General features: G+C 45.7%; 1 pseudogene; it reads left to right on the top strand.

The window, feature by feature from the left end:
- The first annotated feature begins 55,183 nt into the window (after positions 1–55,183).
- On the top strand, positions 55,184–55,836 carry LOC143686555 (ubiquitin-conjugating enzyme E2 E3 pseudogene; annotated as a pseudogene).
- Positions 55,837–72,089: the final 16,253 nt, after the last annotated feature.

Genomic DNA, 72,089 nt, shown 5'->3' with positions numbered 1-72,089 from the left:
ATTACCTCTTTGTAATAATAAGAATCTAAAAGCAAAAGAAATGCCGAATCACAGTGGAACAGGGAAGTAAGTTTCAGCGTAATTAACTCAATGGCTTACTAGGCAGTTGCAGAATTAATACAAACAGGTATTAGGTAGAACCTTGGGAAAATATACAGGGAATAATGCTGAATTGAAACATGTACGCTCCACAATTACAAATACATAAAAGCTTGTATTTTTACAGATGAAAAATGGAAGGGATCGTGGAGAAATGTAAGTAATACGGATTAGCAGGATTATGGTGGCTCCTCTGGTGCTTTAGAGTTGCATGAAGGTGTTTTAAAGCCCCCCTGCAGCACCTGGTGAAGGAGGCGGGCATGCCTGTGAGGGCTCCAGTTCCAGCCCCGTGGCCAGCCGGTGCCCCCGCTGCTTGGCACTGAACCGGGGGAAGTGGGCCAGCCCCCCAGGCAGGAAGGTCACAGGAGGCCAATTCTTTGTCCTCCTTAGGCTTCCAGCCCTGGCTTCCTGGTCACCCAGACCAGCCCAAAGTCATCCTTTTCCCAGGGTCGTGGGGGTCGGGGGTGGAGGTAGGGGGCTCACCCTGAGGACAGAAGCTTGTGCAAGGTCCAAGCAGCATGCAGAGGCCCAGCGAGGCCTCCCAGCCCAGGTAAGGCCCAGGGTCGGGAGCCTGCAAGAAGCAGGTGGGGGCCTGGAGATGTACTGAAGCTCCCAGGGACAGATCCCAAACCCCAGAAGGCACTGAGCCTGGCTGCCTCCGTGGGCTGCCCAAGTGGCAATGCCAACCTCTCATGCCCGGCCAGCCCATCTGCTGCTCAGCAGAGCCCCCTCAGCATCCCGCGTGGCGTGACATGGCCTGGTCCTCTTTCTTCTCTCTTTCCCACCTCTTTGTCCTTCTCTTTTCTCTCCTCCTTGGGCCCAGGCCCACTAAGACACACAGCGCTAAACCACGGCTGAATCCTGAGATTGGGTCCTGGCGGGTGCTGTGTCGGATTCATCCATCTTGTCCCTACCGAGCGATTCCGGATCTGTCCATTTGCTGGAGGCCAGGGCGGGGCTCTCCATGGTGCCGTCCCGTGAGTGCCCGCCACCGTCGCCAGCCGTCACTTGCCCTCCCCAGCTTTCACCTGCCTCCATGCACCAGGGACGGAGACCCAAGGCTTTGGCTGGTCAAACACGGCGGGCCGAAAGCCAGCAGGAGCGCCATCGTCCTTCTCCTCTGCCACTTTGGACGTCGCGCCCGAGCAGCTGCCTTCGGATTTTTAAACATTTGTTCAGGGGACTGTGGGTTTTGCCAAGGCTGGCACGGGACTCAGGAGTTTGCAACTGGGCAGCTCAGCAATTGTTCTAAGACTCTCCTCTCTTGGCAGGCCCCCTCCGGGGCCATGAGAAGACAGACAAATCCACTTACAGAGGGCCCAGGGGAGGAAAAGCCAGAATTAATTAGCGAGGAGAAGATACTGCCATGAACAGCATTTTCTTAAGAAATGTCCTCATCACTTTCAAGCACAAAGGTAAATCAAACGAGGCTAATCCAGGCTAGACTAGCAAAGAATCTGCTTCAAGGAACACAGCAAAAGTATGCGTTTTCAGCAAATCACTTTTACGCCAGTGGGTCCACCTAAGTCCCTGAGGATCTTAGGAATAATGGAAAGTCGTTTTAAATATTCCGTTTTCGCTCTTCTATTTTGCGGCATTTCATTGTTGTCGTTGTTGATTTAGGACAGGATTTCTCAGCCTTGGCGGGGCTGACATCTGGGGCAGATCATTTTTCATCGAGGGTTTTCAGGGCATAGTTAGCAGCGTCTCTGGACCCGCCAGATGCCAGCAGTACCCCAGGGTTGGGACAACTAAAAACCTGTCTCCAGACATTGCCAAACGTCCCCCTTTGAGAACTGCTTTCAGGGGAAGGAGAGCTTGGGAAGGAGGATGTTTGGTCATCCAAGGAAAAATCCAACCAAGCTCCTGCACAGATCATTACTTCCTGACAAAGAGATGGCACTTAATGAGGGGAGATTGCCGCGCTTTCTACTAGAACGTATAGAAAGACATTTTCTAGGGCTATAACCCCTGGAGAGGACAATGCACCAGAAAAGCTTGCTTGCCATTTTGGTCAGGTGGCACATCCTAAGTGCCCCTGCTTTTAAAGTGGCCCTGTGTGGGCAGGCATGCTTGGAAACTTACATGGCAAACAAAATAAGGACAAATTGTCATGTAAGAAAAAGGATTCATCTCGTGGCTCCTTGAAATGTACCCCTTTACAACATCTCCAGTCGTCTTTGGTGTTATTACTTGACAGACTGTCTGAGCTGCAGGGAAGTGTTCAAAGACAATCAGAAATGAAGAAAGCATTTTTGAAATTCTTAGGTAAGTCAGTTTTGCATAAAGTTGTATTTACCCTAATTGTCTTACCCATGGCTTTTTCAGCTTCACCTATTGGTGAAAATGGGGTTCTAGAATCAAGTGCTAATGTCTCTTAAATTATCTGCTCATTTCACACATTTGCCCCATCAAGGCAGACTAGTGTTGAGCTGAACGATGAATAGTAACAATAAAAGAGGCACACAGGAATGTTTGGAGCAGCAGAATCTGTACTTTTTAACAGGTACAGAATACTAATCAGGCAACATATGTACTTATTGATGTCAGAAAGCACTGCAATCCTACAAAGAGGTGGAATAAATCTAAGGAGACTTCCTGGAAGAGGCGGATTTTGCACCAGATTTGGTAGGAAGACCCATGGTTCAGTGGAGACTCTCCCCACACTCCGCAGGAGCAGAGGGCTCACTGGAGCGCTGCTCACACCAGCCTGTGGGCTCTCTTGGGACATCCCATCCCAGCTCTGATGACATCTTACACCTCCCAGCTTCTGCAGACAACTTCCTCTTCCTTCCTGCTGCCCAAACTCCAAAGCAAAGCCCTGGGCCTTACAGGTCCTTGCCCCTTCATCTCGGTTCAGACTTCCTCTCCGTGACAGAAAATGAGAGAGAGAAGCCTCCCATCTTTTCTCTCTCCTCTTTTCATTCTTCTCATCCAGCAGAATTAATTCCACTCTGGGTATAATCCCTCTTTCCTGAAAGGGAAAGAATAAGACATATAACACGGTCATCAAATGCCTTCGAGCACCCAAAAATTCAAGCTTAGAAATTAGCAGCATGTTAGATGTTTTCAGTAACACCGAGGGCGAATTCTCCCGGCAATCCTGGATTTGCAGCGACCCCAGTCCCTCCCCCTTCCTCCCTTTCCGGTGCCTGCCCATGCCAATCATGTGACCGCGCCCCCCTGGCTACAGTTGATTGGTCTGGGGATAAGCATCCCACCCAAACCGGAAGAACCCTAATTTCTCCCTGGGGAATTTGGAATATGGACCACAAGTTTACATTTCCCTTTCGAACAAGTCATGCCCCACTTACTTAACAAATGCATATAATGCTTACTATGTACCAGGCACTCTTCTAAGTGCTTCATAAATATTAATTCATTTCATCTTCGTAATTCTGTGAGGTAGATACCCTCATTGTTCCCATTTTACAGATGGGAATTCAGAGGCACAGAGACGTTCAGTAACTTATCTAAGGATGCACAGCTGGTGAAGGGCAGAACCAGTATACCATATTGCTGTGGGGAATTTTTAAAAGAGCAGGTAAAATTTGGGAATCAGATTTCTAGTCCCGGCGTTGTCACTTTCATTTCGCCCCTGTGTAGATGGCTTAGCTTCCCTGGGCTCCAGTTTCCTCACCTGCAGAAGGGTGGCGTTGGCTTAGATCAGTGTTTCCCAAAGCGTGATGTAACGACACGCTTTGCAAGGTTATTCTAAGTAATATATGAAGAAATATTTTTAATAGTTATGTATTTATTTTTAGGCACACTTCAAAAAATATTTATTTGTTTGTTTGTTTGTTTATTGCATAAAATGCCCTGGCCCTATGAAATTCCTCAGAGTATTTCTGGGGATGAGACCAACGTGGGTGAAAGCATTATGGTTTGGAACCAAGTTAAGGAAACACAGAATCACAAAGCTGGTAAGGTGGGCCTTCGACTTAGCCTGTTCCCACCCAAACTTGACTCGTGTGGACGGGGTGGGGGTGACTCCATTCTCCCACACCCGGGTGGACTTATGACCAAGGCCTGGCTCCAGTGATCTCCCGTCCTGGAGATGGAAAGAGCATTCGAGGCCTCCTAAGGCTTTTTCTTTTTTTATCCCTGGCCCTGCTGGGGACCATCTTGCCACCACCTAGAAAGGATGAAGCCAAGACAGAGGCACAAAGGGCCTGGAGATGGAGAGAGGGTGAGATTTTGCTTGCATCAGCTGAGCCTCTGGCCAGATCTATCCCAGCATCTTCCAGTTGCTTATGGCAAGACATCTTTTTCTTAACTTTTTTGCTTTTGAAAAAAATTCCAACCTGAATTTGGTTTCCATCCTTTGCAACAAAAGCGTTTCATATGAACACAGGTATGAAATGTGGTCCTAGATCTTAGTGAACAGCTGCTATTCCCTAATGCCTGGTGGTGACATCACAGTCTACAAGTTTGGGGTGGGGGAGAAGGTGAGGGGCACAGCAGCTCCCATGCTGGTGGGTCAACTTTTTGTCTCCACCATGTGTCAGACAGCACGGAGGAGAGAAGAGAGGCAAGCTCTTGGCATTGACTTCCTTGAGCCTCAGTTTACGTGTCTGTAAAGTGGGAATAGCTATATCTCCTTTGTAGGGCAGTCCCAGGGCTAAAAGAGAAAACACGGGCACCCTGTCTAATATGGTTTTCTCACCCACAGGAGGCAAACGGTAGCTGTTACTATCTTGTGCCGGACGTTTTATATAAATTATTTTATTGAATTCCATGTTATCCCCACAATAATCCTAGACTTGACGTATTATCATCCCTCTTTTACCCAAGAGAATTCAGAGTGGTTAGGTGACTTGGCCAGGACTGAACAGCCGCTGTCTTTCAAGCGGGGTCTGCCTGACCTACTCCAAGTCCTTGGAGAGCGTGCCAAGGTCTGGACGTGTGACCCCGAAGGGCCAGTTGTAATAGGCAAAGGGGTGTGAAGCAATCCAAGATAGCAAAGCAAAATTCCCTGGAGGTCTTCTCACATGCCGGCACCACCGTTCCTCGGAAAATCCTGAGTCTGAGGCTTGGAGGAAAATCAGCTCCACGAAACAACAGTATACAGTGATTCAACAAAGCGCCCGGTCCCGATGCATCCAGAGGAGCCAACGTTAATACCCGCCCACAGATCCCAGATGCTGCTGTGGTTGGAGTATGTGGACTTGAAAAGTTCCAGCATGAAATGCCTGAATGATAACAATAGAAAACAGATCAAAAGCCCAAAGAGAGAAATCAGGAGACATGAAAACCAGAAGGAACTGGAGGGGAAGATGAAAGAGAATTACAATTTGACACCAAAGAGGAGCCAGTGTTTAAGGCTTTGCTGGAAGTTGCCCCATATCCAGATGAGGGTTTCTGCGGCATTATTGGAAATATGAAGGAAAAAAGTACAACCGTGAGCACTTCAGTAGACTTCAGGAAACTCAGGGTTAAAAACATTCCCTGAGAGTCTCTTAGGCTCACCCCAGCCTTTAAGTAGTCTTGGGGTGCTCAGTGCCTGGATCCGCACAGACCATTTCATATAAATACCAAGGAAGTCAGCAAAGTACAAGAGGGGACTAGGGCACTAAAGATAAGTGTTGTAATACCCTGGTCACAATCGCAGAGGAGTCTCATTGCCCCATGTTTAGATAGTAGAGAACCCAACTTACACTGACTTAAGCAAAAGATGGAATTTATCAACTCAGATAACTAAAAAGCTAAAGAATTTCTGGCTTCAGGTTTGGTTTGATCCAGGAGCTCAAATGATGTCACCAAGACTCAGCCTCTCTGTTCCATGCCATATTTGCTTTACTCTCAAGCTCCACGTGGCAGCAAAATTTCAAAATTCCCAGATCTAAGTACAAAAAAAAGAGGATGTGCCTCTCTCCCAAAAGTCCCAGCAAAAGACTCATCAAGACCCATTGGCTTTAATTGGGTCATATGCCCATCCCAGAGACCAGAAGAATGGTCTGCTGATTGGCTGGGAAGAGTTCGTGCCTGTCCCTGGAACTAGGGACAAAGTCAATTCCGTCCTCAGACTGAGAACTGAGAGTAGGAAAAGGGTGGACTCCCTGAGAAAAAGTGGGGTCCCATCATTAGGAGAAGGTAAATGGATCCTGGAAGACAAAAATAACGGGTGTCCACTATTCCTGTATCCCAGCTCTGTCCCCTGAATATGATTCACTTTTGTTGTTTTTTCCCCAGACAACAAAATAGGAAGTAACGACATTTTTACTAGCCCCTAAATATCAGTGTCATATGTCATCCACTCAAGAACCACCCATGATACCTGTTTGAAATACACAATGTCTTAGGCACTTGGGGGATAAAAAGGTCATTACAAGACCTGGCCCCCTTCGGGAAGAACCTCATGCTCTAGTGAAGAGTAGGGGGAAATTGGGCAAGGATTTTTTATTGGGATGTGATAAAATGGTGAAAATGTGTCCACATTATCACAGAATAAATAATCCATTTGAAAAATATAACCTGAAATTTCTCATGAAACTTCTCGGTTCTTTAGTTTAGTCTCTTGGGAGTGGCCTGACCTGGCTCTATCCCTTCTCCCAAATTTTAACCAACACCTTGTCAGTTGACTACACATTTTTACATTTCTCTTTGTGTCTGAGACAACCAGTATTTCCAGGAGGCTGATGCTGTTTTTATCGGCATTCTATGGATAAGGAAGCAGAGAAGCTCAGAGAAGTTGAGTGACCTGCCCGAGCTCACACAGTTAACAGGTGATTATATCAACCTTCAAAACTACTACCACTCCACTCCCACACTGAGCCACATGAAACTGCCAGAAGTCAGAAACGTTGTGGCTCAAGCTGGATACAGAGGAGGCCTGAAATACGGGACGTTGTCCAGAAGATATTTGAGGCCCCTGTTGTTAGCTCATGTTCTGTACTACTCAGCTACATGTACAAAGCTGTAAGCCCTTCCAACAGTTGAATTCATTCAATTAACAGTGTTTTTTTTGGCAGCAGGGGTGGGGGGCGGGGGTGGGCTGTCAACTATAGGCCCTTAGCTAAACCTTGAGATTACTGAGAGAAGCTGGGCCCCTGCCTTCCAGGAATACACAGGCTGGCGAGGGGGAGGAGAATCATTACTGACCAAGCCATAGGACTGATATGATAGTTAAAAGGCACGTGCCTGCTGAGGAAGCCGGGGAAAGCATGCCTGCTCAGACTGAGAAGGCTTTCAGGAATAGGAAGCTCCGGATGGAAAAGGCAGGGTCTGTTGGGTGTCACGTTGGGAATGAGAGAATGTTCCGGTGAACTACAAGTGATGAGCAAGTTGGGGTATGGGGAGGCAAGGCAGGAGGCATCAGGAGTTACAGTCCTGGGATGAACTCAAAGGAGCGTGACCAGCTGAACCCAGAAGGTCCCGAGAATTGGAACTCAGGAGCTGGGGAGCTTTAGAGGTAGCATATACTTTTTTTTTAAACATGGGCAGGCACCGGAAATCGAACCCGGGTCTCTGGCACGGCAGGCAAGAACTCTGTCACTGAGCCACTGTTGCACCACCTGACACACACTTTTTTATTTTCAGTTCCACCTGGCTACAGTGCAATAGAAGGACGGGACATGGGCAAGTTTGCAGCAAAGAGAGCTGTTAGGAAGCTGCTGCAGTCCTTCCTCCAGGTGGGGAAGCAGTGGCTACCCAAGCTAAGGTGGTGCTGGAGGAGACAGAGGGGTGACTCAGGTGGTGGCTGCTACAAGGTGGGGAGGGTTGAAGTGGGGTGGAGGGCAGAGATGGCACTGGCGTCCTGTGTCAGCATCTGCAGCTGAGAGGGATGTGGGGCTCATGGGCAGAGAACTGGCTGTGTGCAGAGAGGAGCTGAGGAGCTCTGAGCTGTGCAGAACTGTGATACCTGCAAGAATGAGCTGGGAGAAGCCTGCTGGGCCACAGGCCACCTGGGGGAAAGGACTTCCACAGTCATCTGGCTGGAGAGATTCCGGAATCACCACCTGAGCACCCATGGTGGCAAAGCCGGGTGGGTGTAGGTGCCCCCGAAGCTGATGCACTACCCAGAGGGAGTTTGTAGAGTGAAAAACAGACCGAGGATAAACCACCAGAAGAAAACACTTAAGGGCACAAAGAAAACCAGGAGAGATGCAGGGCATGGGAGCCAAAGGGAGGGGAAGGTTTTTAAGGAAAGGGTGTTAGTCAAAGGTTGCAGAGGGATGTGGTGAGAGGAAGGCTAACGTGTTTATTGGGTTTCTCAACAAGGAAGTCCTCGGCCTCCTTGAAGAATATTTGTGTGCAGTGGTGGGGCCAGAAGTCAGCGTGCGGTTGATGGAGAGGTGAACGGGAGATGATGACACGGCCACGGCAGCTGGGGACAGCTCTTTCGAGGCTCTTGGCAGGGAGGGACAGGAAGAGATCGGGCCATAGGGCGGAGAGAGGGTTTGGGGTTTGGGGGTTTCAGTGGTTGTTATTTTAAGACAGTAAAAAGCATGTTCATATGATACCTGAGGGCCCTCGGCAGGTGGGCAGAAATAGATTTAGAGTCTGGAGGATAGGATTAAGCTTCTTCCTCTGAGGCTAGAGGACAGAAAAGGAGGGAGAGTCGAGATTTAGATAAATGCTTCAGCTTGATGGCAAGGAGTTGAGAGAGGTCAGCCAGATAACCTGGATTTTCTCAAAGAATTAGGAATCAGGAGTGTCTGCCAAAAGTAAGGGGCCAGGCCTGGGACGGGCCAGCAGGGTTTGAGGTGAAGATTCCAAGCAGTGCTGGAAGGGGAAGGGAGAGGTGACTGAGCAGGCCTGGGCCACTGAGATTAGATTCTGGAAGGTTCTAAGGGCCCAGAACAGCCTGACTGTATGATTTCAGCTCTTCCAATTTGGAAGTCATGGAAGGGCCAACAGGGGCTGGGTTGAAATATTTTAATTATGAGGAAAGAGTTCACTGAACCAATAAAGACAATAAAAAACATTGAAGGATACATATTTAATCCACTCAAGGGAACAGACTTTTCAAGCATCTTAGCAGGACCCGTCTGCAGCCCATGTGATGGGATTATTTAAAAGACCCTGATCCAGCCACTGAGGTAGGTCTGCAGAATTTCTACTTGACACCACATCATAGGTTTTGTAGCTTTACCAAAAGCCCTTGAAAGTAAAACCTTTTCCTATGTACTCTAATTTATATTTTTGATTATTCAAACTGGGTAATGGAAATTGGTAAAAACACGTATTTTAAAATTTTATGGAATTTTATGTTTTTAAAAATGGTGATAACGACAAGAGCTAACACTTATTCAGCCTGGCTGACATTGTGCTAAAGGCTGTCCATGGGCTCTCTCAGGTGACCCGGACACCTAAATGCCGTTGTCATCATCGCCATCTTGGAAATGAGGAAACTGAGATGTGCTGAGGTGAGGTAGCCTGTCCAAGTAGGGGCCAGCAGGGGACAGAGCCAAGGAAGAGGCCCAGATTTTCTGACTCAAGGCTGGTACCTTTCACCGCAGGCATTATTGCTTCCATTCTGACACGAAGTCACAGCCTTGTCTGATCATCACTGGGTTCTAAGCACCCGCAGGCAATCCCATGAGATCTGGAGCAGGCACTAAACGCTGAACACAAGTATTAGATTCTCAGTGGCAGCACCACTTAGCAACCCACCTTTCGATGGAGAGGCTGGGGCCTCTGTCCCAAGCTCAACCACCGCCAGTGTGTAGTGAGCTTCAAGGAAGGGAGGTTCCGTGAGATCCTGTGCCCAGCACACAGGGGCACTCGGTTATAATGGCCAGTGGTCTACAGTGATTCTTCCTCAGAGATCTTCTTAAACAGTGAAAGGATTCATGGGGTAGTCCTAGTTTTTAAATGAAAGTGATCCTACAAATGCAGAGAAAATGAAAGGGAAGCAACATTGGTAGCAAAGGAGGAGGTGAGGAAGATTGCTGGCTGCTGAGTTTGAGACCATTGGTGTCTTCTTTCCATGAGCATTATCCAGATGCCAGATTCTTTTCTAGGCAACAGAATGGTAGAGGGGAAAGGACTGTGCCTGCCCACAAGGCACTTACAGTCCAGTGAGAAAGCTAAGCAAGGACAGCATGTTTATAATGTAGTTTGGAGATATCACAATGGAGGTGCCCTGGATGCCAAAGTATATGAAGGAAGAGGAAGTAATCTTGCTCAGAGAGGATGGGTTGTGGTGGATGGACTCCTCACCTCCCAGTATTCAAGCCCTTATGTGGGCTCCCCACCCCTTCAGTGGGAGCAGGACCTGGGATGTGATTGTGGCAAAGGTCATGGGAGGTACGTGATCATGTTATCGCAAGGTTGTCATGTCCGTCTTGGGAGGAGACTCTCTCTACATTGCTGACTTCAGAGAAACCCACTGTTAGGTGAGCCGCCATTTGGAAGGAGTCCAGCCAACAGCTAGCAAGGACCTGAGGACCTCAGCCCAGCAACCCACAAGGAACTGAGTTCTGCCAACCAGCAAACAGACTCAGAAGTGGATCCTTCCCCGGTCAAGTCTCAGATGAGACCACCGCCCCAGCTGACATCTTGACTTATGCCTGCTGAGACCCTGAGCAGAGGGCCCAGCTAAGCCATGCTTGAACTCCTGACTTACAGAAACACTGAGACAGTAAATGTACTTGTTTTAAGCTGCTATGTTGTTGTAATATTGTCATACAACAACAGATGACTATCACGGGGTCAGAGGAGGCTTCCTGGAAGACGGTATATTTATTTATTTATTTATTTATTTATTTTTGGCATGGGCACACTCTGGGAATTGAACCCAGGTCTCCAGCATGGCAGGCAAGAATTCTGCCAATGAGCCACCCTTGCACCGCTGGGCAGATTGTATCTTAATGCAGTGTTGCCTAAACTTTAGCTGCTGGGCTCCACTTTTCACAGAAAAAGTCCAGTTTGTTATCTAGAGTGATTCCACTCCAGAGGCCTTCTTAAACAAAGATTTGTGGGTTATTCCTATTTTTAAATAAAAGTGATCCTCTAAATGCAAAGCAAAATGATTGGGCGGGGGGGACATCATTTGTATTTAAATTTTTATACCAGTGTAGTACTTCTCATGGTGAAAAAAATATGTAACCAGGAATCATTTTTCATCGACTACATTTCTTGATTTGGCGTTGGAAAACAATCTTGCCTTCCCTTTGTCTGGCTGGAGGAGAGCCATAGATGTGCAAAATTTGTAGTTTGCAAAGCTGAGGGCACTGTTGAGGCAGTTTCCTGATTCCTGCAGACAGCCTTCTGCCCAAACTTCAGGCAGCTTCTGTCTAACCTGTGAGGAGGGAAAAGGTACTCATGCCAAGTGCCCGTGGTCATGTCTAAGAGAACAGGAGGCAGGTCTGGCTGGCCAGCCCAGAAAGAGAGAGGAAATTAAACAAGTTAGCTAGTAAGAGCTGCCCAGGAGACTGAGAAGTTACCTTGGGCTAGGAGAGCAGGTGGAACAGAAAAGGGGCTTCTGGAAAAAACAGAGGAAATGAGGACGCTGAGTTTCATAGAGTGCTTGCAAATAAAAGTCAGGGAGAAATAAAGCCTGGAGCTAGCAATGAGCTACAGGTGTAGGAAGGCCACAAACAGAGAAGGGCTTCGGCTCTGGAAAGGACCCAGGGATGGGGGTGCCTGCCTCAGGGAGGGAGAGGGGAGGCAGAGAATAAGACCGAAAAGAAGAGCAAGTAAAGACAGAGCTGGGAGAGCAAAGAAAGAAGAGAAGGAGCCCCACACAGAAGATTCCCAGGGCAATCTTCAAGTATTTGCATAAGCAAATGGACACTATAATGTAAATGCCAAAAAGGCAAGAATTTCGTCTGTTTTGGTCCTGGCTGTGTCTCCTGAGCCGGGACTGTGTGTAGCACAGAGAAGTGACTCACATATTGCTGAATGACTGGACAAAGACTGAAAAAATTGGAAGAGGCATAGACTAAGCATTCAGAGGAGGAACAAAAGAGAGATTTCACCTAACTCATCCACCCATCCATCCATCCATTCTCAAGCATTTATTGTACATTCCCTTTTGGCCAGCACTTTAAACACTGGGAACAAAGCCACAAACAGAGCAGCTTAAGTCTCTGCTCTTAGGAAGTTCATATTCTATTTAGGGAAGGAAAACGACCTAGGAGCAAGCAAAAGAAATAAATGCAAAGTGTTAAATGAGACTACGAAGGAGATAAATCAGGATGGAGAGTAATCGGGTGGGTCGTGACACATAGGTGGTCAGAGTTCCCAAGGAAGAAGAGACTGCTGTCTCAGCTAAGCCAAGACCAAGAGAAGGAGCCAGTCATGCGAAGGGACAGTAGACGCCATTCCAGATGGGGTGAACAGTCAGTGCTGTGTCCAAGGGGGGAATCTGTTTGGGTACACTGAGGAACAGAAAGAGGCCAGTGTGGGTGCTGCATGTGCAAGAGGAGGGGGCTCAAGGTGAGCTCTATAGGGTTGGAAGTGGAAAGGAAGAGAAGGAGGAACTGGAGGTCCGGAGATGGGTAAGAGCCGATGGGACCCCTGTTGTGTGTGTGGAGGGGGCACGTCCTCTGAGGGGGGAAATGCACAGTTCCGTTTAGAGTTGGTTGAGTTGCGATGCCCATTAGACATCTAAGTGAAGATGCCAGCTGTCTCAGTTCCTAGGGCTGCCAGAACAAGACACCACAAACTGGGAGGCTCAAAACAACAGAAATGCATCTCCTCTCAGTTCTGGAGGCCAGCAGCAGGACCTGGCTTTCTCTGAAGTCTATGGAGAAGAATCTGTGCCTCTCTCCTGGCTTAGGGTGGTGGCAGCCTGCTGGCCATCCATGGGTTCTCTGTCCCCCCGTCACACGGCGTTCTGCCCTCTGTGTCCATGTTTGTTCAAATTTCTTCTTCTTTTAAGGACACCGGTTTTACTGGATTAAAGACCCACCCTAATCCAGTTTGGACCGTGATTAACTAATCACGTCTTCAAAGATCCTATTTCCAAACTAGGATGATACTCACAAGACCAGGGCTTAGGACTCGAACTTATCTTTTAGGGGACACAATTCCAATCCCTACTGCCTCCCAGCTTGGAGAGATCGTGAGTCATCATGTAAAAATACTCTTTAAGTACATAGGCCTTGACAAAATCCTGCAGAGAGGGGATGTGGAAAGAAAAAGTCACTAATTAAAAACAGAAAAATAAAACAAAATGTTGCTGCCTCAGTGATCGTGGTCCACAATGAATGGAGGTGGCCTAAGGGTACAACAACTGAGGAATGGAAGGGGGAGCTATGTTGTATGCGTACAATGAAATACTGAGCAGCTGTAGGAAGGAATGAAGTGGTGAGGCATGCAACTAGATGAATGAACCTTGAGAGTTGTATGTTGAATGAAATGTCAGGAACAAAAAGACAAATATTACCATGCTTCAATCATATGTACTAACTATAATATAAAATTTGGTGAACTAAGGTCAAGAGCATAGGTTATCAGTTCAGAGCTTATTGTAAAAGGTCCTAGATTGTAAGCTCTTACAGCAGTCACATATGTTCAGGAAGTGTAAATGTTAATTCTAAACTCTGAGATACTGGGCTGTTTGTATATAACATGGTCTTTGCCAGAAACTTTGGGTATTTATGTGACACCTGAGACTCAGAGTTAGAGTGATGAAGCTATGAAAGCCAGCACTACCCCATACAGGGATTGATTAAAAAGTTGAGAAAGGGATCAGACATCGACTAGAGATATGAATGAAGCTGGTCTAGATAGGACTAAGGTATACCAGAAGGCTGGGTAAAGAATAATATTGTCCATGTTTTAAAACTTTAATTTCTGTGTGAGACTAAAGGGAACGATGTTTATTTGGTACAAAGTTAATATTTTGGATAGTGGATTTCCTAATTTAACTTGCATGGTCAGTTTAGTTAACACTGTAAGTACATGGAATTGTGAAAAGGGCATGGGAGTTTGTTTGTTTGTCCAGGTTAGTGTGATGCCCCGATAAATCACAGATTTGGACAGTGAAGAAAGTATTTGCAAAGTCCCCTTAAGGGAACAGGGGGAAAAGGGACAATATACAGCTTCCCCATTTGGAGAATTTCTGATATTCTCTCAAGCAGTGGGGACAACAGGCTGAAATCTCAATCTTGGTGGTCTCCCCTATAAAACTTATACCCTAAAAGATAGGCTAAGACGGCTTAAAATTAGGCTTAAGAGTCACCCAAGAGAACCTCTTTTGTTGCTCAGATGTGGCTTCTCTTTCTCTAAGCTGACACAGCAAGTAAACTCACTCCCCTCTAAGAGGGACATGACTCCCAGGAGTATAAACCTCCCTGGCAACGTGGGACAGAAATCCTGGGTTGAGATGGGACCTAACATTAAGGGATTGAGAAAACCTTCTTGACCAAAAGGGGGAAGAGAGAAACAAGATAAAATAAAGCGTCCATGGCTGAGAGATTTTAAACAGTCAAGAAGTTATCCTGAAGATTATTCTTATGCATTATATAAATATCCCCTTTTTAGTTTATGGTATATAGGAGTGGCTGGAGGGAAGTACGTGAAACTGTAGAGCTGTGTTCCAGTAGCCTTGTTTCTTGAAGATGATTGTATAACTATGTAGCTTTTACAATGTGACTGTGTTGGGAAAACCTTGTGTCTGTTCCTTTTAACTAGGGTATGGACAGATGGGTAAAAAATATATAGATAAAAAATAAATAAATAACAGGGAAACAAAGGTTAAAATAAATTGAGTACATGGAAATATTAGTGGTCAATGAGAGGAAGGGGTGAAGGGTATGGTATATATAGTTTTTTTTCTTTTTTCTTTCTTTTTCTGGAGTAATGCAAATGTTCTAAAAAATTATCATGGTGATGAATACACAACTTTGTGACGATATTGTGAGCCATTGATTATATACCATGTATGGAATGTTTGTATGTTAAGAATGTATGTTTTTATGTTGTTTTATAAATAAAAATATATTTTTTTAAATGTTGCCACCTACCCACCTCCCTTTTCAGATTAGCTAAAGGTGAAAAAAGAGTGGCAAGTCTCAGATTCTCAGCTTTGGCAAAGATGTGGGAAAATGGACACTGTCTCACACACGATCTTTAAGGTAAATAACTTAACCCCAGCAATTACAGTTTAGGGATTAAATGAAGAAAAGAATATGTGCCCAAATATGTCTGTTTACATGTATGTATGCATTGCAGTTTCCTTAGCAAAGTACTGAGAAATAAAGAAAGTAGCTCAGGGCAATGGATCATGATGTAGCCATTAAAAATGATGTGGCCAAACTCGGCAGGTGAGCTCACTGCCCCACCCTCTACGTGGGACATGACTCCCAGGCATGTAAATCTCCCTGGCAATGTGGGATCGCCGGGACCTGGCATCATGGATTTGAGAAAAGGTTTCTTGACCAAAAGGCGGAAGAGAAAAAAGAGACAAAATAAAGTTTCAGTGGCTGAGAGATTTCAAAGTCGAGAGGTTATCGTGGAAGTTATTCTTAAGCGTTATATAGAGATTCCGTTTTTATTTTATGGTGCATTGGAGTGGCTGGAGGGAAGTACCTGAAACTGTTGAACTGTGTTCCAATAGCCTTGACTCTTGAAGATGATTGTATAATAATATAGTTTTTACAATGTGACTGCGTGATTGTGAAAACCTTGTTTCTGATCCTCCTTTTAACCAGGGTATAGACAGATGAGTAAAAAACATGGATTAAAAAAATAAATAGTAGGGGATGGGGGTAAAATAAATTGGGTAGATAGAACTATTAGGGGTCAATTAGAGGGAGGACTGAGGGGTATGATATATATGAGTTTTTTCTTTTTTTCTTTTTGTTTCTTTTTCTGAAGTGATGCAAATGTTCTCAAAATGATCATGGTGATGAATACACAAGTAAGTGATGCTATTGTGAGCCATCGATTGTACACCATGCTTGGACTGTACATGTGTGAAGATTTGTCAATAAAAATATTTTTAAAAAACATGATGTGGCAGAATTTTACCGCTGTGTCAGGGAAAACTGTGAGATTTTGAAATGGACAAAGGAGTACCGGATGTCCTTTGGATGAAACGCTGGGTGAAATTCAGCAGACCTTTGGTCTGATTCTATAGGAATCTCTCCCTTTTACTGTCATTGACACGACTATTTTGCAGCTGTATACATTGTAGAAATGATTCTTCTCCATAGAAATACAATTAATTTTGCTTCAGCTGGTGTCGACCCTGCAGAAAAGATCACTTCAAACATCACATTTTCTTGTCATAAATACATTAACCTATTTTGCATCTATTAGCAAATTCTTGTCAGCATTTCTGATTGCATATCTATGAGTAGGTTCTCAGATTCATCTTCGTTCAACAGGAGTTCCCATTAATTAAAGAGTGGAATAAAATCTTTGACATATTTTGATTTTATATTCACATGGCTGTCATGATTTTACCTTTTTAAAAGTTATCTCCTTTAATAGTTAGTATGGGAAGATGTTAATGGCATATACATCAAGGATTGGCAAACTATGACTTCTGGGCCAAATCTGGACCGTCACCTGCTTTTATAAATGAAGTTTTATTGGAACACTGACAAACCCATTTGTTTATCATCTGTGGCTTCTTTCACACTAAAACTGAATTGAGTGGTGATAACAGAGTCTGTGTGGCTGACAGAGCTAAAAATATTTACCATCTGATACTTCATAGTAACAGCCTCTGGATCCCTGCTATATATGAAAAAATATATATTATCAAGTAGAATTCCAAAAATGTATTCTTTAGCCATGAATATACATACACATAAAAGTCTGGAAGGATATACAAGGAAATGTTATCTAAGAATCACCCTTGATTGAACCTCTTGTTTTCATATCCCATTCACCATCATGACAAAAAAATCCTCTTTACTATTAAAGAACGGATAGTTATAAAATGCTAAAAAAAAGTACACATTCAAAAGCTATTCGTGGAGGCTGCATGGTATGATAGAGTGGGAATAGGGCGACCAACTTGTTCTGGCTTGTCCACGACTTTCCCCATTTTAAAACTGAAAGACCCACTTCGTTGATTTATCTGGGTTAGTGTGATGCCCTGATACATCCCAGAGTATTTTGGGCAGAGAATAAGGAAGTATTTTCAAGGTCTTCTTATGGGACCAGGGAGAAAGGAGGAAATATTCAACTTCCCCATTTGGAGAATTTCTGATATTTCTCACAAGCAATGGGGACAACCAAATCAGTAGGCCGAGCCCTCAGTCTTGGGGCTCGACCCTATGAAACTTATTCCTGCAAAGGATAGGCTAAGCCTACTTAAAATTAGGCACAAGAGTCACCCCTAGAGAACCTCTTCTGTTGCTCAGACGTGGCCTCTCTCTCTAAGCCGATGTAGCAAGTGAACTCACTGCCCTCCCCCCTATGTGAGACATGATTCCCAGGGGTGTAAACCTTCCTGGCAATGTGGGTCAGAAATCCTTGGATGAGCTGGGACCCAGCATCAGGGGATTGAGAAAGTCTTCTTGGCCAAAGAGGGGAAATGAGAAATAAGACAAAGTTTCAGCGGCTGAGAGATTTCAAACAGAGTTGATAGGTTATCGAGGAGGTTATACATACGCATTATATAGATATCCTCTTTTTAGTTTATGTTGTATTGGAATGGCTGGACAGAAGGACCTGAAACTGTAGAGCTGTGTTCCAGTAGCCTTGATTCTTTAAGATGATTGTACAACTATATAGCTTTTACAACATGACTGTGTGATGGTGAAAGCCTTGTTTCTGATCCTCCTTTTACCCAGGGTAGGGACAGATGAGTAAAAAACTTGGATAAAAATTTTTTTAAAATAATAAGGGGGACAAAGGTTAAAATAAATTGAGTAGATGGAAATACTAGAGGACAATGAGAGGGAGGGGTGAGGAGTATAGTATGTCTGAATTTTTTCTTTTTTCTTTTTCTTTTTTTTTCTGGAGTGATGCAAATGTTCTGAAAAATGACCATGGTGATGAATACACAACTAAGTGATGGCATTTAAGCCACTGATTGTACACCATGTATGGATTGTTTGTGTGTTAAGATTTACCAATAAAAATATTTTTAAAATAAAGCAAAAAACGACAATAAAAAAAACTGCAAGGCCCATGTCCTGGGAATCCTCTTGGCACCTGACCTCCTGGGACAGCTGGTCACCCGAACTGCAAATCTGAAAGGCCTTGATTGGGTCCTGGATGCCTTCTGGGCTGCCTGGACACCCTCAAGAAAATCACTTACCTTCTCTGAGCCTTGCTTAGCTCCACCGCAAAAAACTGTCCCACAGTCCTAGCTGTGATGGGGAAGTAAGGTTAGCGTAGGAACATGTGCATAGAAGAGTCGACACAATGGTAAGGAAGCATTATTATTACTTTGTCTCAAAAATAAAATTACTCCTTGGCTAGACATCACATGACATTGCAACATAAATAGGCTGCAAGAACAATGACCTGGGAGGCTGTCATGTAATTATAAAGTGATCCTATAATTGGTTGTCCAGACCAGGAGAGTGTTAAGAATGAAAGGGAGGGCCACGGTGGCTCAGCAGGTAAGAGTGCTTGCCTGCCATGCCCGAGGACCCGGGTTCGATTCCCGGTGCCTGCCCATGTGAAAAAAAAAAAAAGAATGAAAGGGAGCTGTTAATAATTATGCAGGAAAAACAGGTGTAAATCAGGGCCATCCGGGGCAAACCCAGGACCTCGGTCACTGGGTCAGGGATGACCAGATGCCTTGAGAGCAGGGCCAGCGTCACAGGCCTGTGGGGTCATCCTGGGCCCCAAGCCCAGAGGGTTTAATGCTCTGATGTCCCGTCTTGAAATTCTTAATAATATTTTAATAAGGGGCCCTGCAGATTAAGAAACCGGTTCTGCTAGGGAGAATAGTTTGGGGCATTAGGGAGAGATGACGTGACCCCTGAATGTCCTCCTGGGCCCACAGCTAAGCCCCGGAGCCCCTGAAGAGCAAGTTCCAGTATTAACCCCAGCTGCTCCAACTCCCCTGCAGTTAAAAAACAACAGCCCATAAGGACGCCGAGGCTGAAGCCTCAGGTCCTGGACCGTGGTCAGCCGGGGACCCGCTCCGAACAGGTGCGGCCTGGAGCACGGAGCCAGCCGGGGCGCTCGGGAGTCACGTCCGGGACCACTGCACGTGGCTTTGAACTCTGATCTCAGCCTTGGCCGGAAGTTCCGCGGCCTGGTAGAGGCTTGGGCAACTGGGTGGCTGGATGAGCCCTGCAGGGTATTTGGGCGTGAGGCCTGGTGAAGTTCATCCCAGTGATCCGGAAACCCGCAGGCCTGCAGATGGCTGGGCAGGCCAGTCGCTGGGCTCTCAAGGGCAATAACCAACATCAAGTTCACCATCTTCACAACGCAGAGCCAGGCCGGGGGTGCTGCCACGGCGCGCGGTGGGTGGAGGGGAGGCTCGGGGGGAGCCCTGGAAAAGATGGTAAGATGCCAACCAAAGGACAAGCTGCCCCGGCCGCATTATGATGGTGGGAGGGGCAACGGGGACCTTTTCAGGCTGTGCCCCCAGGACCCCACGGCTCCCAGCACCATGGCAGGTCTTCCCCACCCTCGGACTACTGATGTTTGGGAGGAGATAGCCCTGGGTCACGGGGCTGTCCTGTGCCTTGTAGGGTGTTTAGCAACCCTGTTGTCTACCCACCAGATGCCAGCCAGCTGCACCAACCCCCTGCTCTACTCCTTCCACCCTCGATTCCCAGCAGTTGTGATCACCCAAAAATGTCTCCACACTTTGCCAAATGTCTTCGGGCGGGGGGCGGGGGGCAAGTTGCCTCCAGTGGAGAAGCCCTTGCTGATGCCCTCTTAGTAGATTTCTGGAGTTTATCAGAGCAGTGCCCTAGCGCTAAGGAACGCCCGCTTAAATAAATGAGATGCTAGCTCCTGCCCCTCCAGCATTGATAACTCTTTCTGTTAGTCCCTCGGGGATGCCCTGGTCTCACCTGCTGCAACTACAGCCTGTGACATACCCAAAGCCCCTCTGGCCCCCCCATCCCCATCCCTGCCGGCTGCCCCCTTGGAGTCTTGCCATGCCTCTCTTTGTGGTGGTACCACTTGCAGCCAGGAGACTTTCTTAACCTCTCTGTACCTGGGTTTCCGCAGCTGTGAAATGGGCCTCATCAGCACGTGGATCTCATGGGCTTGTCCTGAAAATTGCACGTGTCAATGCACCAAAGGCCCCTGCACAGCGGCCGGCGCACAAGCTGCACTGAGCCCACGAGCTGCTGCAATGACCGTGGAAGCGCCGCTTTCACCCTGCACGTGCGCCTGGACCGTGCGGGCACGTGATTAAGATGGGAGACTGGGCACCGGCCCTCAAACACTATTGGGTATTTTCTTTCCTTAACTAAAAAAAATCAGTCAAAAAATGTAATGGAGTGAGTTAGTGAGAGTATCGGAGAGCTGGGTCCTGCTGTGAACTGGACGGCTCCACTTACCTGGACATGCTGGCCGTGGGCCCCTCTATGCCCCTCTGCAGCAGATCTGCCTCCCATGTGCTCCCTGGGGAAAGAAGCTGTGTGGGAGGTGAGGTGGGGGTACCTGACAGTAGGTGAGTTTTGCCCAGGACTAAGGGGGTTCCTGGAGGTAGAATTTTTAGTGCTAAAACCTAAACCAGCCAGGATGGGTTAGGGACCCTACCTGAGAGACCAGGAATCTATTAGATTCCTGGCTGCAGGAGAGCCCTGCCCGCCAGGACGACTCTTCATTGTCAGCAGCCTTGTTCCCAGGGATTCATAAAGGAGGAGATGGAAACCTATCCCTGCCATGCCCCCAACTCCATTCAAGGCAAGCTCTAGCTCCCCCGGTGTCCACAGGATGGTACCCCATCCGGCGATGGGGATGCCATGCCCACCTCCTGCCATGCCCCTTCCTGGCTTCTTGGGGTTTCGCAGTGGCCATATTGGGTAAAGGCTTGTCCTTGGGGGCCCTGCCTAGCCCCAGCCCCGGCCCCAGTCGCCAGCACAGGCCCTTCCTGCCCTCCACCTGTGACAGGTCACCTGTCACCTGTGCGTCCTCCCTGTGTGCTCACATGAGCTCCCTCTGCTTACCTGGAGCCCCAATACTGGGCCTCTCTCCACCATAAAAAGAATGTCTGGACCCGAACCTTAGTGATTCAGCCTTCTTTCCCTTCCTCCCAAGCCTTGGAGAAAGCACACCTGTGGGTGACAGCAGCAATCAATGCTTTCACTCATAAATGATCAAAAGTAAAACCCGGTGGCTGCTGTGAACCCTTCACCCTGGAACCACTTCAAGAGTGTGGAGCAGGGAGGGAAGGAGCCCCGAATCTACCACTGTGCCGCTTTTCATATCCAAGCCTCCAGATCCTTTCTCTAGAGATGAAAACTTGGACCGCTGGAAGGTCACACAGCTCTGAAACTGGCCCCCCGCAACCCACGTGGGGCAAGGATATAGATGGAGAGGATGCTCAAACAGACCCGCGGAGGCGAGGAAAGAGGAGGAGGGGACACAGGAGGTAGGGTATCCCCTGCGGAGAAGTTTGTGAGCCTAGACCTTTAACTTATGCCCTTAAATCGGCTCCCACACCCTTGCAGTGAGGATAGTAAAACGATCTGGGAAGAAAAAGGAGGAGGGTCGGGGCTAGCCAAATGGGAGTGGAGAGGCTGCCCAGGAACTGCTGCTTTTATCAGCTTGGATGTGGTGGCAGGTGCGCTCGGTGTGGATGAGAAGCACATCTCTTCGTGCCAAGAGGGGAGTCCTGGAGAAGGAGGAGTCTCGGAGCCAGGTCCCAAATGCAGAGGTGCCTTCAGCCAGAGCTCTCATGCCCCTCACTCCCGCCACCCCCCACCCCAGTCTCACTAGAGTTAAGAACACAAGAGTTCTCAGGATGTGGGTGCAGGCGCTGGGGACCACTGCGGCTCGTTAGACTTTGCCTGCAGTCATTGACATCGTTTGAGCCTCTGCTTTTCAGGCATTGGTCCTCAGTGGCTTGCAGCTTCTTCTCTTTTTTAATAGCTAAAGCCATTTAATACTCGGGCTTATTCTCCAAAATGCCTTAGATCAGTACCTAAAGCTTGAAACTAGTTTTTCGCCCAATGAAGAAATTAGCTGGCATTGATTCCCCACTCGCCTTTCTTGCTCGCCTGTAATTGAAAAGTGCTTTTTATCGTGGGGAATTTTAAAAGTGATTGTGGCCAAATACTTCAAGTGGAATCCAGATCAGAACCTAGTTCACATTTCATGCCTTTGTGACATTCTTGTTCAGCAGGGAAATTTTTAAGAAAGGTCTATTTTAAGTGGCACCTTCCAGAACCTTCTTTCTATCTCAGAAAGGCAGCGGCAGAAGCTGTGGCCTTCCTGTTCTCTGTTAGCCTTAGCGTGGCTCTCAGCGGGGCGGGGGGCTTTGCACCCAAGTGCTGCCGTTTTCTCAATCGGGCGCTTTCATCCCACCAAAACCAAGCAGCCGAGGATTTCAGCACGCCTGCTCTGTCTCCTCCAGGATGCCTCCTCACTGGAGGGGGGAAGCTCATTTGATCTCAGGCACCAACTGCTCACAGTCAGATTTCTCACCTTGGCCTGGGGAGCAGCCCTTTGAGACTCCACCCCGCGGGGCTTGGAGGCCGCCCCTGGCCCTCTCTCTGAAGCCCAGGAGTTGTTTTTGCAGATGTGGAGAAGGGTTTCCATTGGGCCTTTCCCACTCACTCTTGTCTGTTCATTCCACAGAGTTTTACTAACTTCTGTTAAGAAAAAGTATCCAAAAACTTAGAAATAAGGCAAAAAGATGACTTCGTGCCCTCTCACATTCCTACTAGAGCATTGTTTAACAGACCCTCCTGCCTCAGACTGAACTTCTGGGAATGGAATTCTAGGCAAAGAATTGCAAGGTAAAGCTTTTGGGGGGAAGAGGGAGCTGGGAAGGGGTGCGCCCAGGAGGCACACCTGCAAGAAAACGAGAACAAAGAACCCTGGAGCTGGGAGGGCCTTTGGGGTGTCTCAAATCGAGGCAAAGAGACCGGTTTTGGAACCCAGCTTGGGACCACCCCTGAGAGAGTGGGGTGTAACTTTGGGGGGACGCAGTTCCCATCCACCTAGGGCAACTCCCAGTGAGAACTGTGAGCGATCAGCCGCTGGTAGCCCCGGCAGCTGGGGGACAGAGCGTCGACCCTGAAGAGGGGACCCAGGTGACACCTGAGAGTCGTTCGGTGCCAAGGGTAGGTAACTGACTTCTTCTGTTGACTCTTAGATGCTAGCTTACAGACACTTTGTCAGCTGCAAATGATAGAGATGCCAACGATTCCTGTCTGGCAGGAAAGAGAGCCCCCAAGTTGACAGTGGTATTGCCAGTTTTGCATGAACTTGAAGTCATTTTCAGCATTCTTTCTTTCAGTGACTTTCGCCTCGGATGTACTCCAGGGAGCCAGCTTTACCAACCCTCTGCTTTCCTCCTTCCTGAACTAAGTAAATCTTTGGCCCAAGCAGGGCCAGTAGGAAGGGGAGACGAGGGGGGCATCCAGGGAGTCGCCTGTGCCTCCCCGAGCCCCAACCCTTGAACTGATGCGCATTGCATTTGGCTGGCTCATGCCAAATTAACTTTTTGAAAGCTATCCTTTGACACCTGTGAGCGCCTCCTGTAGAGGCGGGTGTGGACCCAGCCAAACGCTGGTGAGCAGAGAAGCTCAGAGTGCAGGAGACTCAACAATGGAGCAAGGAGGCTGTGCAGAAAGGCGGGCAGGAGCTGAGCCCTGGGGCCAGGCAGCTCTGGGCTTAGATCCATCTACTTACCGACACCTGGAGGACTGCACAAATGACGTTGCCTCTCTAAGCCTCGGTTTTCACATCCCTAAAATGCGGCATGAATTTTGTTGTGGGTTAACAAGCCTCGCCCAGGGACTGGCATGTAATAAGCAGTCACTAAGCGGCAGATATTAACATGAGCTGTTCTTAAGAAGAGGAAAGCTATCTGTAACCTCCCAACGCACACATGCACACACACACACACACACACACATGCACACACGCACAAACGCGCTCCAGGCAATGAGGATGGAGTTGGGGTGACGGGACAGATCCCTGAAATGTGGGGTGAGGAGGTACCATGGCAGCGCGCTGGCGTGCCTGGATATCAGCCACGTGAGTCCAGGCACAGGCCACGCTCCTGACTGGGACGCGTGCACAGTGCACAGGTGAGCACAGCCTGCTCAAGCCTGCGGTGAATGGCCAGGAATGAAGCAACACAAATACCGAGACCGCTTGGCGGGCCACCTGCCAGGACAGGACCTGGTCATTGCACAGCAGCCTCTCTCCTGGGCTCTTTAATCTCACCTGGCCAAGAAGCCGAACCAACTGGACCCTGCCCAGCACCAAGGCAATGAGGAAGCCGATGACCACAGATGTCTGAAGTTTAAAAGAGAGGGTCCGGTCCCTAGATCAAGGCTTTCTTTTTGTGTTAAGTGTAGCACCCTCATTTCTTCTAGGTCTGGTTGGGTTCTTTTTGGCGGTGCATCTAGCCCTGGGGTTGCCTGGAGCCTCTGAAGGGGCTCAGAAAAACGTGGCATTGAATTTGGTGGTCCCGGGGGAAGCCTGGGAAGAGCCCACAGAAAAGTAACTGCTCTTCTTCATTTATCAAGGGAAATCAAGGCACCCCTTGCTGAGGCCTTGACTCAGCTCCACACAAATCTGAGATAGATTCCATGGCAAAGCAGTTGGCAGCACATTACATCCAAAACCTATGGCAGTTATCTCCAGGGCTGGTTTGAAAGGATGTATGCCCCCTAGAAAAGCCATGTTTTAATCTAAATCCCATTTCATAAAGGCAGAATGATCCCTATTCAATACTATATGTTTGAAACTGTAATCAGATCATTGCCCTGGAGATGTGATTTAATCATGAGCGGTTGTTAAGCTGGATTAGGTGACGACATGTCTCCACCCATTTGGGTGGGTCTCGATAAGTTTCTGGAGTCCTGTAAAAGAGGAAACATTTTGGAGAATGAGAGAGGTTCAGAGAGAGCAGAGCAGAACGACATAGCCACGAGAAGCCGAGTCCACCAGCCAGCGACCTTTGGAGATGAAGAAGGGAAATGCCTCCCAGGGAGCTTCATGAAACAGGAAGCCAGGAGAAGAAGCTATCAGATGATGCCATGTTCACCATGTGCCCTTCCAGATAAGAGAGTAACTGTGACTGTGTTTGCCATGTGCCTTCTCACTTGAGAGAGAAACCCTGAACTTCATCAGCCTTCTTGAACCAATGTATCTTTCCCTGGATGCCTTAGATTGGACATATCTATAGACTTGTTTTAATTCGGACATTTTCTCAGCCTTAGAACTATAAATTAGAAACTTATTAAATTCCCCTTTTTAAAAGCCATTCCATTTCTGGTATATTGCATTCTGGCAGGTAGCAAACTAGAACACCTCCTTATACCCAAAAAGCCACAAAATAACAGATGTCTTGTTTCTTTCTCTGTCTTTATTTTTTTTAATGTTTTTATTGTGCTGTTTCTTAAATAATGTTGGGGAAAGGTGTTCTATTCATTTTGGGGAATGCCAGTCCCCAGCACAGGATTGAAAGTCAGACATGCCTTGCCTTGAAACCTGGTTTCACCGCTTTCTTACTGGATGACCTAGAACTTGTTACTTAACCTCTCTGATGATCAGTTTTCTCATTTATATAATGGTGAAGAAAGCAACCAACTTGCAGAGTTGTTGAGACAAAGAAGGTAAAATATAGTGCCTAATCCGTAATAAAAACATAAACATTTTAGTGCTTTTCCATAGTAATAGAGGCCCCAACTTCTTGCTGACCAGTATCAGGTGACCACCCAACTTCCCTTTGCTGCTAAGTGTGGTCATATGACCAAGTTCTGGTCAATGGGATCTTAGCGTAAGCATCATGTAACATCTTCCAAGAATCCTCCTAAGAGACAGCTGCTGTGCACTCTGCCTTTCTTCTCCAACGATTCCATCTTCCTGCTGGAACTGGACATGATGTCTGGAACTAGAGTTGCCATGTTAGTCCATGAGGTGACACTGGAAATGGACACCAGGCATGGTGGACCCTCAAGATAAAAGCATGATTGTATAATGATACAGCTTTCACAATGTGACTGTGTGATTGTGAAAACCTTGTGTCTGATGCTCCTTTTATCTATGGTATGGACAAATGAGTAAAAATATGGATAAAAAATAAATAATAGGGGGAACAAGTTTCAAATAAAATGAGTAGATTGAAATACTGGTCGTCAATGAAAGGGGGTGGGGGTATGACATGTATGGTTTTTTCTTTTTTCTTTCTTTTGCTGGAGAGATGCAAATGTACAAGAAGATGATCATGCTGATGAATGCACAACTATGTGATGATATTGTGAGCCACTGATTGCAACCACGTCAAGAATGTTTGTATATCAAGAATGTTTATGTTTGTAGGGTGGTGCAATGGTGGCTCAGTGACAGAATTTTCACCTGCCATGCCGGAGACCCAGGTTTGATTTCCAGTGCCCACCCCTGCAAAAAAAATTAAAAATAAGAATGTTAATGTTTGTATGTTGTTTTGATTTGATAATAAAAAATAAATTAAAAAAAGAATGTGTGTCTGTTATTGTTTATAATAAAAATATTTTTTAAACAGATAGAAGGAGGCTGGGTCTATAAGGACTTCCTAGAGCAGAGCCCCTTTATGAGCCTCAGACCATCTGCCTCTGAAATTTTATGGGAGAGAAAAATAAATTGGAATCTTGTTCAAGCCACTGCTGCTTGGGGTCTCTATTACTTGCAGAGGAACTTAATCCTAATGGAAGCAATTGGGTCCCTTCCCTGACTCAGAATAAGTGAGCATTACATGGTTATTGAATTGAATTTTCTGTCGTGTTACTGGGATGCTAAGGTATTGATATTCATATGCTTAGACCCATCCCAGCTTTCAGGGTCGAGTATTCACTGGTAGACGGCAGAGGAACTAGCACCCCTTCCTTGGACCCACATCACTGTGTAGGCAGTGGCAAGCCTGTGACTCAGAATAAAAGCCCTTGTGACCCTCAGAGCACAAGGGACATGTTACTGAAGTCCTTTGAGGCACTTCTGTTTGTAGCACGTTGAGGGTAAGTGAGAGGTATGGAGGGAATAGAGTAGAGAAAAAGCAAAGCAGTTCCTGAACTCTTTTTTTTTTTTTTTTTTTAGAGAGAGGGAGGAAAGGAAGGAAAGACAGAGAAGGAAGGAAGGGAGGAAGAAAGGGAAACATTTTTAAACATTTTCTTGTTTTATTATATTTTGTTTGTTTGTTTGTTTTTTTACATGGGCTGGGGCCGGGAATCGAACCGGGGTCCTCCGGCACGGCAGGCAAGCACTCTTGCCCGCTGAGCCACCGCGGCCCACCCAGTTCCTGAACTCTTGATCACTGCTTTCTCTCCCAATCACCAGGAAGGAAGAGGCTAAAGTATTACCTGAACTCAGTTTATACACATTCTCAGCGATCCTGCAAGCCAGGGAGCACTGCTCCCATTTGGCAGATGGTGTCACATGGTTAGCCCACGACCCACAGCTATGCGGCCATAGAGGCAGGATTTGAGCCCAGGTCTGCTGGGTTCCAAAGCCTGAGTCCTCCCCAAGCCCATCAGCTCCCCAGAGCCCTGACTCCGCCCTGTTGTTGGAGTAACTGCGCAATCCCAGGCCTACACTCAAGTTGTTCTGAGTTGCTGTGCATGCAGGAGCCCACCTCAATCCATGTGCATGCAGGAGCCCACCTCAATCCATGGCTACGGGAGAAACAGCACTTCCTGGGCTACGGAGTCAGGCAGCTTGAGGTACAAATCCTGACCCTGGCTCGGCAGCTGTGTGACCTTGGGGACATCCCTTGGCCTCCAAAACTCATCACTTCCTCTGTTCTTGAGTAGGAACACCCATCTCAAGCTTTCCCATGAGCACTAAACTGGAACCCATGTGATGATTTATATTAAGTTTCCAGCAAGAGAAGGGGCTTAATCAATATAAAAAGTAACTCTCGGCCCTTTGATTTTATCTGGATAGTCTGTCTGGTAAGGAATGTGGGGATAGAAATGGGACAAATCTAAATTATCCCCCTGTATTTATGTCCTAGGTCTGCTGTAACAAAGCACCACAAATAGGGTGGTTTGGAACAACAGAAATTTATTGTCTCACGGTTCTGGAGACCAGAAGTCCAAAATCAAGGTGGTAGCAGAGCCACCCTCCCTCCGAAGCCTCCTAGGGAGAATCCCTCTTGAGTAGTCACAGCATCTGGTGGTGCCAGGTCTTCCTCGAGCCAATCTCTGCCTCCATCTTCACATGACCTTCTCCGCTGTGTCTCTCCTTTCTCTTATAAAGACACAGCCACTGATTGGATTTAGGGCCCACAGTAACCCAGTAGGACCTCATCTTAATTTGATTGCATTTGCAAAGACCTTATTTCCAAATAAGGCCACACTTAAAGGTCCCAGAGGTTAGCACTTGAGTGTATCTTTTGTGGGGGGGGACACAATTCAACCCCAAGCCCTTCCTTGCCTGGTAGGAATAGATCGAGATGAGTTGGAGCCCGTTCTGTCTCAGCCACTTGTTGGCTGGGTGACCTTGGACAAGAACAATAACCTCTCTAAAGACCTAATGAGATAGCACACATGAAAGAACGTTATCAATTATAAGGAGCTGGGCAAACAAAGATGGCGGCCCTGGCACGCAGATGCAGCCTGGGGATGGAAGCCATCACTCCGCATGTTTTCTTTTCTGAGGACAGCTAGACAAAAGAATCTCATCCACAAAAGACAGGGGCAGGCAGTTTGGTTAATGGTCCTTCACCCAGAGGTCAAAGGTGAAAGGTCACAGCAAGTCCTTGTCTGCTAGTGGGATTCCTGCTGGGAGGCCTGGGGGCCGGCTGCCCGTGCTGAGGCCCGAAGAAGCAACCGGCTTTCTAAGTGAAGAAAGGGACACTCTGTGTTGCAGATTCTGGGGCTGGAGAGGGAGAAGGAGGAGGGGGGCCAGCCCGAGGCGGCCAGATTCTTCCCTGTTGCTTCCCGACCAACGTGCCCCATACACCTAGCAGAGTCCAGTTGCCCATTCAAGGGCATTATTATCATTATTATCAGTTAACATCTTTTGAGGGCTCCAGGGCCCAGCACTGTGCGCGGTGAGCACTTCACTGAAAATGTCTCATGAACACTCTCAGCAATACCAGAAAAGGTGAGACCATGGGACAGCTCCATTTGGCTGGCCGGGCCACTGAGGTTAGCCCCATTTGGCCACTTTAGCAGGGGAGACCTCCATAGGGCTTAGGGGACCCCACCTCCAGCTGTCCCCGCCTTGTCCCTCCGCTCAGTAAGGGGCCACCACCCACCCATCACCCCAGGTTTTCAGAAACTCAAAACCAGTTTCTCCCCAGTTCCCGCCCCTCCCCCCCAGCCAGTCACTCGTCCAGCACCATCAGCTTGACCCCCAGGTCACGTTGTCAGGCCCAAGCCAGCTGAGTCCCCGTCATCTGACCGCCATCCCCAGGCGTCCCGAGGAAACCATGCGGGGTCCAGAGAGCAGGTTTTGTTACAGAGAAAGGGGTGCGATGACGAAAGAGGTCGGTCATTCCAAACAAACACGGAATGATGTCCTCAGCCTGCGGACTCAGGGTCCCTACACCCACCGCTCAGCAGCTCTGGGACTGCCTCACATCCAGCTTCTAGACAACCCCAGGGCCAGAGGTGAGGAACTCACTTGGAGTCATGCAGGGAAGAAGACGTCAAGCTAGGTGTTCTTTTTTTTTTTTTTAACTTTTCATTTTGAAATAATTTCAAACTTACTGGACAGTTGCAAAAAGAATATACAACCCCATAATGAGAACTCTAGCATACCCAACCCCGGAACCTCAATCCACCAATTTTAACATTTTGCCACCTTTGCCCTATCATTTTATCTATCGTATCCATCCATTCACCCATTTAACCATCCATCTATTTTCTGAACATTTGAGAACAGGTTGCATATATCATATGCCTTGAACACACAATACTTCCATTTACATCTCTTACACACAAGGATATTCATTTGCATAGTTACCTTAAGGGCAGTTATCAAGTTCAAGAGATTTAATATTGATAAAAGCTTATATTCTATATTCCAATTTTTTCGCTGTCCCAATAATGTCCTCTGGAGCTTTTTATCCTCCTTTCTTCGACCCCATCCAGTATCATGTATTATATTTAATTGTCATTTTCTCTTTGGTTCCTCTTTCTTTGTCTCAAATTGTATAACACAAACCTTCCCATCCCACCCCCTCCCAAGCACACCATCCAGGGGGATTAATCGCGGTCACTGTTGCGGGACCCTCACCTTAATCCATTACTAGAACTTTCTCTCTGCCTCAAACAGAACCCCTACACTCATTTTGCATTAACTGCCCATAGCTCCTGACCCCAGGTAACCTGTCCTGTACTTTCTGTCTCTGTGAGTTTGCACGTTCGATGAGGTTTCCTTCGTGGTTATCATGGGGCTTAAATTTATCATCCCAAATCTCTAATAATCTCATTTGCTTTGATACCAATTTAGCTTCGATAGCATGCACAAATATCCCCCACCTCCCACCTTTATGCAGCTCTTGTCACAGATTACACATCTATGCATTATGGATCCCACACCATTGGTTTATCATTACGTTTTATGCATTTGCCTTTTCAGTCCTGTAGGGCAGAGATGCAGCCGCTCCTTGAGAGCCCCCCTCGCTCCTCCAATCAGACTTCAGCTTCAGATTGAAGGCAGGGAGTAAAAGCATATAAAAGACCTCGCAGATGCTGAAGCCAGCTCAGACTTCAGCCAGGAGGGGACGTGGGGCTGCCACAGGCTGGCGGTAGCTGGCCAATGGCCTCGCTCCCTGTTTGCTGAGGACCTGTGGGGACGAAGACGCCATTTATTTGGTTTGGAAGCCCCCAACTCAGGCCAGTGGCTGTGGCAACCCTCAGCTCTCATAGCTTCTGCTGCAAGCCTGTGAGCTGTCCAGGGGCCAGCCACCACCCTCTCCACAGCCCACTCCCGGGACCTGCCACCCTCCTCCAGGCAGAGCCACCCCCAGAAGCCCCCTCTCAGAGTGTCACTGCCCCTCAGCCCCGGTGCCCTGGAAGTCCAGCCGCATTTCCATTCTGCCCTGGCTGCCCTCTGCTCAGCAGGACTCTGGAGTCCTCTAGAAACCATCCGAGCTCCCTTTCTCCTGCGCCGCTCAGAATTCCAGGCTGCAGGATATAGCTAAAGCAACCTGGCTTGCTTTGAAAATGTCTAGGGAACTTTTGATCCCTTGCAAAAAAAAAATAATAATAAAATAAGGTATTTTTTTTTTTATCAGAGACTCGCTGTTTGTACAAGTTTTAGTGTCCTTGAGACACTAAGTGAATTCTCTCGGCAATTGAGGGAGCTTCAAAACAGAAAATTGGGAGGTAAGTGCCCACCCTGGAACAACCACCTATCACCCAGGAGGGGTGGGTGTGAGCCTCTGTGGAGCCGCAGGGTGCCAGAAGCTCTCACCATCCAGCTGATGCATCTAACTGACAGCAAGTAGGCGGGGGTGGGGGGTGGGAGGGGAGGGGCAGGGGCGGCATGGGGGTGGGGGGCGGGGCGGCATGGGGGGGCGGGGCAGACCCAGAGGGCGTCTCAGCCTCCAGCCTTTGTCTCTGGCCACCACAGTCGGTCAGTCCCTGCTCTGCCACCCCATCTTTCCCCTGTCTATCCCCAGTCCACAAAGACCTTCCCATTCTCCTCCCCTCAGTAGTAGATGGAGGCGACGACCAACCGTTGGCATCACTGTCCTCCTGCCCACCCCACAAGGCACCAAAGGGTTCCCTGAAGCTGACCATTAGAATCCAGCCATCTTCACCTGGAAGAGGACACGCCTCCCCACCAGCCCCGCCCCCACACACCCCACCAGAGTTTTTGGTTTGGTTTGGGTCTTTTCCTTTTATTACGGTAGCATAGAGAATGCAATTTTCCCCATTCCCTTAGAGCTTTTAAAGCCATGACTTCACGTAGCCCCGCATTGGCAAATAAAGGGAAACTCAGTTTCAGAACCAAATAGACTTGGTTCAAATTCCCTCCCTGCCTCCTGGGACCCTCTGGGGGACCCCGGATGAGTTCCTGGTGCCCTCAGCCTCGGGGTTCTGTTAGTGAAAAGGGTGTAAAGCGACTAGTACAAGCCCAGCACGTGGTGGGAGCTCAAAAAGAATGTCTATGCTCAGGCAAGGTGAGGTCACCACCCACGCTGCACAGGCAAAAAAATCGAAGCCCAGAGAGGGAGGGTAACAATCCCGAGGTCACAAACCAGAGCCCAGACCAGGAGTTGGGGTTCCAGATCCCCACCTACCTTGCTACTTATTTCTCTAAGCCAGCTAGACATCTCCCACCCCCACCTGCAAAAGGGGCTAGAGATAGTGCTGGTCCCACCCGGTCTCTGTAGGAACCAACAGGCACTGCGGAGGTGGTAGTGTAGCCTGTGCCTTGGGCCCCAATTGCCTGAGTTCAAATCCCAAACCTCCGTCTATGGGGGCTGTGACCTTGGGTAAGTTCTCAACCTCTCGGTGCTCTGTTCTCCCATCTTGTAAAGTGGAGCTACCAAGCACCTACCTCCTGGCTTGTTGGGAGGATTAAGTGGGTTGACATTCAATCAACTTCCCTGAACAAGCAGAACCATCATTCTGACACCCCACTGCCAGGGTTTGCAAGGGGGTGGAAGGAGCTGGCTGCAGAGAGGGCTGGGCACTGCTGGGCGCTGGCCAGTCGGGGCTGGGACGGGAGGGGACGCCAAGGGGCCTGGAGGCCAGCGGCCCACCCCCCACCAGCCCCGACGTGCCTTCTCTCTGCCTAAGCGAAGCGCAGGCAGACCGGCAGGCAGGCCAAGCTCTTTGGCAACACGATTTTGAGCAATTCTCAAGTGAGTGCAAAGTCCCAAAGAAGCCTGTGTCAGCTGTGTCTTTACAGCCTCTTGGGCTGATCTCTGTTTTAAAGACATTCATTATTAGGCCTCTGCTCTATTTATTTTTAGACCAGTCCATGCCTCACCATTAGTGACTCTGGCCCATCTCCGAGACCAGACTTTGTTTTCCAGTTTTTTAAGCCATCATTTTTTTTTTTTTTTTTTTAATGAGAACCGAAGTAATTTCTTAATACTGCCTTCTGCCTTCAGAGGTCACTTGTCAGCTTATCAGCAGCTTGCCAGCTATGGAAAATTAGGGTTTGCGTTTTTTGCTGAATTAATGCAAAATTAGTTTCTTGATAGCAGCGTGTTCCTTCTTCTCTGAGCTGGGACTCTCCACCCTGGTTCCCACAATCAGATTGGGAAGCCCCCTCCCCACCTCCCTGAGAAGGAGCAGGGTCTTTCTCTCTTGCTCTTTTCATAATTTCCTAATTAGTGTCCCCAGCATCTAACAATGCCTGGCACAAAGGGTCTCCATAAATGTTTGTCACGTGAATGCTCGATGCGCCCTCCCCTTCAGCAAGGTGCATGCCCCATTGGGAGAGGACTGCAGGGGCTGAAGATTTGGTCAGCCCAGATGCTCCCTCTTCCCTCTTCTGAAACAGAGGTCCTAATGGTCCTGTTTGCTGCTGGGACCCACTACATGTGGCTCAGAGGGTGCGAGCCTTCCTCATGGGGCAGACAGGTGACCCAGACCTGAGCAGACAGCTGGGTCCCCGTGAGCATGGCTGGTTCAAGGGTGGACCCGTGAACTAAGAAAGCCAATCCCGCTGCCTCCAAGAGAACAAGAGACAGCCCTGTGGCCCTATTTGAGCATCAAGTTCTGTGCTGTCCAATACAGTAGCCACGAGCCACATGTAGCCATTTAAACGTAAATTTAAATTAATCACAATTAAATAAAGTAAAAAATCTGATTCCTCAGACACTGAGCCACATTTTACTAGCTTGTGGCTGCTGTACTGTAGAGCACAGCCATCAGACAGTCCCATTATCATAGAAAGTTCTATTGGACATCACTGATCCAAATTCCATCATGCCTGAAACAGATTCCAATAGATTCCCTTCTTTCCTTGTTTTTGGCTTAAGTTTTTGTTGGCCAAGCTTAAGCCATCAAAACTAAACAGTCTTGACGATGTAATATAGAGCTAATTCACCAAGCTCCCACAGGTGCTGAAGTTCACCAGATGGGGTCATTTTAGCTTCTGTTTATTGACAGAATCCTCCTGTTTCTGGACAAGTCCTTGTTAGTAGGTCACAGAATGGCAGACCTAGTGGGATCGAGTAGTTTGCTCTCCCACGTCAACCAGGCAAACAGCTTACCCTTTCATGGAGGCACTATGCAGTTCCCTCTTTCTCTCACCCTTAGAAGATGCCCTGGACCCATGATCTTCTACCTTTCCCACCTTAATTGTCTTCATTCTCACCAATAATCAAGGTGTTCCTATTTGTACAAACCCTTAACTCCCTTTGATAGGAACTCTGATGAGGGTCTGAGGCTCACTTGGGCTGCCTCAAGTGAGGGGGACTTGTTTTAAGGAACGTAGCCCAGCGAGAAAGGAAGAATTCCCACAAGAACCCCAGAACCGCCCCAAACCCAAGCTTTCCAAAGACTGAATGTGGTGCACCAAATGGAACCAAGACCAGGATAGCTTCAGCAAACAAGCTCTCTCACATCCTCTGCAGCTTTTGATTCTTAACATGATTCTATCCCTATGACTAATTCTTTGACTCTTAATTCCCATATATCCAGTTTAAATTCTAGAGAGAGGGAATCCAAGGGGCCTAATTTAGTCACAACTCATGCTGGGAAAAGTTACAGGCCAGAACTTCCCATAAGCTACCAGCCCATCAATGACTTGGCTATTCCTGGATCAGGTAACCTCCTCTGCTGAGCTGGGAGGGGACATGGGATATGGGGGCAATGACAAATCTGATCTCTCAGCAGGTACTGTGGACAGACTGGACATTGTAGATGCCTAGGGCTTGTTAGGAGAGCATCGACTGTATCAAGGTTAAGCGTGCAGGCTGCAAGAACAGACTGCGTTCAAAGTTTAGTTCTTCTGTTCGTTAACTATGACCTTTAAATGACGGCAAATTGTTTAAACTCTCACTTATAAAATACAGTAATAATAATACCTACTTCACTGAGTCGATAAGAGGATTAAAATAAAGTAGGCAAAGCGTTCAGCAGAGAGCAAGCATGCAATCTCAGGTTAGCTGCTATCAGCTCCCACATTATGCAATCAGCCACTCAAGACACATAGGGTGTTGGCCATAGTCAATAAGAAATTGTACCAAAAGGCAAGAGAGCTAGTCATCAGTCCCGCTTTTCAGGCACTAGCTAATTATACTTCCTCACACTTCATATCTGGAAATGTAACTATTTTACCTGACCGTAGGCTTCATCACAATCCATGAAGTTCTAGTCAATGATTCTTCTATCACAAATAAGCCTATTTCTTTCTGTTTAATCTTCCGAGGACAGGGAACAACCATAAAAACTCTATCACTTGTTTGCTGGTCATCCCAGGTCAATGGCAGTATCCAAAGAGGCTGCTGCCATGCCCAGCTCACAGGACACTGACAGGACCCTGTGGGTGGACATTCATGAAAGTGTCTACCCTTCCCCACAGACAGAATCCCAGGACACCTTTCTTTCTGCTTCATGACCCTGTCTCTCGCCACAGCTGATTGGTCCAGAAATAGATGCCCGACCCAAGTTGAGCCAACCAGGCTCCCTTTGCTAGGACTTGTGACCAAGAAACAGTCTATCTCAGCAGAAACCAGAACTAAACACAGACACTCAAACGCTAGGGTGCTGTTGGGAGCTTAAAGCAACAGAAATTAATCTCATGATTCTGGAGGCTAAAGTCCAAAATCAAGGAGTCACCAAGTCCATGCTCCTTCTGAAGGCTAGGGAAGAGTCCTTCCTTGATCCACTCAGGTTCTTGTGGCTCCAAGCAATTCTTTAGCTTGTAAATGCATCACTCCAATCTCTGCTCCATCCTCATATGGTCCTTTTCTCTCTGTGGAGGTTTTGTATCCCCTCTCCTTATAAGGAGAGTGGTCATTGGATTTAGATCACCCTACTCCAGTAGGACCTCATCTTAATGAGTTACATCTGCAAAGGCCCTATTTCCAATAAAGGTCAAATTCTGAGGCAAGGTGGGCATGAATTTTAGGGGACACGATTCAGCCCACTCTACACTGTATTCCTTGGTGGTGTTGCTCAACAGCTCATCATTGCAGTGGAGGACTGACTTCAACTAGGCAGAAGGTAAGCTTCATATAAGCAGGATCTCTTGCTTCTCGGTCCCCCAGAAAATTCTCCCTCAACACATCATTTCTTGAACTCCCTATGTCCTTCTTCACAAACTGCCCCTTCTCCTGGATGTTGGTGAAAAGTACAACCATTTACACTTGCAACCAGCATCATTCATGTCCAAAACATGAGGGGCATTCTCAACAGCTCAAGGACTCTACTTCTTCCACCCCAATTCTAAAAGTCATACAATGCCATGGGCTCCTGCTGACACCTGCTGCCTGCCCTCCACTCGCTCTCATTTCTGCCTTAGATGTGTCTTTTTTCTACCTGGATCACCATGAAAGATTCCTGTCCACCATCTATTCTGCTACTGGAACCATCTAAAATGGAGAACTACCCAGGGCGCTCCCCAAACCTCTTTGGGAATCACTTGAGGGTTAAGAACCCTCAACTTCAGAAAAATGCATAAAGGCACATAGCACAGTTTCACCCAGAATTTCAAAAGGTTCACAAGCTCCCAGAACCCCACCCATAATCCCCTAAGGCAAGTCTCCCCCACTTTAAAGTACATACAAATCACCTGGGACCCTTGTTAAACTGCAGTTGCAGACTCAGACTCAGTGTGTCTCAGGCGGGCCTGAGCTGCTGCATTCCTAACAAGACCCCGGCTGAGGCTGATGCTGCTGGTGCCTGGACCGCGATTGAGTCCAGGGGGCTCAGGGCATAATAATGACTCCTTCCATCATGATGATGGACAGCACTTCAATCCCCCACATCAACCTGAAAAGACTGACTCGATTAGCCCAATTTTACATAGGTGAAGCAACTAGGTTTGGCCTCCGTAAACTCCTTAAGGTCATACCTTAGTAAGTAGCCAAGCTAAGATTGATGCCAGAGAGCCCAGCTATGTCTCCAAATTCCTTGTTCGTGACCCAACACTAGCATGTCCCATAATGCCTTCCCATTTTTGTTGTCACCAGGACAGACAAGACCGCCCACTCCTTGGTCACCCAATCATCTGTCTCAGTACCTTTAACACTGTAATCACAGCTATCCATTCACACATTTGTCTTTGGAGTCTGAATCCCCAGCCCTTAGGCAAGGCTGGCACAGAGCAGGTGTACCACAGTGGTCTGCAGACCCAGTTTCTCTTACCTCTCACCCCGTGCAGCATCTAGCTCCAAACCCTGTCTGAACTGGCTTTTACCTTCTTTCTAACCTAGCAGGAGCCTCCTTGACAGAAGCTTCATAATCCAAGCGTGGAGAGGCCCAGAGGAAAGCTGATCAGGGCTCTCTCAGCCCCAGCCACCCCAGCCCCGGCTCCCCCGAGGCTCCTGGAGAGGTGGGTGGCAAGATCATCTGGGCCCGCCTGCATCTGAGTGCTGAAGGTAATTGAGACCCAGGCCCCTGCTCCCTGCCAACCATTCACAAGGGAGAAATGATTAAAAAGCTGGAGAGACTGACTCATGTGGAAATATGAAAAAAAGCACAACAGGCCCTGAATATGTTTAGCTTGGCTCCAGCACAAAGGGGGGATGAGATAAGGGCTCCAAGTTGGGGGAAGGCAACAAGAAGTTAGGAGGACTGTGTAGAGGGCTGAATGGGAAGGATGGAAGGAGGAGGGGAAAGGGGGATGGAGGGGAACGTGGCATCCAGGCTGTAGAAAAATGGTTCCTGGAGCTCAAGGGCAGCTTTCCACGGGGAGCACCACTTCAGAGATCTAAAACTTTCCAGTGGAGTTGGGGACCTCCACAGAGATCTGACGCACGCCCCCTCCATGCTGGCTGCTCTCGGCTTCAGTGCCAGGAAACTAAAGGTTCATTCCCTCAGCAGAGGCTGAAGTGCCCATCCTATGCCAAGCGCAGCACTAGGCTCGAGAGCTACATCAGGAAACAAAATCAGTGAGGTCCCTCCTCTTGGGGCACTTACGGTCTAGCCGAAGTAGCAGTCCGTGAGGCCTTTGCCCTGGCTGTCCCTCTGCTGGAATGTTCTTCCCGCAGATATCCTTTATCTCCGTTATGTTTTGATCAGATGGTAACTTCTCCAAGAGCTCTACGTCAGTTAACATGGGAGCTTTATTATTGACTACCTGAGTTCATATGGACGCCCTACCCCCACCCCACTGCACTCCCGCTTCTCCATTCTGCCTCACTTCTTCTCTTTTTCCAGATCGCTCAGCGCTTTCCTACATATTACATATTTACTCACTTATTCTGTCTATTGTTTGCCTGTTTTGTCTATTGTTGTCTGTCTTTCCGTGCTGGAAAGGTCCCCTGAGTCTCAGCTCCTGCCCTAGCAGCAACGCAGCCGTCCTCTACCTTCCCCAGCACACCGTCCTCACCCTCTCGGTGTGCCCCAAGCCAGGCCATCGGGGCACAGGGGCAAATGCTGGGTTTGTCCCTGGTTTTTGGTCTCAACCAAGGTTCCTGGATAAAGGAGGATCAAAATATCTCTTCACTTCTCTCCCCTCCTTCAGGACCTCCTTAGGCTTCTTTCCCTCTAGCTAGCTGTGAGTTTTGCACACATGTAAGGAAATCATGAAAGTAATAAATAATCATTAGGATGATAAGGATGGGGATGATCATGCGGGGAACTTGCTGCCCCTTGGCAGTACTTGCTGGAATGTGGACTCCACTGATCAGTGGGGGAGTTCCTGGGCCAACTCAACAAACCAAATACCAATAGGAGGTTAGAGTGTGAATTCCAGAGTCAAACGCTCAGGAGGCTCAAACCCAACTCAACCCAGGCCCTGAAATGAGACTTGGTGATCCTCTATTGTACCATCTCATCACCCACCTTCTAATATGGGCTTGGAGCTCAGCAGCTACCATCCTCAGCCCATGCTGGGAACAGCGGGCATCGCTTATTTCCATGCTGCTCACCCCCTCCCTGTCTTCTCTCCTCTCCAACAAGCTCCTCTGGGGCAAGGACCACGTCTTACTCACATCTTCCAATTCCCATCCCAAAACTAGCCTGGTGCTTTGTACCCAGCAGGAACCCAACGTATGTTTGTTAAACACAAAATGCATGCCCTTAACTACTACTAAGCAAAGTCCCTCACTGTAGTTAAGGGGAAACCAAGACCCGTGTACATTTCTATGGGCCTGGCCCGGGGTCACACGGTCATTTATCAGTGGAGCCAGGACTGGAATAAAAGTCTCCTGATGCCTGACCCTACCTTTGCCTTTGCAGCCCCCCAAAGTGAGTGATTGGCAGTTAATACTCCCTGACACCCGGCAACCCAAGTTTGAGAGCTGTTATCATGAGGATGGAGGCAGGGGATTTACCATGAATGAGCTGGAGGCTCAAAAAGAAAATAGCCATTGCTGTCTGGGCAAAAGAGACATGTCAGAGGAAAATTTTAGAGAACCCAAGACTGAGACATCTCTGCTTGCTAAATGCTCAGTTGCACGGTCCGGACCAGCAGTTTTGATGGTCCAGGAGTTTCCCAGAGCCCCTCAAAGGCAGGTAGGGGCAGAGAGGGGCAAGGAAGTGTGTATAAAGGAGGAAGACCAAGTGGGAAGAGTTCCAGCCACACACCTGCCCCACCCTCACTTTAATCTGAGCAGCTCTGCCTTTATCGGTTTTATTTGTGTATATTTCTGGGTATGATTTCCTTTGAACAAAGGGATCTGTGACTAAAAAATGTTTGAAAGCCACTTACTATTTCCAGTGGGAGATCAAGGCAAGCAGAAATCAGGAATGGCTGGAAAAGTTGGGACGGACTTCTGGGAGGGATCTGGAAGAAGAGAAGGGCTGTGGGGGAAGATGTCATAACGAGGCAGAGATTGGAGCACTTTAGTGATGGAGGAAGAGTCTATGAGCCAAAGAATGCAGGTGGCCTCCTAAAGCTGAAAAAGGTAAAGAAATGGACTCCCCTCTCAGAAACTCCAGAAGGAGCCAGCCCAGCCAATGCCCTGACTTTAGCCCAGAGAAACTGACTTTGGACTTCTGACCTCCAAAACTATAAGAAAATAAACATGTTGTTTTAAGCAGCCATAGAGAACTAACACAGTTCGGAATGTGGATCACCAAGACTAGGGCTCCCTGGCCAGCTCTTCTGAGATTCCTCCGGGTTTTCCTTCGGGGTCGCGATGCTGTGGCTGCAGCTCCAGGTGTCGCACTCTCCCAAAACCATATCCAAAGGCAGGACGAGTTGAGTTCTTCACTTAGAACTTCTTTTAAAACAAGGAAACCATCCCAGAAGCTCCCAGCAAACTTCAGACATGTCTATGTCTAAAGCAATCATTGACAAAGGAAATAGATCACTGGACTTGGCTCAACCTGCTCAATATTCATCCTTGGGTCTGAGAAAGAGTTCGTGAAACAAGGGTATGCCCAATATTTGAACAGAAGTGGAGCTCAGGGAGGAGGATGGGGGATGACAGCACAGCTCAGTGATCCCTGGAGGCTGTGGTGCTCCAGTCTTCCATCCACCCAGAGCACCAAATGTGGGAGAAGGTGGAGGAAGGAGTGACTAAGGTTTACTGAGCGCCAGGTCACATTTTATCTTTACCATATCCCAGAAGTTCAGAGACTCAGAAAGATTTGGTAATTTGCCCAAGAGTACAGAGCCAGTCAGTTTGGGATTGGAACTCAGATCTTTCAAAACACAAAGTCCATGGCCTTTGTAGTACCCGCCAGGGAGAAGCCTCCCTTTACCTGCAACCTCACTCTCCACCCCCTCTCCACATTCACATCTCCTTCCCAGTACTCCCTATCTCCAAGACCTGGATAGAATCAAGCTTTGATCTTTACCAGACTTCAAAGTTTAACCTAGAATATCAGGGTCCTGTGTCTAAAAGGAGCCATGGCTTCAAATGTCCTCCCTGGGCAATAGTCCCCAGTGGGCCTTGTAGAAGGCTTGGCAATCCCCACACCTTCCTCCCCACATACCCCTAGTTACCAGCTCTTATCTGTTGCCAGCCGATCAAAATTAAACGAGCAGGCTCACCCTCTCCAGACCTGAGATTGCCAGAGCCGCCCACTCTCCCCAGCTTGCTGGCTGTGTCAACCTTGGTCAGCAATTTAACCACTCATGTGTAAAACGGGAGTGATGACATTGCTGTGAGAATTAGGAGACCATTTATGATCACGCTTAGTGAGGTGCCTCAATAAATATTAGGTATCTGCCAAGAGAGGACTTCGGGAAATCATGCTCAGCTTGTGAAAGATTATAGGTTACCATGGAAACCAGACCGAAAGCCAAGAACAGAGAGGAACCCAGAGTGCTGAGGCCCCATTTCCTTTGGGAGCTGTCTACTTGAGCCCTAATGCACCTTCCCATTCACACAGGTATGAAGGAATGAAACTAAAGTTTGAACTATGAAAACACAGCTCCATTCGGGAGAGAGAGTCCTGAACACAACACCCACCAAGTAGAGGAACTGCTGAGAACCTAACTCCATGTCTCCTTTAGGGCAGGGGTGATTCATGAGATTGACTTTAAAAGTCTCATTGTGACCCAAAGAAATGTGACAAAATACCCAATGAATTCACTGGTCTCACTCTATCCAAGATGGCGCCGGACTGGGCTTCCTTACTTGAGCGGTTTGAGCTGGGGTCTTTGGAGGAGAGTTTGTATCACCCAGAGCTGCTCTTCATTGGATACTTATCATCAGCCAGTAGGTTCCTAGGTTGTACTGCTGCTTATACCTTCGTTCTCAACTTGAAAGTTTCACTGATGGCTGCTGCCTCCCTTATGGTGGGGCGCCCACCCCATCAGTAATTGTTAGTTACATACGGGAATGCAACCCTCATAGATAACTGCTTATTAGCTATATGACCTGCCCTGGTCACTTAACCCTCTGAGCATCAGTTTCCCCTTCTGAACAATAAGTGTGATGCTAACTCTGCAGCCCAGCCTGCTGCTGGTTTGCTGGGATGAGAAAAGAGGTGTAGAAATGGAGGGGTTTCATGACCCATTCGGCTCTACCCCAAAACCATCACTGCCAGCTGGCCTGCTGACCCTGCACAGCAAGTGTTCCCCAGGATTAAGGCGATTGCAGGGAAGAAGGTGTCTGCTGATCTTCTAAAAGACACCCTCCAGAAGAGGTGAGCTGTAAACTCAACAAGGAGATCACAATGCAATATTTATCTGTTCCTTAAACAGTGCTGGCAAATTCCTTAATGGTGCCAGACCTCAGTTTCCCCACCTGTGAAAGAAAAGGGTTGGATGGATGAGCTCCTTCTTGGCTCCAACTTTCTGTGACTACTGATGGGTCTTGGATTTTCAAGAAACGCAAACCGTGAGGTCCGGTGACGCCACAGTCAGAGCATTATTCCGCTGTGCCCTCGGCCCGGCGCCGGCTGAATACCCTCACAGCCCTATTTTACAGACGAGGAGAGAGAGGCTCAGAGAGCTTAACTTTCCCCTGCTCACACAGCTGATAAATGGCTGGGTTCAGACTTGAACTCCGCCTGCTTGCCCCAAAGCATATGTTTCTTTCATTTGCATTAAGTAACGCCCAGATTCTCCCAATTTGCAATGAGATGTTTTCCTGTTGTTTTGTAGAGCAACCGGATATATTTTCAGACCCCCTCAATAAGGAAGGTCAAGACTAAAGTAATTTAACTGAGTGGTTGGTTAATCCCTCTGAGAAACAAAAGCCAGCATCTAACCTGCACCCACAAGTCAGCCTTTTCAAGACGGAGCGAGGGGGGCTGTGGGGAGGGCAAAGCGCCCAGTGGTACCTGCCAGGTCCCTGGAGGGTGGAAGAGATTGCCAAAGGGTAGGAGAGAGCTTCTCTCCGCCCCGCCCCCACCCCGGAGTTAGAAAGCCAGGCTGAGAGAGAGAGGGAGAGAGTGAGAGAGAGAGATCAAAACCCAGGAAAGTTCCCGCATGCCAACCTCTCCCTGTTTTAATTAAGCAGCAAGTCCACACACCCACCCCCACTCCTTCAGAAATGCTTTGCACTCAGCAAGAGCCACCGCGCAGCAGGTTGCAGTTAAGGCTTCAAACACCCAGCAGCCTCGTGAAATGCCAGCAGCCCACAGGTGCGGGGCGCACAGGGCCCCTCCCGCACCCAAGCCCAGCGGTCACAAGGTGGACCAAGAAGTCGCAGGACGTTCCCTGGGCTCCTCTCCCAGGGGGCCGTCTCAGCCCTCAGCTCAGGAGGAAATACTTTGCCTTGAAGACTCATCTACACCCATACGCATCTATGCATCGAAAACACAATAAGATCTCCGAAAGAGCTCACTGCTGTAAGGTGCCATCTGTTGTTTTCTAGCCTGTCGCTCGAATGCCGGATACAGCCTTCTAAATTAATTTCAGGACTCACTGATGGATTTTGTGGCTCTTTGGGGGAAATGCCTGTTCATAGGATGCAGGTGTGGGGCTTGCCTGGTCCCCCTATCTCTTCTCTGCCTTCAGGTCCCACCCTCCAGACTAACTCTTTACTGTTCTTGAATTACTCTAATTTTTCCACACCACCAAGCCTTTGCACAATGATTTTGCTCACACGCCTGTCCTTCTGACTCCTGCTTTTCCTTCCAGTGTGTCTCAGTTCCCGGAGCTGCCATAGCGAAGTATCACAAACCCGGTGGCTTAAAACTACAGAAACTGATTGTCTCGCAGTTCTGGAGGCCAGAAGCCCAAAATCTGTAGGAGAGAATTCTTTCTCGCTTCTTCCTAGTGAACAAAGAAAAACTTTTAATAACATGAAATTTAAGATCTCAGGGCTTTATCGAGCAATTCACGAATCCGGGAAATAGAGGGGAGCTCCACCAAGAGGTGGAAAGGGCACGGCCTTAGAGACAGGCTCTCATGCCAAAGAAATAACTCTACTGGCCGCATCAAAGACTATCCTTATTTAGCGAACACCAGAGCAGAGGAGCGGGAACACATGGGCTCAACCAGAGTTGGCCGCTGTCATTGGTTGGCCTAAGACTTTGGGTTTCGGGGGAGCCCAGTGCTACAAGAAACAGGAAGAAGTAAAATCTTGGGCCCACGTGCATTATTCTGGCGGCGACTCACTGGCAATCCATGCCATTCTCCCTTCCGTCTGTGTCCAGTTCTCTCCTTATAAGAGACCAGTCATACTGGACTGGGGCTCACCCTAATTCATCTTGACCTCATCTTCATTAATGACATCTTCAAAGACCTTATTTCAAATAAGGTCACATTCACACACAGGGCTGGGGGTTAGGGTTTGATGTGCCTTTTGGGGGTTGACACAATTCAACCCATAACAAAGGTGACCGCTCCATGGGGTCTCCCCTGAATTTCTAAGTTGTAGCTATCGCGTTTGCAGCCCCTCCATCCTGCACTGACGGCATTGGATGTTGTCATCCCATGAGGTCAGGTCATGAGTGCCCCCAGGGCAGGTTATGGCCAGAGTCCCACAAATTACAGGTCTTCCATCAACATCTCCAAAAGGAAAGAGGAACAGAGCTGGAGAGCCGAAAGGACGAAGGATTTGGAGCCCTTCCCAAGGGGAGGTCCCGGTCCTAAGGAAGGAACTGAGCATGTACTGAGCGCCACCTCTGTGCAAGGTCCTCCAGTGCTCTGGAGAAAGCAGCCAGCAGTTTTCAACTCCAGCAGTGACCGCAGCCACCTTGGTCTTTCGGGTGGGGAGGTAGGAGGACATGACTCATCCCTGAAGAGAGATGTTTAAAAAAACACTTAGATGTGCCTTAATGGGCCTTCTTGGAAGAGAACAGCAAGGGTCCTTGGGCATAATCTAGAAAAGTAGGGGATGAGGCCAAGGCCTAGGACATGGGGAGCAGTGGGGGGATGGGGAGAGAGAGTCCTTGAGGGGCCTCCTCTGTGAAGGGGGCCGGCAAGTGTGTTTCTAGAGCAGTGATTTGTGACCTTGAATTAAGAGTCTCCTCCACAACCCCACCTTCAGCAGTTTTTGTTCAGTGGTTCTTTGGGGGACAGAAGGAAGAGGGAGAATGAGGCCGAGGGGGAAGAGTGGGGCGTCCGTGAGGAGTGCGGGCCATGGGCAGGAGCCAGCCCAGGGAACCAGCAGCAGGCCTGGCATGCCTAAAGCATTCCATGTAGACTTTATTTGATCATCGGATTTGCTCTTCAAAGTGGCTATTATCATCCTCACTTTACCGATGAGGAAACTGGGCTTCCCAAGTCTAAAGGAGCTTGACCGAGGCCATCCAGCTGCCCAGCCAGCCTCACAGAATCGGCTCAGCAAGTGGTGTTTACAGAGCGCCTGGGGTGTCCAAGACCGGAGAAGTCCAAGGCCGCTCATGTCCACCCCGCCCAGAAGAGGCTGCCATTCAGTGTGCTGGCGAATCCCACCCCCTATAAAGACTTCCAGGTCCATAGGGCAGAGGGATTGGTGGAGGAAGCCAGCTGTGAAAGTTCTAATTGGGATCTGTGATTAGACGGGAAAGAAAGCCATGGCACTCAGAGGCTTGGCTCCGGCTGCCTGCTCTCGGCTCAGGCCCTGCCCCCAGTGGGTACTGATTGCCTGACAAAACACGGTGCTGCACCAGGGCTGGTTATGGGAGAGCCTTTTTCTCCCAGCTTCTTTGTTCATCAAGGACCCTAAAAGTGGACTTTTGATCTCCAAATGAAGACATACACATAGCAGGGGAAGAGAGAAGGTATCCATGGCGCCACAATAATTGTTAAAGGGGAGCATGTAAAGTTTACCAGAGTCATAAGCCATCCCAGTTAAATCCAAATCTCTGGGGACTGGGCCCTAGGCATCAGTACATTTTAAAACTTCCCAAGGCTGTTGGCTGGGGAGCACCGAAAGCAAGCTTGAAGCTCTGTCTCTTCATTTTTAAAAACCGGAAGTGGCCCGAGATGCTCTCAGACAGAAAAGAACTGGCTTCTCTTTGTGATCTGGGTGCAAACCTCCTTTACTCTCATTGAGAGATTCTCCCAGCAGCCTCCTCACCAGGCAGGCATCAAGAGCCAAGAGGCAGCTGCCCTGAATTTTTGGTCCTCGGCTAGAGAACAAAAAACTCTTTGAGGTTGAACAAGAGGCTGCTCAGCTCTCTGGTTCTTGGGCTACTAAGATCCAGAGGCAGAACCTGGCTGCCCCATTGAGGAAGGAGAGAGCTCCGAGCAGGGCTGATGTGCTGGGTGCCCCAAAGCCCACCTCGTACCCCAACTCCTTCCAGTACTTGAGAGGGGGGAGGGGATGTGTAGCAGGATATAAAAACCAGCAGCTCAGCCCCGCAGCACCCCTCCAAGGCGACAGGATGGCAGGCAGTAAAGCACGACCTCCCCCTTTCCCTTCCTTCACTGGACGGAAACCAGCTTAAAGTTGACTGGAAATGGAAATCCATCACGTTGTCAGTGTCCACACACCCTGAGCCCCCTGCTCCCAAACCGACTCCTCGTGGCACCCTTCCGAGCAGGCCGCCCCTTGGTTTGTCTGAGGTGGTTGTGCTCCCTTGTGTTCGGGGGGTTGGAGAGATTGGGAGTGAGTCCTTGAAGTGCACGCGGGTCACGGGATAGGGTGGCGGGGTGGGGGGTGGGAGGACTTTGCTCCACCCTCTTCACTCTCTCTGCCCTCAGTGCAGATGCTGAGCGGCAGTCAAGAAGAGGATACCCTCTCTGTGCCTTAGTTTGGGAAACTGCCAACTGCACTTTCTCACTCCTGCAGTTTTAATGGCTCACACTTACCTGGGTCCTTCGCATTTGCCTTTATGCACGTTCATTTCTCTTCAGGGCCAGCCTGCCTTGACCCCACATCCGCTCCCACCCCTCTTTCTCTTTCCAAGTCCTCATCTCCTGCTCACACCGTTCACTAGAATGCATCTATCTGATGACTTCCTAGTCCCAGTCTCATGGGCACTTCCACGGATCAGCAGCCTTGGGCATCACCAACCGCGTGGTGCGGGCATGCTCATAGGGTGGTTGTCAGCATGAAATGAAGCACCATGTGTATTTGCAGGTCTGGCAGGTGGTGCTCAAAGCATGCTGGCTCCCTTTCTCCCACCTCTGCTGCCCCTATGGAGAATGTAAGGTGCAGCGGGCAGCCGGGGGCTGAGTGGTTTGGCAGTGCCTGGGGATGGTGGGAGGGCGGGAGTGGGAGAGGAAAGGAGGAAAATGGGATTCCAGGGAGGACCAATCAGTCTCCAGATATCGGTTTGAGACTCCTTCTCTGGCTGCCTTTAAAGAACAACATTCCTGGGGGAGAGAGAAGAGAGGGGAAATATCTACTCATCTTTCCGTAGAAGAATTACAACTGAACCAGAGCTGGAATCCATAGAACTTGATATAGAAGTGATTTGGGATGCCCAGCTTTCCTTGTGGTTGCTTTGATAAGGAAGCAATCTTTCTTTATCTGTTTCCCTTTGAAGAGTTTGGTTCAATTTGCAAAGGAGTGGTATCTCTGTTGTTATATAAATTTAAAGGATTGTATAACCCTAGAGGCAGGCACCAAATGAGAAAATGGGGCACTTGGGAAAGCCAAACAAAGAGAAGAAATGGTGAAATACATAATTTTTTTAATGTGGTGAGAACAAGAAAAAAAAATTTTATAAGCTCAAGTAGGGAAAGCATTTCTAAGCATAACTATATTAAGATTATATAATGTAAGAAGGGATAGATGAATTACATTTTTAATGTATAATTTCTCTATGTTAAAACCAAACAATTCTACATGTAAAAAGAAAAAAACGTATAATTAAAAATGTACCATGGAAAAATATTTGCAACATATATGATAAACTTAATAGCCTTAATATATAAAGAGCACTGTCTGGTTTATACTGACCCTTTCTTGCCACGAAAATCCTTTGATTGTCTTAAGGTATTTTTATCATATTTCTTCTAAATATAGGCCATGAAGAAAACAACTTTATTATATTTCTGAGCAGGTGCAATGCAGAAACCCAGGATTGGGTGATGACCTACACCACTGCCACCCTCCTTCCATCCCCTCGCTCCCTTAAGAAGTCAAAGCAGGCACTCCGTAAGCGCTAGGATGTCCCCTTTCATCCCGTAAGTCCACCATCTTTGGATATCCTAAACATATGCCTCCCAACAGGGCACAGGCTAAAGATAGCACATGACTAGTTGAATAAACAAGTATATTTGGGAATGGTAAATATCACTGCTCGTGATGCAAAGAAACCACCGTCTGCAAAGAATTTCTACCACAAGGGCTATTAGATAATGTCTATGCGTATGTTGGTCAGTTTGATATTTTCATGATTATCAATGTACCCCCAAGCTTGTTCACATTTCTTTCTCATTCCTTTCTGAATGGCACATGTCCATTGCTTAGTAACCTTTATTACATCCGCAAAATTTCCTTTTTCAAATTAGAACCGTATTAATGGGTGTGATGTCTAAATATTCATGGTACCGAGGATTATGGCAGTACATCTTTTCACCTTCTCTCACCAACATTTTTGCCAAGTCCACATCCATTTACTCTTTTAACAGTTCCTGCATATTATTCAATGAAAGCAACTAATGTCATTGTTTTAACCTTAAAGCAGTGGGTTTCATCTATATTAAGTAAGAATGCTAATTATATAACCATAAACGTAAGGTGGAGCTCTAAGATGTGAAAAGTTCTTCAATAAATTTGATTTCTATAAATACAAAAAAAAAACACTTAAAAATCAATTAGTAAAAAAGAATGGGGGTTGTGAGGGTAGTTCAGTGGTAGAATCACTGCCCGCCATGCGGGAGACTCGGGTTTGATTCCTGGCCCATGCACTTCCCGAAAACAAACAAACAAATGAAAAACCAAACAAAAACAAATATTCAGCAACAACAACAAAAAGAATGGAAAATCCCAGTTTAAAAAATAATTTCAATGGACATGAATAGGGAATTTACAAATGAAGAAACACAAATGTAAAAAGTATAGCCTTGTGATTAATAAAATAAATGGAGACTAAAATAACAGTAAAATTCCATTATTCACATTTGACAACTATTAAAAGCAAATGTTCATTGTTGGCAAGAGTACGGGAGAGACTTCCAAGCAAGATGGTGGCCTAGGAATCTCCAGGACTCAGTCCTCCCACCAAAACACCTCTTAGACAGGGAGGAACTGTCTGAAATGACTATTTGGAAACACTAGAGGCCAGAGAATACTGTACAGCATCCAAGGAAGAGCAGGAGAAAGAGGCAGATAAATCACAGAAAAAGCTGAACATAGCTATCTCCTTACAATGGCTACCAGCACCCATCCCCTACTCTTGTAGGAGGCTTCCACGCAGTCCCTGGGTAGCTCCTAGTGAAAGAAAGGGACATAATCCTCTTCCCCAAGAACAGGTGTGGGCACTGCTGACTGCTGATCACGGCTCTTGATGAACAAATTAGGGTCCCTTGTTACAGGTTTTGAGGGCAACCATAGTTTCAACCCTCAGTGGATGAGGCTGGGGAGATTTAAAGACACAGCACTTCCTCAGGGCTGCAGCGGACAGATAGTTGAAGGAAAACAACAGCCAGCCAAGACTTTTATATCCAGAGAAACTCCCTTTCAAAAATGAGGAACGATTAAGACATCCTCAGATAAACAAAAGCTGATGAACTCCACTACATCTGCCCGACAAGCAGTGCTTAAAGGAAAGGACACAAGATGGTGGTTCAAAACAGCATAAAGAAATTGAGATTTGTGGAAAAGGTAACCATCGGGGTAATTATAAATGCCAGTATTATTGTATTTTATTGTTTGGTATGTAACTCCACTTCTTACTTCCTACAGGTGCTAAAATGCAAATGCATAAAAAATAATAAGTCTAGTTTTTTGACATACAATGTACAAAGATGTAAGGGGTCTGCAGGACAAAATAAATGGTGGTGGAATAGAGGGGTATGGGAAAAGTATGTGTGCATGCTGTTGAAGTTAAGTTGATATGAAACCAAATATGATTATTATATATTTAAAATATTACATTTTAACACCATGATAACTGTGCTGGGTAGGTTCTGGGGTCGACTTGGCCAAATGACCATGCCCAGTTGTCTGGTCAGGCAAGCACTGGCCTAACTGTTGCTGCAAGGATATTTTGTGGTTGGTTGATTAAATCATCAGTCAGTCGATTGCATCTGTGACTGATTACATCTGTGATCAACTAAGGTGTGCCTCCCACAACGAGATACTCCAATCAGTTGAAGGCTTTCAAGGAAGAAGGGAGACTCTTTTGCTTCTTCAGCCAGCGAGTCTCTCCTGTGGAATTCGTCCAAACCCTGTATCAGCCTGCCCTACAGATTTTGGACTCTTCTGTTGCATGAGACACCTTTATATATCTCATATTTTCAGATCTCTCCTGTTGGTTCTGTTTCTCTAGAGAACCCTAACACAGTAACCATAAGGAAAACAGATGAAAAATACATCCAGATAGAAATCAAATTTGATACAACTCAAAAAAGCGAATGACTATAAAGGTAGGCTTTAACAGAAGTGAGGAACACAAAAGGTATCAGACTTGCAAAGGCTAAATAGCAAAATGGCAAAAAAAAAAAAAAAAAGGCATGTATTATCAGGAGTGACTTTAAGTGTAAATGGAACAAAGTCACCAGTGAAAAGGCAAAGATTGGCAGAATGGATGAAAAAGCATGACCCAACTACATATGCCTGCAAGATTCATTTCCATGTCAAAGATGCAACAAGTAGGTTGAGGGTGAAAGGATGGAAAAATATATACCATGCAAGTAGTAACAAAAGAGAGCTGGGGTGGCTATATAAATATCAGGTAAAATAGACTTTATCTATAAAACAGTTGCAAGGGACAAAGTGGTCATTATATACTGATAAACCGGACATTCAACAGGAAGATATGACAATTATAAATACATATGCACCTAACAGCAGAGCCCCAAAATTTATGAAGCAAATATTGACAGATTTGAAGGGAGAAATTGACTATTCTACATTAACAGCAGAAGATGTTAGTGCACCACTCTCAATAACGGATAGAACATCTAGTCAGAAGATTAGTGAGGTAGTACAGGACTTGAACGATACGCTAAACCAACTAGACCTAACAGATATATGAAGGACGCTGCAGCCAACAAAAAACAGAAGACATTTTCTTCTTGAGTACACATGGATCATTCTCCAGGATAGACCATATGCTGGGTCATTAGAGGTATACAGTATGTCTCCTCTGACCACAGTGGAATGAAACTAGAAATCAAAACCAGAGGGAGAAATAGAAAATTACCAAATATGCAGAAATTAAATAACATTCTCTTAAACAACCAATGGGTTAAAGAGGAAATCTGAAGTGAAATTAAGAAAATTGAAGTGAATTAAAATACAATATTTTATGGGATACAGTGAAGGCAATGGTGAGAGGGAAATCTATAACTCTAAATACTTATGTTAAAAAAGAAGAAAGACTTCAAATCAGAGATCTAAACTCAAAACTGGAAAAACTAGAAAAAGAAAAGCAAACTAAACTCAAAGGAAGCTGGAGGAAGGAAACAACAAAGATTAAAGTGGAGATAAATGAAATAGGAAATAAAAAAACAATAGAGAGAATCAACAAAACCAAAAGTTGTTTCTTTGAAAAGACCAATAAAATCTACAAACCTTTAGCTAGACTGACAAAGAAAAAAAAGAGAACATACAAATAACAAAAATCAGAAATAAAAAGAGCTATTTACTACTGAGCATGCTGAAATAAAACAGACTATAAAAGGATACTATGAACAACTGTATGCCAATAAATTAGATAGCCTAAACAAAATTGGCAAATCCTTGGAAACACACAAACTACCTACATTGACTCAAGAAGAAACAGATCTCAACAAACCAATTACTAATAAAGAGATTTTGTGATCAAAAACCTCCTATCAAAGGAAGCCCAGGGCCAGATGTCTTCAGAGGGGAATCTCTCATACATTCTAAAAAGACTTAACTCCAATTGTGCTCAAACTCTTCCAAAAAATTGAAGAGGAGGGAACACTCCCTAACACATTCCACAAGGCCAGCATTGCCCTCATACCATAGCTAGATAAATTTACCACAAGAAAATAAACTACAGACCAATTTCTCTTATGAATATAAACACAAAAATTCGCAACAAAATGTTAGGAAACCAAACCAACAGCATATTAAAAGAAATATACACCATGATCAAGTGGGATTTATCCCTGGTATGCAAGGTTGGTTCAACATAAAGAAATCAATTGATGTAATACACCATATTAACAGAATGAAGAAAAAAATAATCATCTCAACTGATGCAGAAAAGGCATTTGACAAAATATAGGACTCTTTCTTGATAAAAACACTTAGAACACTAGGAATAGAAAAAAACTTCCCCAATATGATAAAAGGCATATATGAAAAGCCCACAGCTTACATCTCACTCAATGGTGAAAGGCTGAAAGCTTTCCCTTGAAGATCAAGAACAAGAGAAGGGTTCCCATTGTCTCTACTATTACTTAACATGGTACCAGAAGTTCTTGCCAGTGCAGTTAGACAAAAAAAAAGAAACATGGCAAGAAAAAGAAAAAGAAATCCAAATTGGAAAGGAAGAACTAGAACTTTCCCTATTGACAGATGATATTATCCTATATACAGAAAAACCTGAAGAAGAAGAAAAAAAAACCTTCTACTACTAACAAATGAATTCAGCAAAGTGGTGGGGTATGAGGTCAACACCCCCAAATCAGTAGTGTTTCTATACACAAGCAATGAACAATCAGAAGAAGAAATCTAGAAAAAAAATTCCATTTTCAATAGCAACTAAAATAGTCAAATATCTAGGAATAAATCTAACCAAGTGTGTAAAGGATTTCTACACAGAGAACTATAGAACATTGCTAAAAGAAATTAAAGAAGACCTAAATAAATGGAAGGATGTTCCCTGTTCATGGATTGGAAGACTAAATATTATTAAGATGTCAATACTACCTAAAGCAATTTATAGATTCAATGCAATCCCAATCAAAATTCCAACAACCTTTGTAGAAATGGAAAAGCCAATCAGCAAATTCATATGGATTTCAGTGATAGAATTCTCACCTGCCATGCGGGAGACCTGGGTGCGATTCCCAGTTCATGTACCCTCCCCCCCCAAAAAAAAATTTCATATGGAAGGGTAAGGGGCCCCGAACAGCTGCTGCCATCTAGAAAAAGAAGAATGAAGCTGGAGGACTCACAAAGCCAAACTAATCAAAACAACACGGTACTGGTACAAGCACAGGCATATATATACACCAATAGAATAGAATCAAGAGCTCAGAAATCAACCTTCACATTTATGGCCAACTTATTTTTGACAAGAGGGACAAGACCACTTAATTGAGAAAGGAAAGTCATCAACAAATGGTGCTGTGAAAACTGGATCTCTATTTGCAAAAGAAGAAGGAGAAGGAGGAAAAGAAGAAGGAGGAAGTGGAAGAGGAGGAAGAGGAGAAGGAGGAAAAGAAGAACCCCTACTTCATACCACATACAAAACATCAACTCAAAATGGATCAAAGACCTTAATATAAATGCTAGAACTATCAAACTCTTAGAAGAAAACGGTAGGGAAGCACCTTCAGAAGTTTGTCCAATAGGCAATGATTACTTAGACTTTATATCCAATACACAAGCAACAACAAAAAAAAATAGGTAAATGGGACCACATCAAAATTTAAAACTTTTGTTCCTCAAAGGACTTTATTAAGAATGTAAAATGAGAACCTACACAATGGGAGAAATTATTTGGAAACCACATAACTGATACAGGATTAATATCCAGAATATATAAACAAATCCTTCAACTTAACAACAACAAAAAATACAATTAAAAATGGAGCTCCAAAGAAGATATACAGTTGACCAGAAAACACATGAAAAGACACTCAACATCATTAGCTATCAGGAAATGCAAATCAATTCCACGAGATACCATTTCACACCCTTTAGAAGGTCTGCTATTAGAAAAATGGAAACTAGCAAGTGATGGAGAGGGCATGAAGAAATAGGAACACTCATTCATTGCTGATGGCAATGTAAAATGTGCAGCTGCTGTGGAAAACAGTTTGGCGTTTCCTCAGAAAGCTAAGCATAGAACTACCCTATGACTTGGCAATCCCGCTATGTTATACCCAAAAGAATTGAAAATAGGGACAGGAACACATCTTTGCACACCGATGTTTATAGTGGTATTATTCACAATTGCCAAAAGATGGAAGCAACCCAAGTGTCCATCAACCAATGAATGGATAAAGTGTGGTTTATACATACAATGGAATATTATTCAGCTATAAATAGGAACGAAGTTCTGACCCATGGGACAGCACGGATGATCCTTAAAAACATCATGTTGAGTAAAATAAACCAGACTCCAAAGGACAGATATTGTCTGATCTCATTGTTTTGGAATAATAAGAATAAACAAACTCTTAGAGTTAGCATCTAGAATATAGATTACCAAGAGATGGGATGGGGATAGGAAACAGGAAGTTAAGACTTAAAATGTACAGGGTTCTTCATTGGAATGATGGAAATGTTTTGGTAATGGGTGGTGGTGGTGGGAGCACAGCACTATGAATGCAATTAACAGCACTGAAATATATGTCTGAATATGATTGAAAGGGGAAATGTTAGATTTTATATGTAGTAACAGAACAAAAATTTTTAAAAGAAATCCAAGGAACTACACTACACAAGGAGCCCTATGTTAAACCATAGACTTTAATTAATAGTACAATTATAAAAATGTTCTATCATCAATTGTAACAAATAGTCCACACCAGTGCATGATGGGTTGTTATATTTTATTCATGATTGTTCTGTAAACCTACAACTTCTTTCATTCAAAGTTAAAAAAAAGAAAAAAGAAAAAAGAACTGCTTTGGAAACAGGAACTCTGATTCAAATCCAGTGAAAATATAAAGTGATACAACATTTCTGGGGACAATTTGCTAATATGAATTAAAACCTCCATATGCACCCTCCACCCTCGGCTGCCTCCGTTTCCTTAAGGAAGGGTTTTTTTCTCCCTCCCTCCCCCATACCATAGCAGCGCGCGTGTGGGCCAGGCGGGTCGGGTGGCTGAGTTTTCCAGGAAATAACTTCACCAAGATGTCGAGTGATAAGCAAAGGTCGGATGATGAGAGTCCCAGCACCCGCAGTGGGAGGTCAGATGTGGATGGGCGAGATCCAGCCACTCCACAGCCTGAAGAAGAAGCAAGAAAACCTTCTGCTCCCCAGTAGAAGCAAAACACCAACCTCTCTAGCAAAACCACTGCTCAGCTATCTGCTGGAGCTGGAAGAACTCAGAAGGAGCTAGCTGAAACATCCCTCGCTTCTCCTCCTCACTGCAGTGCTGGGCCCCTCGGGGAGGACATTTATGAACGGAGATGGACTGTCCTTGGTCCACCAGGTTTTGTATCTGCGGGTGGTGCGTTTTTTCTGGATATCACATTTTCATCAGATTGTCCATTGAAGCCACCAAAGGTTACTTTTCGCACCAGAATCTATCACTGCAGCACCAACAGTCAAGGAGTCATCTGTTGGGACATCATCGAAGACCGCTGGAGTCCCGCTTTGCCTGTCTCAGAGGGATTGTTGTCCATCTGCTTCCTTTTGACAGGCTGCAGCCCTGCAACCCTCTAGTTGGAAGCAGAGCCACTCAGTGTTTGAGCAACAGAGCAGAACATGGCAGGAGAGCCAGCCAGCCGGCCAAGGGACACGCAACCAGTAACTGCCATGACTTCGACCCCACTCTGCTGTAAATCTTTAAGGCCTTCTCAATAGCACCTCTGTGGATATGTTATGCTGGTTCTGCTCCCTGCTTTGACTCTTGGGAGACTGGGAGACTCCCCCAAAAGGTAAATGCTATCAAGAGTAGAACTTTGTAGCCGTAGATTCGCTACGTTTAAAACGCCTGCTTGCCAGTCTTGCTTCTTTGGGGTATCAAAATGTATTCTGTGATGTACTAAGGATACTGGTCCTGAAGTCTACCAATCATCAGTGCATTTCAGCCTAATTCCTTATCCGCATGAAGTAACAAAGTAGCCGTAGATGACTAGGAATTAACGTCATTTGTATTAAACCCAGATCTACTCCTGAGTACGTGGTACACGCTGTTGTGAAAAATGTTTTACCTTTTACCGTTGTCGATTTGTAATAAGAGGATTTTCTTTAATCATCTGGAGCTCAGAGAGCACCTAATATATCATCTCAAACACAATAAACCTGCTCCTGGAAAAAAAAATCTCCATATCGTTTGACTCACTTTTTGGGATGTCTCTTAAGAAAATAATTCAAATTATATATAAAGATTACATATAAGAATATTAATCATAGAGTTCTTCATGATGATTTTAAAATTGTGAATAACCTAAATGTCTGAAAATAAGGACTGGTTTAATAAATTTTGTATATATATAAAAATAGAATATATATGTGTGTGTGTATATATATACAAATAGAATATATATGTACACATACAGGGATATATAATAGAATACTACACTATACAGCTTCCCCAAATCGTGTTTTCAAAGAAAATTATAGAAGAAAAAAGTTTGTCGCGATACTTTGTATGCACTGGGATAACAAATATGGGTAGAGGAAGAAGGAGGAGGAGGAGGAGGAGAAGGACTAGATCAGAGGGAAGAAGACACTACAGGTGGTTGGGAAGCTGTGCCCATCCTTGAGCCAAGCCCTGGCCCAGGGGACTGAGGTAGCTGAGTGCTCCCTCTAGGTCTCTTGCCCGCTCCTTTGGCAGGAGGCAGGGCCCTATGACAGAAGCTCTCCAGAATCAAGTAGTGTGGGGCGAGGAAGTGTCCCAAGGGAAGGAGTGCCGGGCAGACAAGCATATCAGCCAGTCCTACCTTGAGGAAATTGATGCGGGGAAGGGGGCGGTGTAGCATCTGCTGTGTTGGAATTCCTAGTGGTGAATCGAAGCATGCGCTTAGACAGCCACCTACAAAGCACGTCCCCTAAATAGTTTTTAAATGTTTCCCAGAAGCTTCACAATAGGAAAAAATCAGAAATTGTTAGACTTCTTTGCATTTATTTTGCAGTTTAATATTTCCTTCTTTTGAATTAAATATGGAGGGGGTGCTGCCCCCATTCTCACGCTGTGTCACGTCTAGACTGCTGGCCAGGCAGGGTCCCCAGCCCCCTTGGGTGGAGAGGCTGCAGGAGTACTGTCCTCAGGCCTTGGGAGCAGAAGGGCAGGGAATAGGGACAGGATACAGTGGGAGGACGGCCAGGAGAGGCCAAGGTTCCTGGGCCAAGGTTTGGTACAAACCCCAGAGGACAGAGTGGGGAGAAGGAGCCAAAGGTGAGCCTGGTGTCTGAGGAGAAGCCAGGAAAACAGAGGGGAGCCCCCGGGGTGGAGTCCTGTGTTCACAGCACAGCTTCCCAGCTTCCCAACCTCTTAGCTTTTTTTTTCCCCTTTTAATAACATATTTGCATTCCAGTACAGGCAAAGTGATGTGATGTCCTTTTGTTTTTTGTTTGTTTTGCTGGTGTGAGTTTATGTGAACATTGTTGTTGTTTTTCTTTATTTTTTATTGTGACAACATACACACAGTTTAAATTTCCCATTTTAACCACTTTCAAGTGTACAATTTAGTGTGTTAATTGCATTCACGATGTTTTGCTACCCTCTCCACCATTCATTACCAACAATTTTCCATTACCCTAAATAGAAACTTCCACCCATTAAGCCTTAACTCTCTACTCCCCACCCTCAGCCCACCTCGGATAAATAACCAGTAATCGACTTTTTGTCTCTACGAATTTGCAGTATGGTTGTTTCATGTGAGTGAGATCATATGACAGTTGTCCTTTTGTGTCTGGCTTGTTTCACTCGACCTGATGTCTTCAAGATTCATCCACATTGCCCCATGTATCAGAACTTCATTCCTTCTTTATGGCTAAAGGATATTCTTGTATCTATACCACATTTTGTTTATTCATTCATCTGTTAATAGACACTTGGGTTGTTACCTCCTTTTGGCTATTGTGAATAATGCTGCTAGGAACATTGGCTTACAAATATCTGTTCAAGTCCCTGCTTTCAATTCTTTGGGGTGTATACCTAGAAGTAGGACTACCAGGTTATAGTCTAATCCATATGAATAAAGAAAGTGTCTCCTGCTGCTATGGACAAAGGATGTTCTTCATTATCAATGTCTTCCTTAGATTAGTGCCTTCCCCTAGCAAGGGTTACTCTACCCAGGCTGGATCCCATGGCCAGACAGTTCAGCCCAGCCTTCTTCAGCCAAAATCACCATCAAAATCGCTTTGTCCCTACTGTGCGCAGCCCTGCCCATGGCTGGAGAAACCGGCATATGCCGGGTCTCTGGGGGGCATTTCCTTTCAGCGATGCTGAGCTTCAGTAACTGCTCTCTCTTGTGGCCTCCACCAAGGCTCATCCAGTCTTTTCCTTTTCCAAACCCCCTTCACCTCTTCTCTATAACTTGGAATGTCTGCACTTAGTCAACTTCTAATGGGCAACTTTCTGAGTGGAGGGGGGAGGGGCTTCATTATCTCTCCTTCAATCTGCCCACTATCAGGAAGGGTTGGTTCTATTGTGATCCTTGGTTTTGGTGGATGAACAAACTGAGTGCAAGGAGGTTAGCTTGCTGGAGGTCACACAGTTCATAGCAGAGATGGGGTCTGAATGCCATGGTCAGGTTTTTTAGCCAGAGCCTAAAAGCTTAAGCGCTACCCTTTACAGGCTAGTCTGGCACCCAAAGTGCCACCCAGGAATGACAAGGGTCAGCATCACACATTCCCAGCAGGCTCATATGCACGTTCGAGTTTGAAAAGTACTGGGGTCTTGTTACACTGCAGATCCTGAGTGAGCACATCTGAAGAAGGGCCTGAGATTCTGCCTTTCTAACTAGATCCCAGAAGACCCTGATGCTGCTGGTCCATGGATGACATACGGGGAAACAAAGGTTCACCCTCGCAGCCAGCTTCTGCCTAAGATCTCGCTCTCTTCTTCCACTAACTGGTTTTTCAGTAGTCACCAACTTCCTAACAGCTCTGTCTTTTCTTGGTCCTCTTCCTCCTTGACCTTCTGTCCCATCAGACGCGGTTGACCAAACTCCACAAAGCTTGGCATGAAAATTTTGCCCTAGCCTGCCCTGATTTCTTCCCACCTCTCAGACCTGTCCCCTTGATTCCAGTTCTTAATTCTACCTCTCAGTTACAAGTCTACCTCCAAGTTCAGATGACACCCAAAACAAATTTTCAGCCCTGGCTTCACCCTAAATTTCCAACCATGCTTTTCTGATTTCTGAAACTCAGGGCCTCAAAAGAAATTCATTATTTTTCCATTTAATTCAGTGAAACTCAATAAATGCATATTGCCAGTCATTGTGCTATGAGTTCCCAGGGTTGTGCTGGTAAACTGGCTTTCCTAAAGAGAAAGTTCTGATTTATAGTTTTTGTCAAATTCCATAGTGAAAATACGCCCACCATGGCTGATTTCAAGTGTCTGTCATGATGTCACTGAACATGGAATTGGGAAGAGATGGGTCAGCCATTTCCCCAATGACTTCACTCAAATCCTAGACTTATCCTTGTCACTTTCCTCTTCCTTGCACCCTTGCGAAAGTGGCGATTTTAAAACAAGACCCTAAAATTCTTTGAAAGTAGTCTGTGAGAAGTTAGAGAGGAAAAAAAGAGAAAAAAAAGAAGTGTGGCAAATGAAAAAAGTAGCAAAATGCTAGACTTAAGCCCAATCATTTTGCTAATTACATGAAATTACAAATAGTATAAACCCTCCAATTAAAAGGCAAAGATTAGGGGTGCAAGCGTAGTTCAGTGGTAGAATTTCCGCCTGCCATGTGGGAGACCCAGGTTCAATTCCCACCCAATGCAATTCCCCACCCAGAAAAAAATTTCAACAAATGGTGCTGCAATAACAGGATACTCACATGGAAAAGAATGAAGTGTGACCCTGCCATGCAGCATACAAAAAAGAAAAAAAAAATGCAGAGATTACCATGAATCTTGATTTTTATTATCATGAATCCTGATTTTAAAAATAAAACAAGAGGACTTCCGGGTCAAGATGGCGGCTTAACAATGTGTGCATTTTAGTTCGTCCTCAAGAACAACTACTAAGTAACCAGAAACAGAACAGAACAGCTCCTGGGGCCACATCAGGGACCAGACACACAGCGTACCCCAGTCTTGACCAGCTGGACCAGCTGAGAGCCCCCCCAGAACCGTGAGTTCCCAAAGGTGCGGTGGCCAGCGCCCCTCCCCCACGGGCCGCTTCCCAGAGGGGAAAGGAAAGGACTTTGCCAGCAGCAGGGACTGGGCACAATCAAACGCCAGTTGTGGAACTAATTAACAAATTCTGACTACTAAAAACAGGCCCCCAGCTTAGGTGAACCTGGTCAAAGCGGAGGTTGCTCATTTTTGCCCCGGTGCCAAGGGGGCATGGCTGACAGAAAAAGGGGGGGGAAAAAAAGAAGGAAACAGAGGTTTGTGGCTGTGTTTCTACAAAGGCTTGAATGCCTTTGGATATAGTGGCAGGACTACTTCTCAGGCTGCAACTGCCCCAGGCATAGGCAGAAGTGAGCTCTTTGGGGGGTTTGTCTGGAGCCTGTGCCTTCCCCAAGGAGGGATGAAGCCCAACTCAGGTGGAATCCCTCCCTCAAGGAATTCAGACACCAGGGCTTGGTAATTTGAAGCCATTAAAGCCAGCCCACAACCTCTCCTCTGTCTCCACCACGCCCCCAGCAGGGAGAGTCCACCAAAGTTAAAGGAACTGCATCATCTTACGCTGATGGGACCTGCAGGCAGACAAGCACCACACACAGGGCAGGATAAGAAAAACAGAGTCCAAAAAAAAAAGAAAAACAGAGTCCAGAGACTTCACAGGAAAGTCTTTCAACCTACTGGGTCTCACCCTTAGGGAAAACTGACGCAGGTAACTCTTTCCTCCTCATAGGAGGATAGTTTGGCCTGGGAAAATCTGGCTGGGGTCTATAATATCTAAGTAGACCCTCCTAAGTGTGGGGGAAAAAATACACCACACAAGCAGGGCAAGAAACAAGAAAACAAGAACTGAAAAATTCTCCTCTGTTAAACAAAACTTAAGCTAGAGGTCCAGATAAAGCTGAACAGAATGTCAAAGAACAGATAGACAACAAATTCATCCAGCAAGAAAACCGTAGATAAAAGAAGTGAAAGCAATCTCCAGAATAAACTAATTAAGGTAATTAAATGCCTAGACGCCAGCAAAAAAATAACAAATCACACTAGGAAAATTGAAGATGTGGCCCAGTCAAAGGAACAAACCAATAATTCAAATGACATACAGGAGCTGAAACAATTAATTCAGAATGTACAAACAGACATGGAAAACCTCATCAAAAACCAAATCAATGAATTGAGGGAGGATATAAAGAAGGCAAGGAAAGAACAAAAAGAAGAAGCTGAAAGTCTGAAAAAAGAAATCACAGAACTTATGGGAATGAAAGACACAGTAGAAGAGATGAAAAAAACAATGGAAACCTACAATGGTATATTTCGAGAGACAGAATGTAGGATTTCTGAACTGGAGGATGGAACATCTGAAATCCAGCAAGAAACAGAAACCATAGGAAAAAAAATGGAAAAATATGAGCAGGGACTCAGGGAATTGAAAGACAATATGAAGCGCACGAATATCGTGTTGTGGGTGTCCCAGAAGGAGAAGAGAAGGGAAAAAGAAGAGAAAAACTAATGGAGGAAATTATCACTGAAAATTTCCCAACTCTTATGAAAGACTTAAAATTACAGATCCAAGAAGTGCAGTGTACCCCAAAGAGAATAGATCCAAATAGACATAATCCAAGACATTTACTAATCAGAATGTCAGAGGTCAAAGAGAAAGAGAGGATCTTGAAAGCAGCAAGAGAAAAGCAATCCATCACATACAAGTGAAGCCCAATAAGACTATGCACAGATCTCTCAGCAGAAACCATGGAGGCGAGAAGACAGTGGGATAATATATTTAAATTATTAAAAGAAAAAAACTGCCAACCAAGAATTCTATATCCAGCAAAAAGTCCTTCAAAAATGAGGGAGAAATTAAAACATTTTCAGACAAAAAAAGCACTGAGAGAATTTGTGACCAAGAGACCAGCTCTGCAAGAAATACTAAAGGGAGCACTAGAGACAGATACGAAGACAGAAGAGAGAGGTGTGGAGAAGAGTGTAGAAAGGAAGACTATGAGTAAAGGTAAAAAGAAGGAATATTAGTTATGACATATAAAATCCAGAAGGCAAAATAGTAGAAGAAAGTACTACCCATGCAGTAATAACACTGAATGTTAATGGATTAAACTCTCCAATCAAAAGACATAGTCTGGCAGAATGGATCAAAAAATAGGACCCATCTATATGCTGTCTCTATTCAAAGGACATGAGGGCAAGGACACAAATGGACACTTACACACCAATGTTTTAACCTTGTGTCTAATGCTCCTTTTATCTACCTTATCAACTGATGAGTAGAACATATGGAATAAAAATAAATAATAGGGGGAACAAATGTTAAAATAAATTTAGTTTGAAATGCTAGTGATCAGTGAAAGGGAGGGGTAAGGGGTATGGTATATAAGAATTTTTTTCTGTTTGTTTTATTTTTCTGTTGTCTTTTTATTTCTTTTTCTGAATTGATGCTATTGTTCTGGGAAATGATCATGATGATGAATATGCAACTATATGATGATATTGTGAATTGCTGAGTGTATGTGTTGGGAATGTTTGTGTTTCTTGTAATTTTTTTATTTAATAAAAAATTAAAAAACAAGATACAATTCTATGCTATGTATAAGAAATATACTTTAGATTTAAAAATATAGATAGGGTAAAAATAAAAGGAGAGAAAAAGATACAACATGCATAAGAAAGTTAAGTATATTAATATTGGACAAAATGAACTTCAGAACAAGGAATACTATTGGTATAAAAAGAGATGCTGAAAGGGTCAATTCATCAAGAAGACACATCAATGTAAAATGTGTAGGGCGGGCCGCGGTGGTTCAGCGGGCAAGAGTGCTTGCCTGCCGTGCCGGAGGACCCCGGTTCGATTCCCGGCCCTAGCCCATGTAAAAAACAAACAAACAAACAAAATATAATAAAACAAGAAAATGTTTAAAAATGTTTCCCTTTCTTCCTCCCTTCCTTCCTTCCATCCTTCCTTCCTTCTCTGTCTTTCCTTCCCTTCCTCCCTAAAAAAAAAAAAAAAAAAAAAAAAAAAAAAAAAATGTGTATATAATTTCAGGGTTTCAAAATACATGAAGGAAAAAATGACAGAACTAAAAGGAGAAAGGAACAAATCTACAATTATACGTACAGAGATCAAAACTTTTTTTTCAGTAATTAATAGAGCAAATAGACAGAAAAGTAGTAAAGATTTAGAAGACTTGAACAACATCATCAACCAAATGGACCTAATTGACATGAATAGCATACTCCATCCAGCATCAGTAGATTACCCATTCTCTTCAAGATGCGCATAGGGCATTCATTAAGATAGACCATTTGCTACACCATAAAACAATGGATAGATCCATGTAAATGGAATAAAAGCATAGATTATATTCACTGACCACCATGGAATTAAATTAAAACCAATAATAGAAAAAGTATGGAAAATCCTGAAATATTGGCAAACTAAACAGTATACTTCTAATTAGCCTGTGCATCAAAGAAAAAATTCCAAGAGAAATTAGAAAGTATTTTTGAACTGAATGATAATGAAAACCCAACAAAATTTGGAGGGAAATTTATAGATTTAAATGCTTACTGAGAAAAGAAGAAAAATCTAAAATCAACTACTTAGGCTTCCAGTCTGAGAAACTGGTAAAAGAAAGGCAATTTAAATCCAAAGTAATAGAAGGGAGGAAATAATAAAGGCAGAAACCAAAGAAATAAAAACACATATGCCATAGAAAGACAATGAAATTGAAGGCAGGTTCTTAGAAAAAAATCAATAAAATTGTAAATCTCTAAGTAGACCTGTCAAGGAAAAGGAGAGAATACACAGATTTTTCCCTAAAAAAAAAAGGTGGCATCATTACAAATCTTGTAGATGATAAAAGAAGAAGAAGGAATATCATGAACAACTTCATGTAAATAAATTTGACAACTTAGATTAAGTGAGAAAATTATTTGAGGGGCAAAAATAACCAAAATTGGCCCAAAAATAAATAAGAAAACAGAACTAGCCTAATCAATTAAGGAAACTGAAGTTGTAATTAAAAATTGAACAGCTATTTGCACACCAGTGTTCACAATTGCATTATTCACAATTAACAAAAGGTGGAATCAACCCAAGTGTCCATCAGCAGACGAATGGATAAACAAAATGTGGTCTCTTCATGCAGTGGAATATTATTCAACCATAAAAAGGAGGGAAGTTCTGATACATGCAACAACATAGGTGAATCTTGGAGATATTGTGGTGAGTGAAAGTAAAGCAGACACAACAGGGCAAATATTGTATTATCTCACGGAATAAGGAAATTCATAGTAGAACACAGGTTACCAGGGACCAGATGAGGGAATGGGGAATTAACGCTTAATGGGTAGAGTTTCTGTTTGGGGTGATGCATGGAAAAGCCACAGTGATGGGTGGTGGCGAGGTGCACAGTACTGCAAATGTAACTATCACCGCTGAATTATATGCTGGAGTGTGGTTAAAAGGAGAAATGTTAGGTCATATATATGTTACGAGAATACATTAAAAAAAAAAAAAAGACTAACAGTGAATTGAAATATAAACTATGGACTATAGTATAATTATAATAATATTGTCGCATCAATTATAGAAGGGGTACCATACCAATGCAGAGTTAATAATAAGGAAAGCTGTGTGTGTGAAGGAGGTGGGTAAAAGGGAACCCTGTATTTTCTGCATAGTTTTCCTGTAAACCTATACTTTCTCTAATAAAAATAAATAGATGAACTTAAGGAAAAAAACCTTCAACAAAAGGAAACTTTAGGCTAAATGGCTGCACTGATAAATTCATTTGAAAGTTTAAGGAAGAGACAATGCCAGTCTTTCACAAACTCTTTCAGAGAACGGAAAGAGGAGAAGGGACCTCTTCTCCAGCCTTACCTCGACACCAAAACCAGACAAAGACACAAGAAAAGAAAACTACACACCAATATCTCTCAGGGACATAGTGGGGCTCATCTCAGGAATACTAGGACAATTTAACTTTTGAAAATTAACCCTTATAAATCAGTTTTACAGTATTAACAGAATAAGGGAGAATAACTACATGATCAACTGAATTGATATAGGAAAAAGATATGAAATAGTTCAACCTGCATTCATAATAAAACTCTCAATAAGCTAGAAGAGCAATTCTTTTTTTTTTTTTTTATTGGGCAGGCACCAGGAATCGAACCCGGGTCCTCGGGCTTGGCAGGCAAGCATTCTTACCTGCTGAGCCAAAAGAGCAATTCTTTAACCTGACATAGAGTATCTATAAAAACCTATCACTCATAGCAGACTTAATTGTGAGTGACAACACATACCACTTTAGATCAGAAACAACAATGATATCTGACCTCACAAATTTTATTTAGCACTTCATGGCAGGTCCTAGTCAACAAAGAGGATTGTGTACAAAGAAAATCTTTAAGAAACTATTTTAAAAAACTAATAGAAATAATAAGTGAATTCAGCAAGGTTACATGACTCAAGGACAATATAAAAATCAATTATATATTTATGTACTAGCAAAGAACATTTGGGAAATGTCATTTCAAAAATGTCACTAACAATAGTATTAAGAGAAACATGACTTACTTAGGGATAAATTTAACAAATTATATCTAAAATATGAACACCAAAAACTAAAACACTAGTGGAAAGAAATTAAAGAAGACCTAAATAAATGGTAAGATACACTGCATTCATGGGTTGGAAGACTCAGTGTTGTTAAGATATTAGTTTTACTCAAATTGAGCTATTGATCTATAGATTCAGTGTGGTCCCAATCAAAGCCTTAGAAAGTTGCTTTTTTTTTTAATTGAAAAGATGATTACAAAATTTATATGGAGATGCAAAGGACCTAAAATAACCAAAAACAAATTCTAAAAATAAGAACAAGGTTGGAAGACTTATACTATCTGTCTTCACGATTTATTATAAAGCTGCAATATGTTGTACTGACATGAATATATGAATATATCAATGGAATAGACTAGAGGGTCCAGCAATAGGGCCAGGCATAGATGGCCAATTGATTTCCAACAAAGATGACAAAGAAATTCAACAGGGAAAAGATAGTTTTTTTAAAATTGGTGCTAGAACAACTGGACATCCATATGGGAAAAAAAATGAACCTTGAATCTGATCTCACATCATAGACAAAAATTAACCCAATATCATTCAAAAAGCTAAACTTTGTAAAGCTAATACTGTAAAAAAATTTGGGAAGAAAAATATGGAAAAATCTAATGACCATGGAATAGGCAAAGATTTTTTTTTGATAGGACACAAAAAGCACTATGATAAAATTCTTTTAATGGATAAATTGGACTTCAACAAAAATAAAAATATCTGCTCTTCAAAGACACCATTAAGGAATTGAAAAGGAGGGCTGCAGACTGAGAGAAAACATTTGAAATACAGTGTCTGACAAAGGATTTGTATCCAAAATAAATGAAGAACTCATAACTCAATAATAAGACAAACAACCACAATTTTAAAATGGGCAACAGATGTGTTCAGATGCTTCCCAAAGGAAGATACATTTTAATGTCCAATAACGCAAAAAAGGTGCCCAAACGTCTTTAGTGACCAGACAGAGGCAATGAGATATGCCACAAAGGCACCAGAATGTTTAAAGTTAAAAAGACTCACCATCCCAAGTGCTGTTGACAATACAGAGCAGCTAGAACTCTTGCATAGCCTCACACCTTCTAGTGGAAATATAAAATGTTACAACCACTTTGGAAAAGTTTGACAGTTTCATATAAAGTTAAATATACCATTACGTACAACTCAACAATTTCACTCCTTACTTGTAAGAACTGAAAACACAAGTCCACACAGATTTGTAAATGGACATTCATAGCAGAATTATTCATGACACCCCTATATTGGTAATCACCCAAATGTCCATCAACAGGTGGATGGAATGGACAACTAATTATGGTATATCCATACAACGGAATACTACTTTGCAATCAGAAGGAATGATTTATACACACAATAACAGGAAGGAATAAAAACAAAAAACTACGCTGAGAGAAGGAAACCAGACACAAAAAAAGTTCATAGTGTATGATTCCACAGATAGGAAATTCTAGAACTCTCAACTGGGGACAATTTTGGCAACATCTGAGGACGTTTTGATTGTGATGTCTGCACAGATGCTCCTGGCATCTAGTGGGTAGAGACCAGGGATGCTGTTAAACATCTACAACGCACAAGATGACCCCAGGAGCAAAAAATTATCCAACCTCAAATGTCAGTGGTACCAGTCGAGAAGCACTGGGCTTAATTAATCTACAACGACAGGCAGCCCATCAGTGATTGTCTCAAGCTGGGGGTGAGAGAGGGAGGATTGACTGCAGAGGGAAAAGAGTGAAGAAATGTTTTATATCTTGCTTGGTGATGGTTACACTTGTCAAGACTCAATGAATTATACACTCAAAAGGGAGCATTTTATTTTATGCAAATTACACCTCAATAAAATTGATTTTTATAAAAATGACTCTGAATGGCATTCCCATCCAGCAGGTAACTGAAGGGCATGGTTCTAACTTATAAATGTCTCTGAGCAAGCCTCAGGTACTGAATATACTGAAGATGTTTTCTTCACTGGAGAGGACCGGTGAGATAGCAATTTGGAAACCCTTTCCATCCCATCAAAGTGCGTCGATGCTTTTTAATACAATTTGAGAGGGTGGAATCAGGAGGGGAGCATATGGGCAAGAAAAAAGAATCCCTCTGGTCAATCAATAGTATTATATCATATTATAACACACCTACATATGTGTGTACATGGACACCTTCACATGGCCATTTGTACACATACCATTTCCATGGTACCTGACACAAAGAAAGCACATAAGTGTCAATAACCTTTGCCCTAATGCCACATTCTGCATGCTTTTATCTATATCTCCATTGATGTTCTGATCAAACCAAAAGCCTCTAACCTCTTAGATGGAGTGCAGTCTCTCTGAGGGGAGGTGTTGTGAATAGAAGGCAGCTTCTACAGGGATCTTCTCAGAAACTCAGCAACTTTCAGCGCTGTGCTAGCGCCAGCTCCTACCCCTTGTAAGCTCTTCTTGTGCACATCTCCTCCCAAGTGCCGGTGCAGTGACCTCAGAGGAACGGTTTGAAATCGGTCACGGTGGGGAGCATGGAAATTGGCAAACGGGACTAATCCAGCCTCGCTCCCTTGGAGAGCTGGTTGTTAGCGTTTGCCAGCACCTTGCTGCCTCTGACTCAGAAAGAAATGAAATTCATACTCAAGAGCGAATACACGTGGGTGCAAACACGAACGCTGTGCTTTGGAACTTGTGATTTTCCCCCTTATGTCACAAAGACACTTGCAAGCTGCCCTGAAGATCCTTCTTTCTGTAAAAAGAAAGCAAGGGTGGGGGTGGGGGAGCCTGGATAAGTTCCACATGGTGTTTTAAAAGAAAATCCTAATGGGTAGCAGAGGGGACTTCTGGTTGAACGAAACAAAACAAAGTGTTTATTTTAAGACCCTGTTCTTTGTGCTGGGATAAAGCGGTTCGGGGGTATAGAGATGAGTGAGATTTTAGTCATGTCCTCAAAGGAATGATCGAAAAGCTCCCATGTGGCGAGGGCCAGGGGATCAGCCTCTGCACAAGGTGGTTCAGTTGTTCTCAAGCCTCACAAGCCCCAGTGCACTTTGCTTTGCTCTAGGTGGAGCAGGGCGCCCTGTGACTGCCTGTGCCTGACACACCCTCTGCTTTTCCAAGCCAGTAAGGCCACGGCCAGGGGAGGGGAACGGCAAGGAGCATCCCTGCCTGTGGCCGCAGCCCCGTCTGGAAATCCTAGCTCTAAACTTTCGGAGGGCGGGCCTGGCCCGGCAGGTCAAGTTCATGTCCACCTGGCATGGGGATATGTGAGCCAGGCCTGATGCCCCGAGTGTGGTTCCGCAGACATCAACAAAACTGATGTCCTGGAAGTGGGAGCTATAGAGAGTCCTATGATTCAAGGGCTCTCCTGGCTTTTTTACCCCCCTTCATCAAAGAACAGGGTTGGATCACTGCAAGATACTGGCCAATGTTCTTGAACCTGGAAATCAGTCCTGGAAAGGTGAAGGCTTCTTTGAGCTCTATCTGAGGTCAAAGGCTGGGGACAGGTGTCCTTTACCCACCCCCGGGGGGGTGAGGAGCGAGCCCCTGCCGGAGCGGGGCCCAGAGTCCAGGCCCACCGGGCTCTGAGAGCTTCATGGGGCCTGGGGTGGGGCAGGTTTGGGGTCATCAGGTCCAGCCCCCTGTCTCCCTGTTCTGGTGAGAGCACCTAAGGAGGAGTCATGGGAGAAAGAGAGCCACTCAGGACCCGCTGTCTCCTCAATCTCTCTTTCTCTCTCTCTCTCTCCACTGTCACTCTGATAGTGGGACTTTAAAAACTTGATTAACAACAAAAAAGTAGTAATAAAAGAAAAGAAAGACCATACAAAAGAGCAGGGAGGGGAACTGTAGGTACAAATCAATGAAACCTTTAAACCTTCTACGTTGAAAAAGTCTGCGTTGGGCTGTTGTCTCTGGGAGCGCGCTGAATGACTGGGAAACTGTTTTTAATAAACAAGAGTTCAAACACTGGGGCTCCGTAGCCAACAGTCACGCCTTAAACTCTAAACTTTACAGGAAAACTCTTCCAGTCCCTTTGAACTTTCCTTCCCTCTCGGCGGAGCATTCCAGTGTTTATGCATTTTTTTGAGATTGCTGGCAGGATCCCGAGGCGCTTTGAATCCTTTCCCCCTCTTTAGCAATCTCCTGCCTTCAGAACCCATTAATGCCTCACTCAGCAACATCAAGGTATTGCTTTGAAGTCCCTTCTGGCTACAGGCCTCTCACACTCTTTGGTTACTGTGCAATCAAATAATTAAATGGATTCTCAGAGAAAAAAAAATCATTCTTTTCCTTGGTAATTAAACACTCCAGGTTGGGCAGGAGCACTGGGCTGCCAAGGGAGGAGAATCTAGAAAGACTTCCAGCCCAGGAGTCTTTGCTCGTGGCCTCCAGGGGAGAAAAATAATAACGAGAAAATAAGCTCGGTCCTCACTTCCCTTCTTGCTCTGGCAGCTTCCCCTTGCCCCTGGCTCCGGTCTCAGGAGCTCCCTTCCTAGGAGTGGGGGCCGGGGGCAGAATCCCCGCCGAGAGGTCCCTTCTCGGGGAGCTGCAGGGGTGCGGCTGGGGTTGCGGGCAGGAGGCATCTCCCGGCCAAAGTAAGCCCGTCAGACACTGTAGCTGCTGGAGGGCAGGGAGCCCCGCTCAGCCCCTCTCCCCTAAGGAGGCAGAAGGAGGGGCAGGAAGAGGAGGGCAAGGGGGGCGGGAGGGGAGAGAAGAGAAAAGGGTGAAGGAGGGGAGGAGGAAGGGGAAAGAAAGGGAAGGAGAGGAAAGAGAAAGAGAAAGAAGTGACTAAGAGTAAGAAGGAGGGGTGGGGAAGGGGGTGGGGCAGGGGTGGGGAGGAAGGGACACCCTTTAAATGAGAGAGCAGTAAGGGCGGAGGGGAGGGGAGCGGGAGGGGGTGGAGGAGGTGGGGGGAGCAGGTCTGCTAAGGCTGCTGCTGCTACTGGATTCTACTCGCTCCATCTTCCGGGTCCCTCCTCTACCGGGGTTAGCTTCTCCCAGAACAAATCTGACTCCCACCCTCCAGGCAGAGCCCCAGCTGGACAAGTCCAAGGCACCCTCCTCCACCTGCTCTACTTTTATGGCCTCCATCTCACTTCTCTTCCCCACCTGCTTCCAGGATGACCTTTCCACTGTTCTCCTGACCAATTCCTAGGACCTTAAGCCTCAGCATAAAGCTCAGAAGTAACCTTTCTCTGGGGAGCATCAGCAGAGGTGCTCCCTCCTCTGAGTCTCCAGACGAGCTTGAGGAAAGCAGCTTCTCCACACTGAATCGTAGTCACTCAACCGGGTGCCCCTCTGGGGGTGGAGGGTGACTGTCATCATCTCTCTGTCCCCTGCTCCCGGTGGAGCCAGATAGGAGTTCTTTAGTAGGTACTGGTGAGACTGCTGGTGAAGGATACCTGCAGAGAAGAGCCAAAGCAGGCTTCGGCCACAAGAACCACTTTGAATAAAGCCCGTTACAAGCCCTAAGCCCTTGATGGGAAGCAGTAGGTGCTGCGGCATCTCTGTCACTCCCCATCTCGGTCCTCAGAGCTGCCAGCTCCTCTCCAACCTCTCGCTGGCCATTCGGGACGAGGCGATGTGCAGCCCTGCACTCCAGGAACCTAAGCTCTCTGACGTCCAAACCGACCTTGAAAGCAAGATCCCTTCCTCGGGAGGGAAACTGTATTAGTAGTCAGAATTTTTTGGTTGAGTATGATAAAAACCCAAATCATATCAGCTTAAGAAAACAAGAGGAGATAACAGGGTTTATGAACTCACAACTACCTGAGTCTCTAGTAGCTGAATTAAAGGTCTCAAGTGATGCAGTCCAGGCTTGGTTGATCTTTCTCTTGCCCCCACATCCCACACCTCCTCTCTCCATTTTGTGGCTCTGGTTTCCTCTTTGCTGGTATCAGTCTCAGGTATGCTCTCTCCACACCACGGCCCTCAAAAGCTCTGTGTCCTCTCTTACCATTTTAGAAATCTCCAGTAGAAAGACAGGACTCATCTCTGAATTCAAGACATAAGTCCCAGGGCTGACTCTCATTGGACCAATTTAAATCACATGTCCATCCCTGAGCCAATCACTGTGGTCTAGATGATGGAACATGCTGATTGGTCAGTTCTTGTGCCCATCTTTGCGGGGGGGGGGGGGGGGGGTGTTTCCCACAGGAAA

Source organism: Tamandua tetradactyla, chromosome 6 (genome assembly GCF_023851605.1).
Source record: "Tamandua tetradactyla isolate mTamTet1 chromosome 6, mTamTet1.pri, whole genome shotgun sequence".
NCBI lineage: Eukaryota > Metazoa > Chordata > Mammalia > Pilosa > Myrmecophagidae > Tamandua > Tamandua tetradactyla.
Note: the sequence above shows the minus strand (reverse complement) of the source record. Positions and strands in the feature narration are given on the sequence as shown.